Raw genomic sequence first — 72089 nt, 5'->3', positions numbered from 1 at the left:
ACCTTCAAATAGGTCCCCAAAGAAATATAGATCATGAATCTTTAATAAATTTAACCTCAAATATTATACAAAATCTTATTGGTCTAAGGAATGCAACAGATAATGAATTAAATTATTTAAAAGAAGATCTATAGAGTTTCTTTACAGAATATTTAGATCCAAAATTAAAATATAAAAATGTTTATATAGATAATAAAGCAATCAAAATAGAAAATAATATACATAAACAAATTCTTAAACTGGAAAGAAGAATTAACAAATTAAATATAATTATTAAAGTAAAGGTTTTGACAAAAGATAGTGAATTTTATAAATTTTATTGTAATATTTTAAATACTTATAAAGATTTTAATTGGATTCAAAATCTTAACCCCTCCGCAGCACGCTCCTCGGAACTGGTATCAGAGTCATGTTACGAACCTAAAATTATGATGAATTTAGTAGATGAAGAAAATATAATTGAAGAATTTTTGAAAAAAGTTGAAAAACATAAAAAACCTAGTTATCCATACTTACCTAAAAACACCACAAATGAAAATTTTGAGAATATACACAAAAGACTAGAAAATTTAGAACATAACCTACAAATAGGAAATGCTCTTTCAAATAAAAATCTTAAAGGAAAAGATATGATTATAATTAATCCACCTTAAGATTTTAGGATAACACAAAAAGAAAATAATAAAGGGAAGAAACGTGAAGAAAATCAATATATGATTACAAATGTAGAAGAACTAGAACAAAAATTTTTAGAATCTACTGGTGAAATGCATGATGAATATAAAAAACAGTTAGAAGAGTTGACTGGAAAAATGGAAAATATGAAGATGAACACTAATCCATCAACAAGTCAAGATATAAAAATAGAATTCCGTAGTGACGAAGAATATGATTATCCTTATCATACAACAATACCTCTTAAAGATGGTATTAATTAATATAGAAAAACACAGAAAAGATACACTGGAAATATAAGAAAATAATCCATAAAAGAAATAAATTCAATGAAATCTTATAATGAACCAATCCACACAACAGGAATATAGTTAGATCTAGACTGTGTAGATAAAAATAAAGCTATTGAAACGTGGATGAAAAGTACAGACTTAGCAATACAATTTAATAAATGAGAAATATATGCAGCTTTTGGATTTATAGAATATACATTCAGAGAAATTGTTTCTGAATGGTGGAGAAAGTTACCAGAAACTATAAAAGAAAGAATAAAGTATGGAGAAAATAGAACTGAAGTATTAGATAATAGGAATACTTTAAATGATCGAAATATACAAGAAATATTAAAAGGGTTTGAAAGAGCCTTAAGAACAGAGTTCTTGGGAGAAAGATATGCTTCTAATGAAAAAGAAAGAAAACAAGATGAATATAATGAAGGAATGATAGCAATAGAAAATTTAAAGATATGTGACATGTGTGAATTAGAAAGATATACATGTAAATTTGAAGAATTATACTATATATTAAATCAAGGAGATTATCAAGAAAATAAGCCTATATTAAAGTCTTATTTTACGAAGTTACCATTCTCATGGGGAATTAAGTTATTAAAAGAATATGAGAAATTATTACCTCTAGGAGAAGAGGAGGAGTAAAAATAGATCGTATTGGAAGTAGGATTGAATTTACAAAAAGAATGATAGGCATATGATGCAGAGAAGCTCTAGAAAGTAGGAAAGCATATAAAATAAGAAAGAATTCCTTGTGCTGTTACAAAGATATAGGCCAAGTTGAACAATTTGGATGCCATGAGAAGAAATATAAACCATATAAGAAATATAAAAGAAAATTCAAAAACTACAAAGAATTTAAGAAAAGAAAATTTAAACCACACAAAAAATATTTCAAGAAAAGAAATTGGGATAAAAAATCTAAACCAAGAAATATTAAAAAATGTAGATGTTTCATCTGTAATGAAGAAGGACACATTGCTCCTCAATGTCCTAAAAAGAAGGATAGATAGAATATAAAAATTCTTAGAATTTATAAAAAATTCCAAAAAGATGGTGATATAGAACCAATTGAATATTTTGAAGATTTAAGTAGTGAATGCAGTAGCATTTATGAATTAGATACATCCTCATCAGGGGAAGATTTTGAGGAGATAGTATATATGAATCAAGAGATACAACAAGCAGATCTAGAAATAGAAGTAGAAACAATTGAAGAAGTTGAAGACTCAATAGAAGGTATAAATCAAGAAATTACGTTTGATATTAAAAAATACAAAGGAATAACCAAAAAAATAATAGACCTACAAGAAAAAGATGTATTCCATCAAGAATTCTTAGGAATACTATCAAGAGTAAATAAAACAATTGTAAGTATGAATTATAAAGAAATATTTATCAATATAGAAGATACTATAGGAAAAGCAAGAATTCCTATAATTACAAAGGAATTGGTAAAATAAAAGTTATCCAAAATTCCAGAAAACATAAGAAACAAATAAAAATATATTGAAATAGGAGGAGTTTAGATAATAATAAAATGATTCTTTAGAGAAGGAATGAACATACCAATAGAAATATATTGTGTGGACAACAGAATCTTACAAGATCCTATAGATGCTCTATTAGGAACAGTTGTAGGAAACTTAGTCAATCAAAAGATAATATTTACAGTAAAACCAAATTATGCAATATCACTAATTGATGATAATATTGACCAAAGTTTCAATCTATATCATAGAATTGGAAACTTAAAAATGTTACGAAAAAGTAAGGCTATTAGTATAAGCATAAAATCAATTTTTGCTTTTAGTACTGGCCATTATAACAATCTAAGAAAAATAACTGATAGTATTATTCTACATAAAGATTTTGAGGAATTAGCACAATATATACCTCCTAAGAAATACCAAGAACATGAAGTCACTATACCAGAACAGGATAATGCTTGATTTTCACAAACAAGTTAAAGAAATTAATTCTGAAGGAAAACTGATAAGAAGAAATAGTGTTAACCTAGAAGGAGATAATCTTATTGCAAGATTCCCCTCTAGACAAGACTCTAAGATAAGCAAATTCAAGAAATTAAGTATTACTGAACCATCAAGTTCACAATATTATATCAAAATAAAATATGTAAATCAAGAAGGATATAAAAAAAATCTTCTTGTCCTCATAGACACTGGAGTAGATAAAAGTCATGTAAATGATAAATTTGTTAGTCATTTAATAGAATTTGAAATGCCATAACCATATATATTCAAGGATTATTTAGGAAATAATCTTGAAATAAGAAAATATGTAAAGTTCCCTCTTATACTTATGAGAGATGATCAAAAAGAATATACTAAAGAAATAATTCTATTTAAAGATGAATTATATGGAGTTGATCGTTCACCTATACTACTAGGAATGAATTTTCTTGAGAAATATAGTCCTTATAAAATATGCCAAGGATATTTAAAAATAACAGTTGATGATAATCCAATCATTATATCAAGAATAGATGAAAATATGAAATCATTGTTATCATGGAAAGAGTAATTAGTACTAATTCCATGAGTCCATATATTGAAATTATACTCAATATAAAAAGTTATTGCAGAATTAAATTTCATACTTACTTAGATACAGGAAGTACAATAAGCTTATACTTACCAAATGTACTACCATCTGAATACTGGAAATATAATTCAAAGAAGATCGTCACCGCTACAACAGCAGGTGGAAACAAGGTAATATACAGCAAATATGCTATGCAAGTACATTTTCTAATTTCCTTTAGAGAAGTATTTGTTGATACAATATATATGTCAAAAACAACTGGATGTGATATTTCATTAGGACAAAATTTCCTATTAAAATATGCACCATTTACACAATATATTGATAAATATATGTTCACAACTCCTTGTACACACAAAATATTTACACCAAAAATAGATAAGGCTGTAACCATAGCATATAAAGACATAAACCATCAGAGTTCCTCAACCCAGCATGACGGATGTTGGAGCACAGAAAAATTTAAACCAGTTACAGTCCTAAAAATGACAACAGAAAATAGGTTAGAAAAATTGAAAAAAGAAATTTTTGAAACATATTCTGAAAATCCATTAGAAAAATGGAATACAGACAAAATAAAGGCAAAAATAGAATTAATCAATCCAGACACTATAGTAAGAGTCAAACCCATGAAATATAGTGTAGATGACCAAAAGGAATTTAAAGACCAGATAAAAGAACTGCTAGAAGCCAAATTAATTAGGCATAGTAAAAGTCCACATAGCAGCCCAGCCTTTATGGTTAGAAAATATAGCGAGATAAAAAGAGGAAAAGCCAGGATGGTGATAAATTACAAAAAGTTAAATGAAGTTACCAAATTTGATGGATATTACTTACCAAATAAGGACACCCTTATTAAGCAAGTACAGAATAAAAAGATATTCTCAAAATTTGATTATAAGTCAGGTTTTTGGCAAATCATGCTTACAGAAAAAAGTAAACCATTAACTGGATTTAATACCCCCAATCCTTTAGGACAATACGAATGGAATGTAATGCCATTTGGGTTGAAAAATCCACCACAGATATTCCAAAGAAGAATGGATGAGGTAATTAAACAAATTACTCATTTTTGTATTGCATATGTAGATTATTCATTCAAATAACATTGAAGAACATATTGAATATCTTGAGAAATTTTGTTATATTATGAAGAAACATGGTATTACACTTTCTCAAAAGAAAGCTGAGGTAGCTAAAATAGAAATAGAATTTTTAGAATTATTTATAAAAGAAGGAGAATTACAATTGCAATCTCATATTGGAGAAAAAGTTCAAGAATTTCCTGAAGAGATCAAAGATAAAAAAAAAAACAATTACAAATCTTCCTTGGTATATTGAATTATGCTGAAGGATTTATTGAAAATTATGCCAAACTAAAAAATTATTTTCTTTCAAAGTTAAGAAAAATATAATATGGTCTTAGGAAAAACAAGATTGTGAAAATATAAGGAAAGTAAAAGAAGAATTAAAGGTGTTACCCAAACTTATAATTTCATAAGAAGATGATTTCTTTATCCTTAAAACTGATACTTCAAATAATTACTGGGAAGCAGTATTAAAGATTAAAAGGAATTATAAAAAATATAAATGTGAAAAGAATTGTTCTTATCCTAAAATACTTGCATGTTATACATTAGGAACATTCAAAGAAGTTGAAACGAGATATGAGACAAACAAAAAAGAACTCATTGCTGTAAAAAGGGGAGTTCAAAAATATGAAGATTATTTATTACCAAAAAAGTTCTTGATTAAAACTGATAATACTCAAATTAAAGCTTTTTTGAAAAATAATATTGATCCATCTATTGCCAATAGATATATTATCAGGATACAAATTTGGTTTTCATACTTCAAATTTGATATTGAATATATAAAAGGTAAAACTAACTTTCTTCCTGATTATCTCAGTATGGATGGAGTTAGAGCAACTAAGGACGAAAGTTCAAATACTTGAGATAAAAGTTTCCTATTTGGAAACACAATTCAAAATATCCTGCTTTCAAGGCAAAAATATAGTTCTTGAGGCAGAAATAACTTGTACCAAGACTAGTATCCCTTCACAGGGACTAGTAAATACTAGCGCTCTTCCCGAGGATAAATGGAAAGAGAAGAAGGTAATAAGAACCCCTTCACAGGGAATACTTAAGCCTATTACTGGTAAAGAAGATATTCAAATTATCAAAAGCGAAGATAGCTCTTCACAGAGCCAAACTAAATCTAAACTTTCTATTAAAAGAATAGATCCAAAAGATATTGTCAAAATATGCCATGAGGCAAAATTTCCCATGTATTTATCCCAGCAAAGATCTCAAAAAATAGCCCAGCTTCCAGCCAGAGTCAGGAAAGCTGTAAAAAGATATACTGAAATAGTCAAGACAACAGACATATACATCAGATTCCATTCAGCAACTATGGAATGGGATCCCGTTCTTGAACGTATGCATCCATCATTCTATGCTATTAAAATGGGACTTACAAACCAACATTTTTTACTAACCAATCAAAAGGTTGTTAAAAATGGATACCAAGATATTATAAATATGATGCCCTACAGAAGAGCAAAAGGGTACAAAGAAATATTTGAACATGTAACTCAGATTATTACTGAGAGAGAAAAAATATGGATTTATCCATTTGAAGATCATATAATCTACTCAAATGCAAGGATGGCTACAAAGGAAGAAGATATATGTTATCTTGGCCAACTATTATCCGCAATTATCTCAAACCAAGTATATGGATCAGAAAATATGGCGAAAGAACTGTGCAAACTACTCTGGAACTACAGTGACCACCATTGTGAATATTGTGTAGTGGAAGATATGAGTCAAGCATCTCTCAACAGTGAAGAATTCCCTGCAGAATTCTTTGATTCGAAGATGGAAAAGTGATAGTGACAAAAGTGATCATTTATCACTACTTTAATAAAGAAATTTATTAAAGAAAAACGGTGGCTACTAAAAGACAGAAGATAGTGCAAGAAAGTCTTCATAATTGTGACTACTCACCTACTAATTGTCAAAAGTGAAAGACAAATTCAAAGATAAGGCAGATAATTTCTAAATGAGAGGTCCACCTAGCAAGAACATAATGGAGAAATTGGTGGAGATAAGATTTTGGAGCTACCCAACAAAAGGAAGAGGAGACACTTGTCAAGATAAGATTCTCAAAAACCTCTATAAAAGGAGGAAGAAGAAAGAGAAAAAGGCATCTCGAAAACACTCTGAATAATCACATCTCAAATATATATCTTTTGTAATCTGTATACACTACTTGTATTCAGAAATATTAGATAGTCAGAAGATAGCAAAGCTTGTAATAAAGTAATCACTTATGGAGTTCTAAACTTCATAAGGTGAGTACCAAAGGTATGTAAATATAGATTGTAAGTATATACTATTTCAGTTTATGAATATTAAAGTAAAGTTTGTAATGTTTAACAAAACTTTCATAAAAGGATTTCGTTAAGTTTCTCATGATTCCTCGGCAGTACAGATAGAGATTTTAAAAGATTTTCAAAATGTTAATTTTGAATGGATGTTAGCCATGCCAAAGTACCCATCTTTGATGAATGGTTTAGGAGAAAAAAGACAGTCTTCTAACAAAATCGTAGCACCTTGTGTGTGAGTTATCTTTTAAAATTTCATTCCAAGTAAGAATTTGATTCTAAGAAGAGTCTGAATAAAGGTGAAAACAGAGACTCTGAATACTGTGAGATTGCGTCTGTGGAAACACAGCTAGTTCTCTAGAATGAGAAATGCAACCTTAATTGAAAAGCCTTTTGCGGAAGCAGTTGTCGACCCAAATGAAAGAACTTTTACTTGATTCAAAAGATTGATTAAGTACATGCAAAGCATCTATTAGAGCATACTGGAGGGAAAGCCTGTTTACTTCTATTTGATTACTGTAAGTTATTTACTCGCTTTTACATACTTATGCCTTGATTAATTTTGATGAACAATTCACAATCATCCACTTACACATCTAATGATAATCCCAGATTATATTTAGATGAGAAATATATTTTGTTTTTACTTAAATTAGCTGAAAAGTCTGAAGACATATTTTCTGTTGGCCAAGAAAAACTTGAAGAAATATATCGAAATATAGATTATCATTGTGAGTGTAATATAAGATTTGATTCTGTAAGAACTAGTAGAGAAATAAAAAAGGTAGAAGATATTATAACTAAACATAAAGATATACAAGAAGAAGTTTCAGAAGGAATAATTCTAGGATATATAACTAAGAAAGATCAATCTAGAATTTTTGAAGAATTATCAAGATACAGAGAATATTTAGAGGTATTTGAAAAATTAAAAAATATAAACATAAGTCCTGATTAATGAATCCCGAAAGGAGAATGATACATCTTGCAAATAATAAAAGTAAGGATAAAATAGTATTTTCAATACTAAAGGCTATTATGGAAAATAGAACAAAAAATCCGGTCATTTAGAAGAATAGCCCCTATAATTGTCAAATTGTGATTTCCAGCAATAAACTTGTGAGAAATTGTGAGTTCCTTTCAAAGACTTAAATTATCCACTCGATTACCTCCTTTGATATTAGTTATGAGTTCTAGTTGTATCGTAAATTTACCTGAAAGTTTCAAGTAAGACTGTTCGAGAGAGAGAGCATCATACAGACGTGTTGATTGCAATAAAAAAGGTAAGTGTCAAACATATTTATTCGTATTTGTTCAATTTAGTAAACGGTCAATATGTGGAACTCTGCATTTTTGTTGTTAAATATTCTAAGGCAGGGCATTTATATCCATGTTACAGTTTAATAGTGACATGAAATTTTTATGTCAACATTTTCAATTGAGTAATTATTAGTGTAACTATTAAGAACTTGAATAATTATTATTGAAATAAATTTTGTTTAATTGTTATAAATATAGTAGTATTTATAATGACTTTTATTCCTCTGTAATCATAGTCATTATGATTGTTATGTCCCCTATAACCCTAATTCTTCCTTATAAATATGGAATCTTGATTCTTAATAAAACAAAAAAGTCTATTGACTTTTATTCTCTCTCTCTCTTTTTTTCTCTTTTATAACAGGTTATCAACACAATTCTCTGAAAATTAAAGTAAATTAGCTAGAAGGTAATCATTTTTATAAATATAATCATCTGTCACATGTACCAAAATTAATTCAATGGCATGTGAATTTTTTCGATGTACATATATATATCATAACAAGACTGCTTCTTCTTCTCTTCTTTTTGCTTGTATGCATATTAATTATAATTCGCGTTTCTATGCGTAATCTGTACACATTAATTCGTGATTTATTAAGTATATTTCATGCTTTACCATTAATTCATGCATTTTGATTCAAACACAATCAATTCTGCTACATGTCTTTTGATTCTACCAGATATCAGTTTTGCCCTTAATTCTACCTTGAAATTTTGCATATGTGGAATTCAAATGCACGTTTAGTATCTTTTGCATGTTGGTAAAAGATTTAGTCAACAGAATATTTATTTAATTTTGTTAATTTCTATATATGAAGATTATTTTTTCTAATGCATGTTTGTAATTAATTTTTTTATATAAATTCATATTTTATCTGTTTAATAATTAATTTTTATATCTTATCTTGTTTGTATGGTAATTAATATTTTTAATCTAATTAAATATTTTTAGATGTTTCATTATAACTTTAAATTGATAATTAATTATGTTGTTGCACATGAAGTAGAACCAAATGCTCCTAAATAGCACGAATTATAATTTTCAATGCTCCAGAGAAATATTGACAAGTTGCTTCTAAAGAAGCATAACTCTAAATATTATATTTTCATAGAAAATACATCACTGAAAAATTAATATTTTCTAAATAGCTCATAAAGTAGCATACTATTATTTATGTTTTAGTTATATTTTACTTGCCCCTAAAATTATATTTTTATACAATTTATTATTTTAAATAATAATATTTTACTATTCCTAAAGAGCATGACATTATGATTTCAACATTCCAAAAGAATATTGATTTATTGCTCTTGAAAAAGCGATAATAAAATACAATATACTCTCGAAGTAATACATGCTTCAAATGATATATCATTTTGAATTTGTGTTTATCTTTGAAGAAAAATATATAACTCATGTCATGTTGACATTGATTAGTTGCTCTACTTGATTGAATATTATATGATTATCTAATATTTAATTATATTTTTTGAAATTAAATATTAAATTATATTTTATATTGAAATAGAAGTTCAATTTGATTTTATTGTTTGCTATGATCAATTGGATTATCACTAGAACAATAATGATGTGAAACTAAAAAATTCAAATGGATATTCAACAAAAAACTAGAGGATTCTTCAATTTAATAAATTCTTATATATTATTTGTTCTCTTTATCAACAATTGATTATTAAATATCACTAGCTAAAATATGGACTAAATTCCCTATATTTTTTGAAAATTAATTACCATTATAAATAGGGCTCAATTATCCTCCATGTTGATCATCTAAATATTATTTGCATCTAATAGATTTGACACAAATACTATATAATTGTATAGTGTTCACAAAGTTCACACAACTACTAAACAATCGTATAGTGTTTGCAAATTGAAGATTGCGAAATTACAGCTAAAATTATGAGTACAATTTTTCAGATTATACAATCAAGACAGCGTGTCTTATTAATGCTAAATGATCATGATCTCAACTTTTTAATTAGTGTCCGTTGAGATGTCGATAGATGGTTTAATAATATTGTTTGTTAAACAAATCCAATTAATATAATTGATAAGGGTAATTGACACAAAACATCCCTATCTTTCAAGTTTATTGTGGAAATGTCTATATCTTTCATTTTTTGACATTTTTGCCCTCTTCTTTTCACTTTTCTTTGCGCTGGACGTCCTTTTCACCAATTTTTAACGTAAAATAACCAATATACCCTCATATTTAAATAAAATAAAAATAAAGGATAAATAAAGAATAAATTACAACTATAGGTTCAAACCATTTAAAAAGTGCAAATTAGTTAAAATAAATTATTAAAATATTAAAAATAACAAATTAAAAAATTCTTTCTCGAATTGTATGGTCACAATTTTTTTCTAGGGTTGTGGTTTATTGGGTGTCCGGGGTTGGCTTTTGCCGCAAAGGGTTTGGGTTTGAAGCTTGGGTTGTAGGTAAAGTATGTAATTGGTAGTTCGTATGTGGTGAGTTAACTGTATGGATGATTGTATGGTGGCATAATTAGTGACAGATTAATTATGGATAGTAGGAGTAGTAGTTGGTTTCACCTGTGGTGGAGTTGGTTGTTTCTCAAATACGATAGTGGGGAGAATTTGTAGCGGTTGTGTGTAGGTAATGGATGAAGAAATATTACCCAAGTTTAATTTTGATACCAAGTTTGATGTAGCATTAATTGAAATGATCCAGCAACAGATAAAAAAAAAAGTAGCAAAATGGCAGCAGCAGAAGAGAAGAAGAGTATTAAAGAAGAAAAGCCAGAGAATGAGAAGGAAAGAGGGAGACATGAGCAATATGTTGGACATGGGTTAGGAGTCATCAGAAAGGGAGTTGCCGACAGTTTTGGTTGGTACAACTGACAAATTTTGGAGTCGGCCAATTCACCTGGAGTTAGGGTCAACTGTTGGGTGGGTTGTGTAGACGACGGTAAGGGCTTCAAGTTCGTATTATGGTTCAGTGGCCATGGTGGTGGTGAAAATCATAACTAGGTGGAGGAGGGGAGGAAAAGAAGAGAAGAGAGAGTTTTTTTTTTTTTTTATATTTTAATAAAGCCTAATAGCAAAAAATATCCCTACGTTTGACGCTTCTTGCGAAAAACGTCCATACATTTTAGTTTTTTTTTTTTTTTTTTTCGTTTTTTTCCCTTGTAGCATTAATTGAAATGATCCAGCAACAGATAAAAAAAAAAGTAGCAAAATGGCAGCAGCAGAAGAGAAGAAGAGTATTAAAGAAGAAAAGCCAGAGAATGAGAAGGAAAGAGGGAGACATGAGCAATATGTTGGACATGGGTTAGGAGTCATCAGAAAGGGAGTTGCGGACAGTTTTGGTTGGTACAACTGACAAATTTTGGAGTCGGCCAATTCACCTGGAGTTAGGGTCAACTGTTGGGTGGGTTGTGTAGACGACGGTAAGGGCTTCAAGTTCGTATTATGGTTCAGTGGCCATGGTGGTGGTGAAAATCATAACTAGGTGGAGGAGGGGAGGAAAAGAAGAGAAGAGAGAGTTTTTTTTTTTTTTTAAATAATTTATTTGGATTAATTTGCACTTTTTTTAAAGGTTGGGCCTATAATTACAATGTATTCTTTATTTCTCTTTTTTTTATTTAAATAGGAGGGATATTGGTCATTTTACGCTAAAAATTGGTGAAAAATGACGTCCAGCACAAAGAAAATATGAAAGGTATGGGCGAAAATTCCAAAAAATGAAAGATATTGACGTTTTTCACAATAAATTTAAAAGATATGGACCTTTTATGCAAATTACCCTAATTGATAACAAAGTACTTTCCATTTTTGTTCAGAAAATGCTATTACGAATCATACCAATATCACACTTGTCTCTATTATAATTGGCTAATGATAAGATACTAACTTTTTTTACCTAATTATTTTGATAGTACAGTATATGTAAAATTGATCCATCACAATGCACCGAGATGGAAAGTAAATAATGCTAAAAATAAATGCGTCGTTTGAACCCTTATCCCAAATGGTTGATATTTTATAACGTTAAAAAATGATTATCAATTTGATTCTACACTTCTCTCAGCATTAAGTGAAGGGATTAACAAACTATAAACGATGTACAAATGCTTTATTATATAAAATTATAAATCATTGCACAAGCTAATTCGAAAGATAATTTATTTAGATGCATTTACTGACCAAAGAGTGCAACAATATCTCATGCATCAATTTTAAATGTTCCAACAAGACTTGATGTCCTAGGAGGACAATTTATTAGCGTTATATTTGATATATCTATGGCACGTGTGAAGCGTGATGATATTCCATTCTAATACAAAAATCTCCAAATGAAAATGGAGCAATTAGCAAATATAGTCTCATTAAAGAGTCTTATGCTCTTGATAAGTATTTAGACATAAATTATAAAATCCCAAAAGAAGTTCAGGAATCGGATATGTTGAAAATTGAGATATCTCAATAAGTTACGTAATTATACAAAAGAAATGAATTCAAAATAGAAAAAGTTGTTCACAACACTTTTGCAAATGATGTATTGCGTCACATAGAAAGGAATCGAAATAAATACATCAAAATATATCGATTGAAGTAATGATTGGCCAAATAAAAGGGGCACAATCCTGAATTGAGTTTACTAGGAAAACTTGAAATTTTTGAACCTATAATCTGAAAATCTAAATGCATGTACTTATGCGAAAAAGAAATGAGAAAGATGAAGTCGTAGCATGTATTGCACGACTCTCGACATAGTTAATTTTTCAAATATCGTGGTTGATGAAACCACAAGTACATATCATGTTATCTTGACAATGCATGAAATTTGAAATACGTGATAATCAACTCAATTGACATGACTATTAATGTTATTCCTAAATGATTTAATATGCTTGGATCATAATTCAAGTAATATTATTTTTTACTCTTTTTCCTTCACCAAGGTTTTGTCTTATTGTGTTTTCCTAACAAATTTTTTAATAAAACAATACTCGTTGCATATTCAAAAGAATAATGTACTATTTTCCTTCATTGGGATTTTTTCTACGGGTTTCTCTTAATAAGGTTTTAATGAGACATATTATTTGTCTAATGAATGTCCATAACATACAAGACATTTACCCTCGAAATAATATTTTTATATATATGAGACTCCCGAGTTTCGAAGAGATTAACAAGAGCGATTTTTTGAATCATTATGTTACTGTAGGTATCAAATTTTATCCTACAAAATTTTTTTAAAGATACTTATGGACAAGATATCAATATTAAACACGCTGACATACAAAAGATGGATCACTTAATACAAGAATTCAAACTAGGAGAGTAGCTATATTTTTTTCCCTTCAATCAAAAGTTGTCCTATTAGGTTTTCTTGACAAGGTTTTAATGAGATAGCATTTTATTACTTCAAATAATTTGTATGCTTTTATCATTTGCCGGCATTTTTGTCCAAATCGAATTTTTATCAAATAATATTTCAATAAGATAGTTATCATGTAAGTATAATAGTATTTATGAATGACTTTTATCCTCCTGCAACTACAGTAATTATGATTGTTGTATTCCTTATAGCTCTAATTATTCCCTATAAATAATACCTCACTCTTAATAAAACACACAAGTTTATTGATGTTTATTCTCTCCTGTCTTTTTCTCTCTTTTATAACATTAATGTCATTTCAATTTTGAACAGACTTTAGTAACAGTGGCTAAATTAACCCTTTAAATTAAAGATAAATTTAGAGATTTGGATCTTGACTAAGATTGGTTAACTGATTAACTAATTGAAAAGTAAAATAGAAGTCTCCAGCATTCAATGATGCGGGAAACTTTGGGCTTGGCTTGGAATACGTAATGAATGGATGGTTTGATTGAATGTAGAGCTTACTCCACGGGATAAGACTTCTACTAGAGGATATGAGACTTTTGTTCGATACAAAAGATTCATCAACAAGGGGGATAAGTATAGGTAGGTGGGGGGGATGGAGAGGAGAGGATCAGAACTTTGCCCCTCTAAGTGCCCCATGGGGGGAGATGAGAACTCAAGGCTGTTGGCAGTAGCATCAATGGATGGAAAGACCCAAGTTTATTACGCAGCTTAAAGTTTGTACAACAACATAGAAATAAATACAATTGATTATTTACAACTATTCAATCCAACTTTCTAAATCATTTAAGCATCTGACGGTATCTTAGCATGCCTCTCCGAATCATATACAGTCGAGCAAATAAAACAAGCAAGTGAATTAACAAATAGACGTTTATATACATTCTATGAATTGTGTTCGACATTAATTTACGTGCCTTTTCAGAAATAGGGCAAGACAACAATGTGAACTCGTGGAACTGAGCTCCTCTGCCAGAAAAAAGTGACACAGGCCTTGACCGACGCTCACATTAGGGGTTGGAGCCACTTTTTCCTCCCAATTGTTTAATCATGTGGGGCCCAACATTGTGAGAGGAGGTCAAAGCCTCTTATCACTGATTTTTTTGGCAGGGGCTTTTTCCGAACTCGTAAGTAGAGTAAGGAACAAGCCTCAAGCACAAAGCACGGTGCCCTCATCTTGCTTGCTTCCTTAAAAAAAAATAATAATAATAATAAAATTATCCTCTATTGGCAAAGTACTTGTACCAGTGGCAAAAATTACAATTCTGAGGATGAAAGTTATGTCGAGCATTCATAATCTAGGTCACATAAAGTGAGAGAGAAAAAGAAGCTAAAATCTTGTTAGTTTCCATGTCACGTACTAAGTATACCTTCATCGGCATAATTTATTCTTCCAAGTATGAAGTTATCTAAAATGTACGCTCATATAATCTTAAAAAATATAGCCTTGAGATTATTCTGCAATGAACATCCCATGAAAAATGTTGTTTTACAGTTCAGACAAGATCTCCTGGACCAGGAGAACGCAGAACTATGCTTTTACCAATTTCTGCTGCTTTATTTCTTGAATTACGCCATCAGCAAGTGAATCAGCGTCTACATTCTTGCCGAAAAACTTGACAAACTGCATATTTGGGTCCATCAGATACCTGCGACATTTACAAACCATATTTACAAGATTTTAAAACATGTTGGAGAGTAGTGATTAAACAGTTCAAATTATGTATAAATAGAAATGAGTTGTGAACAAGTGGATAGTACTTGTGGGTCTTACGAAATATGTACTAAAAAGTGAGTTGACCGATTATAAAACAAGGCCCAACAATCTCATCAAACTTGTTAGAATATCCACTTTTCACGAAGATTAAACCTCACAATAGGTCCAAAACTTCCGCACGAAATGCCCAAAACATTCTTTATATCAGGGGAAAAAGAGAGAAATGAATAGCTTTCTATATCAGAACTACAGTTTCCTCCATAGAACAACCCCATTTCCATCTCTGTTCGGCTGAGAACCAACTTCAGCCTATCCAGTTAAGTACTGTGACATTGCAAATCCTTTCTAAAAATGCCATAGCTGTTGTGGGGCCTTAAGAGTACACAATAAAGCACTGAAAATTTTTCTCCAATTCCCACTGCACGTGAAAATTTCATCCGAGCCATTAATAGTTGATTATTTCAATCAATATCAAGCTACACCCAGAAACCCGCTCATAGGAATGCAATTGACAAACCACCGCCACTTGTTTAGCCAGCTTCGCCTAATGTCTTGGTATAAACTAAGTCCGCTGAGGTACCATTCCAGATGTAAATTTTCCCCTCAATATCACTGCTCTAACCACAAGATATAGAAGTACACATATGAAAGAAACAGGAGGAACTCCAATGCCCTGGAGCCTTGTCCAGCAATTTCCTCACCCACGTGAAAATTTACTGATGAAGCGCAACCTAACCATGATCAATACTATGACATTTTATTGACAAGGGCACCTAAAAATCTAATATGTTCAACGAAAAATCACCTCAAACTCTCCTTGTTCCTTGAGATTGAAAAGTTAAGAAAGAAGAGAATTAAACTGTGATTTTTCCAATAACAACTGGACAAAATTAATCTAAATGAATGCTTGAAAATGCTAGGCATGCAGCGGACCAGTTAGGAAGATGACGGAGTTATAAATTGAGATTGATATGTATCAGTCTTGGCATAATTTGAGTGGTGGAGGATAATACATACATGACTATTGAGTGATCAACAAGGTAATCTGAGCCTTCTTCTTCTGTCTTCATATAGTATACTCGATAAGCACGTGCAGCTTTCTTAATTTCATCCGGGCTACCAGTTAATCCAATCAACTTTGGATGAAATTCTGCATGGTGAAGTGGAATCATTTTTAAACCATAAACTTTTAGCTGGGACGACCATGTAAAGAACAAGTCAGAATCACAAATGAAAATTTACCTTTGACATACTCAGAAACTTGTTCAACAGTATCCCTTTCTGGATCAACTGAAATGAACACGGGCAGTACTTCCAATCCAGATTTTTCTTCTACAAATGCAGAAAAATGAGAAACCAAGTATTTTGGCAAAATTTAACCAAATATAAATCAATGCAAGAACAAATTTAAGGTGTACAAGTTTTAAACCTATCCTAGATTAAATAATAACAGACAAACCCCACCAATGTCAGTCAACAAACAATATTTCAACTGCTTCCATCATCACAACATAAAATGATCACAAAGATGGCATCACAATGACAACCACAAAGTAAAATCGAGAAACTTACTTATTTTATCAATTGCAGCAGCAAGCTTTTGTAGCTCATCCGGGCATATATCGGGGCAGTGAGTGAAGCCAAAATAAATCAAGTTCCAGTTCCCTAGAAAGTCCTTATCAGTGACAGCTTTCCCATTATGGTCAATGAGGTTAAATGGACCCCCAATAGCTGGTTTCCCAACAGAGGGTCCCTGTCTCACAGCATTTGAAGCACTATTTATTCCTGCAAAACATAATTGAAGAAAGACAAGTAAAATTCATTGTGGAATTCCATTAACAGTAAATGGAAATACAGTAAAAGGAATCCAAATGCAAAAATTATAACGATTCACATTATTAAATACTTGGATAATTTGTTTCAGAGAGAATATCTTTCCATTAGTTTATATTCAATATTACGTCACCTAGTCATTGACCCTTTAGTTATCTCCCACCTCTCCTTTATATTATTCTTCTGTACTGTTCGACAGGGTAGCACCAATTGAAAGGTCGGGAGCATTCATGTCCAATGATGATGACGACCATGCAAAACAGTGAAAAATTAACATGTTTAATGAAAGTGTAGGTGTACAATAAAGCACGGTATTTGGTGCTCTAATACCCACTGAAAGTGAGAGGTCCTTGATGGAGTGTGACAGACAACAACTGAATAGAGAACTTAAACATTAACATGTATTACTTTCGGGTGATGCTTTAATGATTATTGGATCAAATTATTTATCTTGTTTTATCCTTCAAAGGGTTAAAAGGAAATCTTGTGGACAAAAGAGATGAAATTCTATTCAAAAAAAGAGCCAGACAACTGCCCAGAGACACTACATCAGTCTTAAAATCTTGGTGGCATTCACATTCCAAGAGGCCTTATCCAACAGTAATCATAATTACAGACCTCTGTTGCTGTAATATAATTTTGAAGCACGTTTACCCTATCAAACATGATGTTGAAATATTGGCATGCAGACTGCTACTGAGGGTATAAGGTCGTGTTTTAGAAAAATGGTGTTTTAAGTCTACTTTTACCCTTTACAAGAACATTTTAATTTATTTATATATTGCTCATCAAAAGAACATGAGGATCCTTGTAATATTGCAGGTCGTATAACAATCTTACATAATTCCTTTTAACTTCATATGAATTTGCTGACCTAAAAAATTTCAGAGGCACTCGTATGCCAAATAAAGACACACATTTCTAACAGCTATGTTGTATCCCGTTCTTCAGGAGGAAGATAAAGCTACATTCAGCAATAAACAGGCTTGCAACTAGAACATATTAACAATTGTTTCGTCAATCATCCACTAAAGTAAAGGAACTGGCCATTCTACCATCCATTTCTGGTATGCCCCTTGGTTCGTCCATAATTACTGACAGTGAAAGCAATAAAAAAAAATTCGGTGCCAATTTAGATTCTATATTCTAGGCAATTCCTCATCACGGGTCTCCAACATCTGCCTGGTGATCGTTGCCAATAACCCCACATCACTAAGACTGTCTGACACTGACAGTCTCCAAAGATTAGCTAATAGCCTCTGGCGACAGGCTGGTGATCATCAACAGCTACCTGATGGTCATCAATGACCGAGATCCCGGGTAACTCCACAGTAGTCGTCATCTAATTGCCAGCAAGCCAGTGCAGTCGAAATGGTGATTGTGGAGTTTATCTCTCATAGAAGTTGTAAGTTAAACCCCTAATTGGCTTAGTTTTTTCATTGAAACAAAAAACATTTTCAATTGGACAATTTCTTCTGGCACACCAAACATTGGAAAATCCAAAATAAATATATAAATAAAAAGAGACCAACAAAACAAAGTTCAAAGAAACAAACAAAACCTTAGTGGATTACTGGAACACTTAAAGGTATAACAAGACAGCCCCAGAAAATTTATACTAGATGGTATCAAACAATTCCCTTACCATGGATACCAAAAAGGTCCTCTGTCCTTGTCCAAGAAACAATAACAAAAAGGTTTAGCTCAGACAATAAAATACAAACGAGAAACCATATTCCCGAACATATGTAAATAAAATCCAACACCACCTCAGAAATGTTCTCCTCTCATAATCAAGAGCACACAAACCTTACAGCATCGCTTCTCCATCAGATTTATTACTTCTACAATACCCCCACCTCAAAAAGAACTTCTCTCCGCCATCAACAAATCAAAGTGCAGAATTGAATCTTATTGGTGTAAATCTAGGCAAAGGATTTAATTACTTCCGATCAAAATTAAAAAAGCATGTCGTGATTGCAAAGGACTGGTTACTACTAGATGTTTCAATACATGTAGCAATGATTTGAATGAAGTGACAGAAATATATTCATGTATAAGACCTCAAACATATTGAAGCTAACCCTTAGCTAGTTGTTGATGATTATTGAATGAATAACTGAATCCAAAACAATTAAAATACCTACAGCTATCATTCCTAAAAAAAATTATCACCTTCTTAACTGAATTTTGTTATGCCAAAAAACATTGCAAGAAAAGAGTATGAAACTGATCCTAGAACAACATCATACAAGTACAGCCACAATTGTTTTTTAAAAACAAAAAGACAACACCACTTGTCTTTTTGGTCCCCATACCCTCTTATCCAAACTCCAATGGAAACAATAAGCATTTCAGGTAATCAACTTCATAAATTGAAAGAAATAAGCAAAATCACCAAATCAGATTTCAAAATCAAGAAATAACCAGAAGCATCCATGAATGTTCAAACCATGAGTATACACACCACAACTCACCATAGTAATCTAACCTTCAATGTGCCGTTTCTTTTCCCTGTCATAGTAGTAAACCAATCCCGCTCCTGTGCAAAGAAGCAAAAAGAAGCTCATCCACGAAACAGGCTGTTAACATTGGAAGTTCAATCAACCATCAATTCAGCAATATAACGAAAACTAAAACTCGTTAAATCCAAGAAAAAAAATTAACTAATAAATATAACAGTTCCACTGACCTCTTCAGCTAACAAAACTATTTTTGATGATAGGAAAACTACGAAAATCCATTATAAACGATCATAACAAAAGTGGGCGAAAAGAATTACCCCACCGCGAACTGGCTTCCCTAGCGATCCACCAGAACCCTTTCCATCATTATTGTTACCAGAATTACCCTCCGACGATCTACTCGCCGATGTTCCAGTTACATGCGCATTTGAATTTGATTGATTAATACTGCTACCAGTAGCAGTCGTGCACAAAAATCTAAAATTAATTGCTGCAAAAGCGGGGGGGAAATCCGCTGTGAAAGGTCGAGAATTTCCGGAAAGACTATGAAATGAGGGTTTATTGAGACGGCATTGAGCAGTAAGGGAGCCATAGATACTGCGAAGACGTAAGCTTCGAGAAATTGACGAAGCCATTGCTACTGGCATTGAAATTCCACGTTTGAGGTTTTGGAATTACTCGTTCCGAAGGTAAAGGGAGGTGTATGGATTTTAAAACTCCATTTAAATTGAGTATGTCGATTTAAATATAATTCATTAAAATTTATGTGTCTCCAATTTAAATTTTTAGAAATATTTATAAATTTATGTGTTCTCAATGTACATTTTAATAGGTAGTTTTGAAATTTAGATCTCCTCAATAACTAGTTGATTTATAAAGATTTCATTAAATAAATAGATTTTGAAGGATTTCAAGGCAAAAATATAAATACAAAAAATCTGTAACAATTTTATCCCAACACTACAAATTTCACAACTTTTCTCTCCTTTCTATAGATTTGCTGCCCACTCTCTCTCTCCCCCCATCTTGAACAAGATTTTATTCTTCTTTCTATCTCGCATTTCTCTACTGTGAAAAGATCATGTATGGGAACTTATCAATTGATGATAATTTATGAAAGATTACTATTTTTTGTTGAATATTGAGTGTGATTTTTTATTGAACTAATTTTTTCTTATTGACGCTATATATTGTTTACTATTTTATAGATGTGCTGGAAATTATTATGGTAATTTACAGTTCCTAGTATGCATACTGGGACAACTACGTCTTTCAAGTTCTGTACCCTATTCCTTTTTATTGGGAAAAGATGTGTGTTTTCTATATATACCTGCAAATTCTAGCCATGACATATGAGGATGGTATCCCATAATTTTTTCTTTTGTGCCTGCATGGTCAATGAGAATTCTGGAGCATGGAATTAATTGCCTTCTTGTGTTTGTATCTCACAAGGTTGTGGTCTTTTGAACTAATTCATATTGATTGCGACTTTGATTATTTAACGCTACAGATTTTTTTCCTCTCTCACTCTTGCATTTTGTTGAATTTGTTGAATATTTGTGTGTGATTTTTTATTGAAGCTCTGTTACAATATTCAATGTTTAACAAACAATTGAATAAGGATTCGATCATTTTTTGTGATTTATTAACGTGCATATGTGTAAGAATGAGTTGTTAAAGAAAAAGCAAAATTTTGTGGCTTATGTTAAGTATATTTATAAATTTTACACAGAATCTATAAAATCCATGAAATTTTTTTAAAATCTACAAAGTAGAAATACATTCAAATCTTATGAGATCTGTTAAATTCTATCAAATTTCACACAATCCATGAGAATTTATAAATATTAAGAAATCTATTAAACTCTGAAATGGGGACACCCCCGTAAAACTTTATGAGGAGGAAGAGCGTATTCGTAGCGCTATTGTTTAGACTTTAATATGGGTTGGGACGTCTACGACTCGAGTGGATATTCAAGGTTCGGGTCAGTTCGAATAAAATTAAGCCTTGTTTGGTCCCCATTACGTGGAAAAATTAATGGGTGGAATAATATTTTTTTGAAAAATGAGTGGTTCAAAAAGAATGAAAAGTTTTCGATTTACGTGTAATATTATTTTATGGAAGATTGTGTAGTTGAAAATAGGAGAGAGAAAAATGAAATGGAATGGAATGAAAATTAATGAGGTTCAAAGAGGGCTTAAGTCAAAACTTTTTTTTGTCCGAGTCGAATCGAGCAAAAGCTCGATCAAAAAATTGAGGTTTGGCAAAGTAGAGCAAAACACAATTGCTTCTTTTTGGGGCCTATTCGGTAGTGATTTTGAGAATTGATTTTTTAACGGTTAGGAAAAAAGTGGGGGCCACCTGTAAAAGAAAAAAGTCAAAAATTACGGTTGAAATAATGAAATAACGATCAAAAAATCAATTTTTTGGGGTGAGAAATTACTCTCAAACGGGGCCTTGATTTTATGAGCTAGCCCTATGAGTCACACGAGTCGATTCAAGCTCAGTTCAGTGCCTCAAAATGCGAGGCTCGCCCAAGCCGCAGACGATTTGAGCCGACTAGTCCAATTGACATCCCTAAATATGTAGACACTTCACAAAAATCATCTTGGAGACTTGAACTATTATTATTTTATCGACAGATTCAAAAGTTAATTTTAAGCACTTTCCAAATAGAAAGTTCTTTTAAAAATTTATTTACAAACAAAATTTAATAGAACTTCTTTCAAAAACTCGTCTATAATAAGTAAAAGTCATGTCAAATTGGTCCAAAAATCTGACCTATTGATAACAAATAATGCAATCAATGATAATGAATTTTGCTATACGTACGCTAACGTTGACACGCCATTCACAAGAGGGAGGGGCGTGAATCCTCCCTCTTGTGAAATGTGAGAGGCACGTACAGTATACAAATAGCAAAATTCAAGTGATAATAGAGCACCAATTTATACAACATTACATAATAGAGTCAATTAAAGATGAAATTACGACCAAACCCAAAACCCCTTTCTGTCTATATTTAGGGTCTAAGCATCATTTTAATACCACCCAATTGAACATTGTCTCACCTACGAAGCATTTGTGCCATGTGCAGCAAAATCACCATAAAGTTCTTCATTTGGGGTCTCAAAAACATTTGTGCCAATAAGTTCACAAATTTATTTCGTTTATATTGTTAACTAAAATAAAAAAATTTCATGAACCATACATCGATTATAATTTCAAGAGTCAAATAAATTACAATGTATTCGACGTGTATAAGGTGCGTAGATTTTCCATTTCTGTTTAATTTATAAATTTTGTAACAGAACATTTCACTAAAAATGCTATAAAGGTGAAATAATAATGGTAGACAAGAAAACACCGTAACAATACAAGAAATTCAATCCTCATGCCCACAAGCATTATCACCTTCGATATAAAAGTAAAATATAAGTGTAAAGTTGGCTTGTATGACTGTCTACAGCATGAGATAATCCCCCAATGGTCATCGAACTTCAAAACGTCTTTAAATAGTCAATGAATTTTGCCGAAATCCTCCAAGAGGTCACCGAACTTCAAAAAGTCCCTAAGTGATCACTCAACTTTGCAAATTGGGGCCCCATACATCACCAGCTTAATGACCTCTTAGAGACTTTTTGCAAAGTTCAATGAAGGGACATTTTGAAGTTCGGTGATCGCTTGGGGGGCTTTGACAAAGTTCAGTGACTATTGAGGGACGTTTTGAAATTCAGTGACCTCTTGAGGGGATTTTGACAAAGTTCAATGACCATTGGGGGGATTATCTCTCTATAGCATCACTGGTTCTTGAAAAACATGGAAGAAAGCAGCTTCCATTATACAATACTAAAACCTTCACTACAAAAACCAATTTGACTTAGGCAACACCGAGTTTTGACGCATCGTTCACTTGCTCAACAATTTCTTTCCTCTTTGAGTTACCCCGTTTGGCCCCCATTAAGTTCCATTACATTATATTTCATTTTTTTCTTTTCTATTTTCAACCACATAATTTTCTAGAAAATAATATTATATGTAAATCGAAAGTTTTTCCTTCTATTTCAACCACCAATTTTTTTTAAAAAAAAACGTTATTCCAGCCATCTTCATTTTCGAAAAATGGGGCCCAAACGGGGCATATAAGAGACTGCGCAAATGATGAAAATAGATTCGATCATATGAAAGTCAAAAGTGACTGGTTAACTGTTACAATCACATTGAACAGAACTCACTTTTAAAACTACTTTGTATTGAGAGAGTTCTAAAAGGGTTATAAATAAGCGAAGCTTAACTTAGTCACACACACAACTAGAGTCATTACAGTCTACAACCTATTTCATACTGAACTCCACAATGGCCAAAATCTCCAGTTCAGTGACTCCATCGAATAAATCTTCTAACAAAAGTAGACCTCCCCAAGTTGCCCGTCTCCAACGAAGGTCATCACCAAAATGGAACAGAGAATAATATTATAAACAATATGGGCTATCAACTGAAAAATTAGAAAACATGACCTTCAACCTTTATGAAAGTATTAAAAAGATCCCTAAAAATCAAGTGGAGAATTCAACCATCTGACCCTAAAATCCACGGAAGGCCCATTTGACAAATGATTTTGAAAAATCAAAAATTGCTTTTTAAGTGTAAGAAGTTGTTTTTGAACATGTTTTAATAATTTTTTGAAAATACTTTGCCCAATTATAAGAGCTTATAAAGAAGCTGGCCTAAAATAACTTTTTCAAAAAATTCTTCAATAAGAATCAAAGGGTGCCAAACAGGCCAAGAGTCACTCAGGAAAGCCTAAATAACTGTATAAGTTTGGCAAATGAGCAGAAGAGATAATTTTCTATTAATCAAAGTTGAAAACAAGAAGGAAACTTATTTTAACAATAAGTAATTATCCAAACATAACAAAGGTCCTCTAATTTCCTATGGTCTTTCCAAATAGTGGAGAATAAACATAATTTCAATGATCTCAGCATAAGAAAAGGATAACTTTAGCAGTAAAAGAATATATTTTTTTCTCGTTGAATGTACAAAAAATAGAATAACATCAAGTGCGAAATGTAGAAATTCATTTCAACATTCAATGTAAATCACTCGGAAAAAAATGGATGAGCTTCAGACCAATAAAATTTTGATAGAAAATTTGTGGTCATCTCCACAATCATTACAAGCCTACAGCGTCATCATCGGCAAACGCCCAATCATTGTAAACATTCGATTTACACAATCAAAAGGAAAATTACATTTCACTATTTTCTTATAAAACTACAAACTGGTAAATGAAGAGCGAGAAGGCATAAATCAAGTATCCTGATGTCGATTTCATTGACAATTATGTCATTAGCCACACAAGATAAGTAGCTGTAAGTGCGTGTCTGATTGACATTATTTTTTATGAAAAATATCATTTTTCCATCCAAATTCATACTTTTTGAGTGTTTGATTAACAATTTTTTCATGAAAAATATTTTCTAACTTTTGGTCACATGACTATATTTTCCTCAAAAACAAAGGAAATATTTTCTTTATGGAGAGGTGATTTTTTTTTTCTTCAAGTAATTCACTATCTCTTTCTCTCTCATCTATCCCATTTTTGTTTCATCTATCCGCCAAAAAAAGAATGGACAAGTACTATAATTTTTAGGTTGAAAATTAAATGAATCAAACACGTTTAATTAATGATTTTCATAAAAATAAGTTCTAGGCAATTACCTAGAATTTATTTTCTTTCCATACAAATTTCATGTTCGCAATCAAATGTACTCTAAATAAAATTTCTACCTCCGAATAAAAATGTAAAATATGAAGAGAAGTCGTTGACTTAATAAAAGAAACCATTTATTTATCACTTTATGTAATCTCGCTTTAGGGCTTCTAAGTAGATAAATAATAATAATAATAAAATTGGGGTTCCAATTATTTAGGTAATTATATTCATATAGAAGTTTTATTAGTTGAACCACGTTTTAATTAGGACCTGTTCGATAATCATTATGAGAATTAATTTTTTAACAATTAGACAGAAAAGTGATTAACACCTATGAGTAAAGAAGTAAAAGGTAACAGTTAGAATAATGAAATGACGATAAAAAAAAATAAAATTTTAGGGTGAAAAATTGCTACCAAACGGGACTAAAGATTCAAGGTCCTAAATTTTTATTTTGTAACATTTTTGTCCTTTAATATTTTTGATGTATTCTTATTCTCACCTTTCCATTTATTAAAACATTAGGCCCTGTTCTCTTTACCGTTTTCGGGTCGTTTTCTGTTTTCGATTTTTCAAAACGGTGAAAACGTGTTCTCTTTCCCGTTTTCGAAAACGAATTTTCGAAAACGTTTTCGAAAACGAAAAAAATTTGTGAAGAAAACACAAAACGACTTTTTTGTCGTTTTGGGCGTTTTCAGTGTAAAACTTGAAAAAATTGAAAATGCGGGAAACACTTTTTTTTTTTTTTTTTTTTTTTGAGGAGGTGGTGTGGTGATTCTCAAAGTTTCAAAAAAAAATTAAAAATTAAAATTTTTTTTTTTGAGGAGATAGTGTGGTGATTCTCAAAATTTAAAAAAAAAAATTAATTTTTTTTTTTTGGTGTTTTGAGGTGGTGTTGTAGTGATTCTCAAAATTTTAAAAAAAAAAATTATTTTTTTTTTGTTTTGAGAAACTAACAAAAAGAACGCATTTTCAAGAATTTTAAAACAAAAACTCAAAATACAAAACTCAAAATGAATTCAAAACTCAAAACACAAAACTGAAACACAAAGAGAACACCCCCTTAGTCTCTGACAATAGTTTTTATCCAAAAACTCCATTGAAGATGTATAACAGCTTATTACCCATCACATTTTTAAAAAATAAAAAATTTAAAAGCATGATAAAATATTTTTAGTCACGTCAAAGTACATAATCATAATATTTTGATATGAACCATCATCAATAACAAAATGTGACAATTAAAAAAATTGAAATAAGAATTCGACAAAAAAAGGCTAATGGCACACGTATTACAACAAAAGAAAAAACATATTGAAGATTTAGCCCCATTAAATTTCATTTAATTTTTTTATCTCCTTTTTTTAACCACACAATCATTCATAAAATAATATTATATATAAATAAAAAAAATTATTTTTTTCAACTAATTATTTTTAAAAAATACTATTTCACCCATTTTTATTTCAAAAAATGGGGGCAAACGGGGCTTAATTACAATTGTAGCCTAATTATTAAAAATTGTGGCGTGAAATAGCAAAAATGTAATTCTAACGACCTTAGCCCATTATCCGCGTCATCCAGAAAATAGCACATTCTACACAGTTGATACATTCCTCATCAAGGGATAGGATTCACCAAAATCAACTCGACGCGGATCAGGATTTTAAACCATTGATACACACATAAATCCAACGGCTGCACATCATCAGCACATCTAACCTCTCTCTATATATACAAACACACCCCCAACCAATTCAACCACTGATTCAAGTTCCATCTCGGTTATCAACGCAACACAGAAAAAGAAAAAATGTCAGGGCGGGGAAAGGGCGGCAAGGGTTTGGGCAAGGGCGGAGCGAAGCGCCACCGTAAGGTTCTCAGAGATAATATTCAAGGCATTACCAAGCCAGCGATTCGGCGTTTGGCTCGTAGAGGTGGAGTTAAGCGTATCAGTGGGCTCATCTATGAAGAAACCCGTGGCGTTCTCAAGATCTTCCTTGAGAATGTCATTCGTGATGCCGTCACCTACACTGAGCATGCTCGCCGCAAGACTGTTACGGCAATGGATGTTGTTTATGCTCTCAAGAGGCAGGGCAGGACCCTCTATGGCTTTGGTGGTTAGAAAATTAGGCTTCTGATGAAATAATTTGTAATTAGGTTTTTGTTTCGGAGTTGACATTATTGCATCATCTCAGTTAAATGAAATTTGGTTTTCATAATTTTTTATCTTATCCGATTTCAATTCGTTTTTATTATGGATTCCTGATTGTTAATTTGTCAAATTGGTATTTGGTTTTACTTCTAAATTCTTGGTTAGTGCAGTAACACTGTTTAGGATGTTAAAGGGCATGTTTGATTCATATTAAAATTTGATTTTAATTAGTTTTTGATAGTTTAATTTTATTGGATTACAGTTCATTATTCATTACTGGTAATTGTCAATATGTAGCATAGCTGTAATGGGGTTGGAATTCTAGTTTAGGTGGTATTGTTTGGTTTGAATTAAAATTTGATTTTAATCTAAATAAAAGTTAAATATTTTTAGTATTAATTATGTTTTTTATGGGTTTTATAATTTTTTAACCATGCATTTTGAATTTTTTTTGTTACAATTTACTAAAAAAAATTAATTTTAATTTCTACCAAACACTTTTTAAATTAAAGATGGAATTAATTGATATCTATTTAATATCATTTTAGTGCTATTTAAATTGCAAATGCAATTTTAGTTGGTTAAATAGTATTATTTTTTAATGCATCAAATAATAAGTTGATATATGATATTATGTTACATAAGATGATTATTGATAGTTTCTCATGATTAGTGTTATCATTAGGGTAATGTTGTACAACATGGGGTTATACCCTTTTCACAAGGTTCACGCATGTGGAGGGTGTAGACTCATATCATGAACATGTAACATCATTTTTATTTTTATCGAAGTAGCAATTTCGAAGAGTGGTTGTGGCACGTATGGAGGACTTGAATTCATATTTTCCATTCAACTGAGTTACCAATTTATTCATCAATCCATTTTCCTAACACTACACTATTGGAAAGGGCCATGTTCACATTTTTGGTGTAAATTGGACGGCTAGACCACTTTGTTGATGGGATAGAAACTTATTATTCGTGTGCCAGCAACAATTAACCAATGTTTTATTGGATCCACCAATTTGAAAAACAACTGATTTTTTTTTGAAAGGACAATTGCTAGCGTTGAATTATCGGTGAGTGTGGAGGATTAATTAGAACAGAAGATACTTGAAACAAATAAAAAAAAAATGGAAGTAAAACACATTATTTCAATATGCTAAGCACTAGTAACAACATAACACTAAGACCCTATTTGAGCTTCATTAATTTGAAATAAATGTATTATGTAATAATGATTGATGGAGAATGTGAGGTTAAAAGAGAAGGAAATTTTTTTGATTTACGTGTAATATTATTTTAATGAATAATATATAGTTAAAAATGATTACTGTAAAAAAAAAAAAGTGTGAAGTAAAAGATGACAAACGGGTGCTGAGCAACATTCGCATTATTATTACAATTTCAGAGGATTCTTTATAAAGCTCTTGTGATTTAACAATTCTAACCTCCATCTTTTTTTAGAATAATAAATTTGCTTCATCCATCTATTATATTATTTGATTTTGCACAAATCATTTTCACATGTGGTAATTACAAGTCTATTATGTTATTTGGTTCCAACATGCAAACCAAGCCTATGGTTTAATATGTTTATCAAAAAAGATGAAAACATATTATTTAGGGCATTTTTTACGGGTACTTTTAAAATTGGTTTGGTCAAATCATCCAATTTTCACTTTGACTTGAACAATTGAATATTTTCACAAATGTCTCTTGATTGTTAAAAGGATAAAGATGTCCTTAAATACGTTATACATCTATAAAATATTGTTTTGTTTAAAAGATATTCTACCCTTTTAGTTAACAAATGAAAACCAAACACTTCCCACTTCAAAATTCAAAATCAAATAACCTTTCTTATATATTTATTTCAACACAGATACAATTTCTCTCATCTCCCATCTACTTCAACCTCGAAATCTCAGTAATTTATTGAATGTTGAACATGAAAGTATTTTTTTTATATCAATCACATCGAATCGGTAAGTGTATTTATGTATGTTTAATTTTGTTGTCGTTAGTTTAGTATGCGTTTTCATTGATAAATCTTATATTCGACATGATTAAAATATATCTATAATTTTTTTAAGCAAGGATAAGAAAAAAACCATTTGTATGTTGAGACTGATTGACAGTAACAATCGAACACTGACCGCAACAATCGACGATTTCAACTGTTAATGGTCAGTTCGCCGGCTGTTTACAATCGGTAACTAACAGCCAGATGTAAAACTTTTTTTTTTTAAATAAATTTTGTTTAGTGGGTTGAACCAAATTTCTGACTATTTTTCTTAGAATTAAAATTTCTGTAGATATGGGTGTAATCCTGATTTTTTACTTTGATAATTTCGAACTGGATGAAAACGATCGATACGTATGAAAATGGACGAGTGATATACATTGAAACATTCCCTTTTTCGTAATAGAGAGTACATCGTATGGGAGAATGTACCACAATTTACACAACAATCTGAAGGTTATTTTTGATATTGAAATGAATTATTTATTAGAATTGAACAAAATGTACACAACTTCGACTACTCTTTGCATGACATTAGTGAAGTTGATGTCGCCGAAGACGAACTCAAAGATTTGAATGGAGCGTATAATAATGCCAATGATTTTTGGGGCATAGTGCAATTAGCTCGTGAGAATGATGTGGTCATTCTCGAGACAGTTGCTCATTATTGTGATTTTATTGTTATGCACAGAATTCCATCTGTAATTCACAACAACGAGAATAAAAATGAATTTACGAATGATGATTTAATTGGTTTATCCCGTCAGAGAATGAGAGGGATGGGAGCTCAAGGGCTGGATCAAGTGGACCGTCTTCTAATTCTTCGCGTATGGTTCCTGATGACGAGAATTTGCATGTCGAGCAACTATTTGAAACAAATAAAGATTTGTAAAAAATTGTGCACTGAATGACTTTAAAATACACCTTTGAGTTCAAGGTATTGAAATCAAACAAATCATTGCTGACGATTGTCTACTTCAACGATAGTTGCAGTTGGCGCTTGCAAGCGACTAAGATGAACACGAATGAGTCATTTGTGGTTCGCAAGTATACACGGGAATAAACTTGTGAAGTGGGAATTTGTCGAAATAATTACAAGCAAGCTCGAGCATTGTTTATTGGGTGATAGACATTCAGACATCATTAACAATGATCGTCGAGAGTATGGAGTGATCATGAGCTACCAGATAGTCTAGAAGGCTAAATAATGTACGTTGAAGGATTTAATGGACTTAACAGAGGAACATTATGTTAAATTGGCCAGGTATTATCATAACATGGGGAAAACTAATTCTGACTCGACACTTTTTTATTGAGACAAAGGGCAAGAATTGCTTTAAGTTTTTCTTCACGTCTCTTGAACATGCATTCGGGATTTCAAAATGGGATGCGATCCGTAATTCTAATTGATGGTACAACTCTGTAAGCTAGATACTAAGATAAGTTGATTATAGCTATAAGTCAAGATGTCAACATTTAAATTTACCCTCTTATAGTCGATTTCAGTTAGAGAGTTTTTCATGTTAACATGCAGTCGCGATGACTACATATCAAGACTTTGCAACAACAATATTATGCTCCCCTTATTGTACGATCGATTTTTGGAGAGTAGCTTATGTTGAGATTATATTTCCTCTATCGAATGAAGTCGAGTGAAAAGTTCTCATCCATATTCTTCTACTTAGTACTTTGTTGCCACCAAAAGTTAAACCGCGTGGCCTGGACTTCTACGTATGTCTAAAATATTATCTACCGAAGAGTTTTCTCGATCGCGTAGGTACGGTAGGTATAGAGCAATAGTACATACTCCCCAATTTATACAAATCAGATTCCCTTAAATGACAATTAGACTGGTGTGTAATGATATCACTGTTAAATGAACTGTATTTGGATATATTTTACAATATTCAAATTAAAAAAATTTAATTTACAATGTTTACATAAATTTTATAATTTTATAATTATTGTATAATTACAAAAAAATTCAAAGTACAATTTTTACATAAAAATTACAATATTTACAATTATTTCATAATTTAAAAAATCAATATACAATTCGGCTCAATCGACTGTTTAACAGTCGTGAAACTGACTATTGCGAAACAGTGTCGACGAGCTCAACTTAAAAATTTTTGCCACTCATTTATAAACCCTAAATATACCTAAATAATGTCTTATAGACATAATATATAACAATTTAATACACAAATTCACGAAACACACAAACAAAGAAATCAATAGTTTAAACCCAAAAGACTAACATTGTTAAAGATAATGAGCGAGTTTTGTGGCGGTCGATGTTGGATAGTCTATGAGAGCGTTCAGCTTGATTGAATCTTGATGGTAAACACTACGTGATGGGGGTATTTTTGAAAAATGGTTATATAAAAATCTATTTTAACTTATATCCTTTTTTTTTTTTTTAAATGGTCAAAGGCCACTGTGAAAATATTGTCGGGTCAAATGGCAATTTCATTGTATATTCTGTAGATTTTTAGTTAATAGATTTTAAGAAAAATGAATTTTTTTAAAAGAATATATAGCTAAAATGTAAGAAAAATTATTGATTCATGTTTAAAATTATTTTACTGAAATAATAAAGAAATTGTGATTGAAAAAGAAATTGGAAAATATAAAAATTTTAAATCATTGTTTGGAAGAGTACAACATATAAATAGGAAGGTGCATAACGCTTTCCTTATTTACGAATTTCCCTTGATAAATTTTTACCCTTGCTCCGTCTCTATAATGCTTCCGTTCAATTCAGTTTTCATTTCAATCGTTCAGTTCAATCATTGAATCATAAAAAACGTTACAACTCGTGATCGAACTCGTGATCCGATTTTTCTGAGCTTCAAATCTTCCGAAATGGAAGTTCAATCAGATTCAACAAGCAATTTCAAGCTATGGAGCGAATTGGAATTACATGAGTTCCCCAACAAATTCGTGATCAAATCCATTGAATCGCCAGATCAAGGATTCTCCATTAGCCGCTTCGACGGGAACATCAATAACCTCGACGGTCAATTTTTTGCTCTCTTTTTACCCCGTGAAAATTACAAAATTTGTTTCGAGTTTCATTTAATTGCACAAAAACTGAAACGAACAAAAAATGTAAATGCTTATAGAATTGAGGCATCATTTGCTTAAATTGTATATTTACCTTAAGAGAATCCTTGTTAGTTTTCTACATACACTTTGGCAACAGTTCTTCATGTTGATTACAAGAAGATAAAGTATGTGTTGATAATAATGAGTAAGCGACAAAAATATCTATATGTGAAAAAGGTTGCACGATTTCTGGTGGTTGAACGATTCTGATTAAAAAGTGTCATACTGACGTCTTCAATGATAAGTAGTTAAAATGTTGATGCATAGCCAAATTTGAAAAGCTGCAGCAGACGGGAGTGGTGATTCACGACACAGGAGGAACAGTAATTGCAGCAAGCTTGAAGAGATATACCTGGGTCTTTTTCTCCTTAATAGGGTTGATTGTATAGCTCTCTTTATTTCATTGGCAGTGTTGATTTCTAAATAATGATCCTGGCCGACTGGTCTGAGTTTTCAATTAAGAGGACAGAGGATAATTCCTTGTTATCTTCCACGAGAAATTAAACAAAAAGCCGCTGAATTGGCCTGTTTCTTGCATGTACCAATTGAAGTGTTTTGAGAAGCTCATGAGCTTGGTCTGTCTTCAACGTCAAGAAATCAGCATTGTTATTCTTCCGACCTCTACGAATTTCACCACTCCAAAAATTCCCTCTACCTCTACCGTACTCTAGCTTGGTAGTTTCCACCGCCCTCCTAAACTCACTATTTTGCTACTCAATAGGGAGCAAGAAGAGAAATGGTTATTTGAAAGGAAGCCATTTCAAATTCAACATAACATTCTTCATCCCAAGCATGTTTATCTATATATTTCTTTTCAGACTTTGGGGATGAATATGTCTTTTTAGTTAGTGGTATGTGACAGTCATTGATTGATTGATTTTCTAACTGATCTGTTATCAGTTCACATTTAATTTCCTACTTACATGTCATTTATTAATTCGTTACGAAGTCATTTTTTATACTTCTATTTACATGTGCTTTGATAACGGTTTTTGTCAATGTGTAATGGTTTAACGACAACAATTTGTCATTTTTGTTTGGGGGTTCTTCCACTTAGGAATGCTCGCTTCTGCTTCCTAAGTTTTGCATGTGATTTACTTCTTAAAATGGTTCGCATAACAGGGATACGAGTTCGCCAATATTCCTTTACGAGTTCTTTGTTATCCAACAGACTGTTTTCAACTAGTCATTTTGATCTTAATAATATAAGCTATATTAATTTTTTATTTTTTTAAATGCTACTGCATAAATTGAAAATAGACTAAAAATCTCAAATCCTTGTACTCTAATGTTCATATAGTTAATTATTAGAGTTATCTTCCTTGTTGTCTCTAATAATTACCCCCAAAATTCTATTTGGTTCACGATCTTTGAATTTCAACTTGTTGGTAAGCTGATATCTAATGTGTTATTATTTATTTTTGCAGATGATGATGGTTCTGGAAGTTCTTCTAAAGTCTCAACCATATACGGGGTGGCTGGAACAATTAGGTTGCTAGCAGGTAAAGGAAATGAGTTGCATAATCATATAGCCATTGCATCTGCATACTTTGATACTTCCACGGTGATTTCAATCGATGGCCTCATAAGAAAGGAGCAACTAGGCTACTAGGATTTTGCATTAGCGGTGTGCTTTTATAAAGCCAACTCTAGTTATCTTCTTAATTGCTTTACAGACCACTTATGCTAGAACGAATTGGTGGTTACTCTATGAATTTGTTCATTTAATCATTACGTGGGCAAATCAGAAAAGGGTTTGAAAGAGAGAAGAAAAGAAGAATATATATGAGAATTGAAGGGCTTAACTCCAATCAACACTTCGCAATGTCGATCAAATAGTGAGGACGTCGAATTGAAAACTGCCTTTTTACAAGCTGTCTATTTCAGGTTAAATACTGAAATTGGTTTTCATGTTATTACTTTTTAGTAGTCTGGTGTTCGACAACTGTGAAGAGGACTAAAATGCAGTGGGAAGCATTTAGTTTCTCTGGGTAATTTGCAAGTTACTGGACAATTGACTTAGATTTTCCTTCTCTTGAAGATGTCATTCGTACCTCAAGTATGGACATGATAAAACAAAATAAATTGAGAAATGAAGTGGAAAGAATTGGTGATGACTTCTGAGAAGTGAAATCCTTAGGAAGGTTATCAATCAGATTGAATCAAGATAAAATTTATTGTATTCATTGACAGGATTGCCGATGCAGACAAGTGTTTGGAAAGTGCATTTTTGCACCCTAACTTTGCTTGGTTTCAACTCTTTCCCCTTTTTTGGGAATAAATACATCACTGACATGTACTGTGAGCGCTTATATAAACTAATTTACTGATAAATTAGTTATTACACTTCCTACCTTATCAAATATCAAGACGATAAAATTGGCTTCTATTTTTTCCCTAGGTACACACTTGCTAGTTATAACTTCCAGGAAAGATGTGGGAACTTATCTTGGTTTTCCAGTTTTCCGGGTCACATCTATGAAGTTTCTATCCTGCAACGAGGCTTCAAGGTTCTTAACTAGTCAAGAAGTAAGAGCACATCTTATGTATTGTTAATTTTGGAAGTTTCCAGGGCTTCGAATTCCATTTGTTGGGTGTAAACTAGCTAAACTGCAACACTTACAATTATGAGCTGTGTACAGAAAAAGGATGAAGCTTACTTTAAGACTCTGTTGAAAATAGTGGAATCAACTCCAGGTCTATATTATTCTTATGGGAGTGATATCACGCTCAAGTATGTTCGACTCTACATTTGTTTCTTCTGGTTTTCCTTTATTTTACTTTCCACGACGAGATTTTCTGTTTCAATATTTTCATGAAAACTGATGATGTTTACCAGCTTGCAGAGAAGGTTTAAGCTGGCAGAAGGGTGGATGAGTAGACCAGTATGGAAGCAGGTATATAACTTCAATTCTGGGGTTTTGCAATGTGAACAGCTGCAGCAAATAAACATTGCTTGCAAATTTGCTTATTACAATCTTCATTTATGTGACTTTTGTATTATTTTCACTGGGATTAGCGTCTTGCTAGTGAAACCTATGAGAGACAGGAAGATTAATCTAATTCTGAACTAATCTTGACCATACTTCTTCAGTATTGAAGTCTAATTTTAATATTTTCCTATTTCTATTGATACTCTGATGAGAATCACCATTGATTGTATTAATTCATGGTTAATTTCAGGCTGACCCACGATTTGTTTGGAATAGAAATTTACTGGAGGGGCTTATCGAGAACAAGGTTAGAGCTTAGAACTAACCACCCACTCATTTCCCAGTGATACTGGAGAAGAGAACAGATGATGTGTTAAATTTATTGTCTTTCGGATCATATGTTGGCATATACATACATTTGAAAGTATTTCTCTCCAAGAGAAATTTCAGGCAAACTTTACAAAGCCTGGAGGAAAAACCTTTCTGTTTTTACATGAATACTGTTTGGCGAGAGTTTATTTTGACCACTTAATCCTTTCTAATATGCAAATACGTGTTCTTGCAGCTTGATAAATTTATAATCCCTCTGTTACAAGGAAATATCCTTTTAACCCCAACTTTCCCTCTCTCCCTCTCTCTTTATGTCTATTTGTTGTTACTAAATGGTGATGGAAGACCAAAAGTAAATGAAAAATCTAGCCACAGGGATCATGTTTACACTTAACTAAGACTAAAGCTTCCAGACTGGAGAAATCAATCTGAAAAATTCCCCTGCTGTAATAACATTAATTTCCCGGAGATGTACACGGCGCCTAGGTACAAAATCCTGAGGCTTTATTTTTTTCTTTTTATGATATATATGGTTTTGTGCAACCTTTTTTCTGAATACTTACTTTGGTGTTGAATTCAGGGACAAGAATGTGGAGAAGAGGAGCCAATCTAGAAGGAGACACTGCTAATTTTATAGAAACTGAACAGCTGCTTGAATTAGGAGGTTATATCTCCTCATTTCTGCAGGTGTGCTTCACTTCTCAAGAACCTACAGTTTGAGCACATTTAATTCATGGTTCTTTTTTCCCCAACGTTTTAATACGTTATTCTGATGCTTCGCCATCATAGAGAATATGCTGGTAGTACCTCCTTTTTCTAGCTATGGATGTGGTAAATTATACAGGCAGCTAAGGTATATCCTTAATATTGATATGGGAACTTCATTTCCCTGGAAACGGATAATTTTTATTATGTCCAGAATAAAAGATGATTCTGAAAATCATGTGTGGGTTGTTAAATATATGTATGTTTCTGATTAATCGCATAGTCATTTGAATGAGTGGTTTTCATTTCTTAAGTGCCCATTTGATGATGCACATGAATCTTTAAATGAATGTTAAGGAACATATGTTCTCTCTCTCCTGGAATCCTTGGAACCTATGAACCAAATACTTATTTATGTTTGAGAAATAGTTATTGCTGAAAAATAATGTGGAGAAGTTTTTATTGGTTTTAGTTTTTCACTTTTTCTCTTTTATAAAATTCTGCTAATAGCTCTCACCCATTTTCTTGAATGGACTATGCATTTCTTGATGCATATAGTTTTATTCAGAGTAACTACTTGTCAACCTTAATTGTGGATCCCAGACAGTACACCAAATGCTCAATATATCCTATTGGCTGTTTTAATTCCGCCTTTCATTAGACAATCAAGAAGGACTAATCCATCAAAGTTTTGCAGTATATACCCAAAGTCATTCATCACATATCTATAGTGAGAAGGCTAGTTTATGTGAACCTATTTGTATCTCAGGTTCGGGGTTCAATTCCACTGCTGTGGGAGCAAATTGTTGATCTGAGCTATAAACCACGCCTTAATATCATTAATCATGAGCAGACAGTACGTACATGCCTTGAGATCTTATTCCTTTCTTAATGCTTTAAGTTGATTTTCTATTTCATCATTTCCTATCTCATTGATTATAGAACAATAAATGTGATTTCATTCTTGGAGCTGCGAATTTGAATGTTATTACGTAGTGTTTTCCTTTTTATATGTATTTTCAGTCAAAAGTTGTGGAGCGGCATTTTAATGATCTATTGCAAAGATATGGAGAGTGTGTTGCAGTTGACCTGACAGATAAGGTCAGTTTTTCTTTATTAGTCCTTCCAAGCATTACTGGGGATCCCACTACGTGGTATACTTGATTTATTTTATTGTTAATTGCTTTCTGTGGAAGATTTTCCAGATACGGATGGAAAAATTTAGGACCAGGATTTCTTCTGTCTTCTTTTAATCAATTCTAAGATAGCTGGAATTAGTTTTGTTATGGATCATCTACTAGCTGGATATCAACGTAATTGAGTTTCTTAAACATCAATTTATGCTGTAAATGAATGCTTCATTCCAGATTAGATACTCTGAGAATGTCATTAAGGTTGTCTAATTTTTATTTATGTATTTTTAAATATATGGACTACATTATGTTTGGTTTGGAGGCTAGTTTCCTTATATTGATCTAAAGATCTTTTCTTTAGTATATTAACGTTTTTGCTGGGTTGCGAAGCCAGTTCATCGTTGTTTCAAAATTCACTTCTCCATATTTTCCTTTGGTCCTTTTTTTGTTATCTCTTGTAGCATGGCGATGAGGGTTTATTGAGTATGGCTTATGCATGCGAAATGCAAAAGCTGCCAAATGTGAGGTGATTATCATCTTCATTTCTACTACTCTTGTACTGCTTATTTTGTTTTCTTTTAGGAGCCTAAAATTGATGTTGAGGGAGAAAATTGTAAAGTCTACAGAAGACCATTATTATCAGTTGATTTTGGCAGATGATATTAGGAAGGAAATGCAAATAGTAAATTTCTTGTCGTTTCAATTTCTTATGGACCAGCATTATGCAGAAATATAAACTCAATCCGGTGGTTTGTTCCGAACTAGTATGATCAGAATAAGTGCTTGTCTGAGAGTGCTTTTTTAAAAAAAGAGATTTTTTTGGAGAATGTGTGATTAAAAAGTAGGAAAATTAAAAAGTAGGAAAATATATGGGAAAACGTGAAAATTGATTTTTTTTGGAGAATTTTGTATTTGAAAATGGGTTTAGGGAAAAATTGATTCTTGAATACTCACTTTTACCCAAGCACTAATAGAAAGATTATTAAGGAATGTGAATTTCATTGTTTTGTATTGATAATGAGCAAGTATTTGACAATATTGTGATCAGTTTGCTTTTTTTACCATTTTCAGCACATTTGAATTGGGGAATTTAAACAATAACTTAATATGTTTTTATACCACTGCTCCAGATACGTCCCATTTGACTTCCACCATGCTTGCGGCAACACAAACTTTGATAATTTACAACTTCTATATGATCAAATTTCGGAAGACTTTGAGAAACAAGGGTAATGGACAGATTTTTCCGTTCTTCTGTACTTTCCTTTTTTTCCCCCTCTTTGCCTGAAATAGGTGCGAAAATGTAGCTATACGGGATCTTCATAATACAGGTTTAATATTTACTATTCCAGCTGAGCAGATATTTCCTTGTCGATCCTGAAGGGAAGATTGTAGCCGAACAAGGAGGCATAATTAGAAGTAACTGCATTGACTGTCTTGATCGAACAAATGTGACACAGGTTTCAAGCAACGTATTAAATTGATTTCCAATTGCAACTTGCTAAGAATCCCTGTTTCCTAGGATACTTGATTATCAAAATTCAATAGTTAAACTTATTTAGGCGTCTTTTACTCTGAATTCTTCATTGTAAGAAGATGACGTTTATTGTGCAGAGCTTCTTGGCAAAGAAATCTTTAGACATTCAGCTGCAAAGAATTGGTGACTTTTCTCCAATTGAGACCATTTCTACATTTGGTGAAGATTTTGAAATTTTTAAGACTTGTAAGAACCAATGTAAATTATTTTTCTATATTTGATTGCTGAGCTCATGTAAGCGCGGAACAATTTTTATTTTGCCTCCACTTAACCTTGTCTTTTTCATGACAGTATGGGCGGAGCAAGGTGATGAGATAAGCCTTGAGTACTCGGGAACTCTTGCCTTGAAAGGGGACATTGTGAGGTAAGATTAACAAAAACCAAATTTCACCAGGCCAATGTCATATCTGATTAAAAAATATATATATATATATATATATTGTCACTCTTTGTATTTGATTTAATACATTGCACTGTTGCAGGTACGGTAGACAGACAATGGGAGGACTCATTAAAGATGGGATGAGTGCCCTTTCAAGATATTATCTGAATAATTTTCAAGATGGTGTCAGACAGGCAAGCTGTCTAATACTTTATTTGACCACCAAATTCTACTTATGGTAGTTAAAAGGCTAAGGCTTTAAAAACCATTAATCATTCTCACATTACTTTTTGCTTAATTCCCAGGATGCAATTGATCTTATTAGCGGTCACTATACTGTGAACGGAAATGGTCCATCTCCCTTCCAGCATAATGGATTTGATTCCATCTCTGTAAGCAATGAACAATTTATTATCTTTTGATTTAGGGTTTCATATAATGGCTTCTCTTCATCTTGCTGTTTGTTAATCACACTTTCTCCCTATGATGTTTTCCATAGAAAACAATATTCATTTGGAATGTCCTGAACACTAACCAGGATGATAAAACAAGCAGATTATATTATGAACAATTAATTACCTTTTGATTTAGGGTTTCATTATATAACGGCTTCTCTCCATATTTCTTTTTGATTGCCATACATATTTTGCCTATGACATCTTCTATAGAAAACAATATTTATTTAAGTAGTCCTGAACACTAACCACTTATTTGCAAAAGCAACCAAATTATTACAACTTCCCGGTGTTAAAAATGCTTAGTCTGTCTAGAATGGATGTAGGAGAAGACCTTTAGAATCATTTCTTCAGTTCAATACATATGGATGGAGGAGAACAGATTGGCATCTATTGATATTATAATACTCCATGGCTTCCCATGCAGTTTTAAGTGGCCAACCTTAGAACTCAGATACATACATACACTCAAACATAGGTACATGCATGTATGCATGGTGGAGAAAATTTCAATATCAATCACAGATCTTTTAGAGCATGTTTCATAATGTGAATTAGACAGTATGGAAGAAAAGAGAGATTGAAATCTTGATCATAATACTGTCGAGTTTTGCCTAGTACCCTACCAAAGATGGTACTTGTGAATCTTACTGCTGTTGTGCATATTAAACATTATAAAATGAAGAGGTATGAGCATGATAAGATGAACAGCTTATACGGAGAGAAGCCATTATTTAGATATAATTCCTCTTTCATTGCCTAGCCCACAAGGTCCTTTCAACCATTTTTCTTCTTTCGGTTTTATTTTTTGAGATTTGGATTATAAATTATAACTTTCCCAAGTCTCAACCGTACAATTGCAGTATCTTCCAGTTGCATCTGCTTTAGTAATTGGAGGATTGACAGTTACATCAATTACATTAAATCAAGGTATGCCTTTTCTGCATTATTTATCTAAGTTGTAAATGAAATTGGCACCATGAAGTTGTTATTGCCTCTAATTTCTGTCCCATTTCTTGATATTTTCATAGCGGGACGTAATGCACAAAGTTTTCTGTCATCCGTGGTCTGTGCTGGTCTAACTGCTGGATTAATGGCCGTAATAAAATCCAATGGAAGGCAGTTCTGTTCGAGGCCTCGCTTGTGTGGTCTTTTCTAGGAGTGATGCCTCCTGAACTTTGTGCTCCGATAAAAGGATAAATCAAGACTGCTATTCTATACATGGCAAGTCAAGTAGTTTTTGATTATGTAAGTTGTGTTTTATCAATGGGATTGGATATTACTGTATATTATGGGCAGTTTGTTCTTGGTACTGCAATCACGTCTCAATTTAAAGTGGATGATTTTATCTTGTTTACAATTTCATATGCATATTTGTGGACATTCTCTCTTCAAATTTGTGAATTGTAATGTTCTTCCTAGTATGGTTAGGAACTGGTTGGGGCAAGAACTCCAGCAGCGTGTTTGGGATAGCTTTTGTTTTGCTTCTAGTAGGAAAGCTTTTGGAGAAAGTCACTTTCATTCACCATCTTATAAAAGGTTTTCTAGTCAAACAGTGCATAAAAAATATTATCAAAATATGTTCAAAAGCTTCTTAATTTCAAAGTAACTTTTGATTTTTAAAAATCATGCCAAATGAGTCCTTAGAATGCGTTTTCTAACGATAATGATACATGCCCTTGTTTGTTCGGCTCCTATTGACGATCTCTAGGGGCGTAAGTGGTTTAAAAGTTGAGGTGTAAGGCTGGGTTGAAAAACTCGGCCTCTGGTTAGTTTGATTTTAGAAAGTGGTCCGAGTTTCTCGGCTAGTGGCTTTTGGCCTTTGGCAGCTCATTTTGTACTTCTACGTACGAGCAATAATTTATCAAATTATGAAATTTGTTGATCAATTAATTAAGTCGCACATATATATATATATATATATATATATATATAAGAGACTTAAAATTATCTGATTCTTGCCTCACGACGGTCCTTTAACAATGTGTCCAAATTAGCATAACAAAATAAATGCCCTCACATTGTTTATGTATTTTGATTTTTTTACAGAAAATGCGAATTTAACATCGAACCACGAGGACGAGGTGACTCTCACACGTCAAAATAATATAGAAACAAAATATTTTAATCACGAGCTTTAAATTAACAAAATTCAAGAGACAAAAAACTATCGATCTTCACAAAATGACAATTTAGTATAATCATTGCGAATAAACCATATTTAGAGCCTTATCCAACTCAGATCGAGATAACCAGTTCTATTGGAAATCGGTCTGATTCTAAGCTAAAATTCAGGAAAAAAAAAACAGTTGATTGACCAAACAATCAACCGGTTCATTCTAAATTCTGTTATTAATTGTATCATTAATTTGGTTTACCTTTTTCCAGGTGAGTGGGTTTTTTTTAGCTTAGAATAAGACCGATTTCCAATAGACTGGGTTTTAAGTGGCCTTGTACAAGCCCATGGTAGATTTGACCCGGCCCATACGTTTTGACTATGCTCACAAGAGATGTAGGTCTACGTATCTTCTCAGTTACCGACGACGATTCTCTACAACAGAGTATACGGTTTCTCGCTATAATTAATCGTCTGCCTCAGGTTCTACTCTCTCACACAAGAACGCATAATTTATTTGAACATTGTTTTTGGTGTATATGATTACTGTTATTTTTGCATGATTTTATCTTTTCCCTTTGGTAAATGATTAGGAGGAAACAAATATGAATGCGTTTAATTTCTATATTATTATCGTGTTTCTTAAGAAATATTGCTGTAGGTAGAAGCTAGGGTTTAGTCTGTTGCTTCGTAGAGAATAAATTACTGAAATTTTATTTCATTTTTTATTTTTTTTAGTTTTTGTTCCGTTCACATAAAACAGAATATAATGTCATTCCGTGGAGCCAAGGTTATGAGATTTTTCGCTATTGGAATAAAGTGAGTATAGTTATATGCCGAAAGTTTGTTGTGGTTGTATTCTTATGAATACAAGGTTATGAATTAGTGTTTTGCTTGTTAGATGTAATTGAAGTTGATTAAGTTATGAGTTCTCTGAGCCTGGGTTTGAATTTTTGGAATAGAAATTGGAATTAGGGTAATTTCTTTCAAATTCAAAATATTTTTGAATGTATTCCAATCCCCATAGTCCCAATTCTGGTTCATCTAATAAAAACAAGCTGTTTAAGTGATGCTAGTACAGATTTGGTTGACAACTAAAATGAAAACAAGAAATTGATGAGCCTCTATTGATTTGTGGCTTGTGAAAGTAATTTGCTCCCTTTAAGGGGATGAAATGGAGCTGAATTAGATTGAATGCCATCTTTTCATTGGTACAATCTCTAATTTTACCTGATAGGCATGAAAGCTTAGTGTTATTAACAGATAAACTACATACCATTCAAACTTTGAATATTTAATTCAATGGGAGAAAACCACTATTATTTTCAGGTACCCTTCCGAGAAGCTCATCTGTGCTTTTTATTCGAACTTTCTCCTCCTATTTTTCTGAGATGTTTCTTTTTGCTGTTGACTTGTTACTTAGCAGCCTTATAAGTTTTTAGACAAACAATGCAATTAATTGCATGGGATTATTGTCAAGTTTCTTGGTTGCATGTGTTTACAAATTTAGATTGTAGGAATCCAAACTAGATGAGATAGCATTTTAGGCTGCAAACTTGGTGCATCAGGTGAACTTTTGTTGACCACGATGCCAAGTTTTATTATGCTTTCTGCTGCAAACGAATTCGTTTATGGAAAATGAAACATTGACTAAAAATCTGTATCTATCATGCAGTGAATATTTCAAGAAAGTGTCGGAGGGGGTATGGCTAAGCATCATCCTGACTTGATTATGTGTCGGAAGCAACCAGGGATAGCCATAGGAAGGCTTTGTGAGAAATGTGATGGCAAGTGCGTGATATGTGATTCCTATGTGCGTCCTTGCACTCTTGTTCGGGTATGTGACGAGTGCAATTATGGATCTTTCCAAGGCCGTTGTGTTATCTGTGGCGGGGTGGGAATTTCTGATGCCTACTATTGCAAAGAATGTACTCAGCAGGAAAAAGACAGGGATGGATGCCCAAAAATTGTCAATTTGGGGAGTGCCAAAACCGATCTGTTTTATGAACGGAAGAAATACGGCTTCAAGAAGAGATGATGCGTTTCTATATGGTTTGTGTTGATGGTCGGGGTAGGAGTTGTGGGTAGTCATGGTAAACAACAATGCATCTTTGTTGTGCTATTCTGCAGTATAGATAACATTCTCGTTTATGTAAAACACCGAATTTTTTCAGATTCATGTGATTGAAAATAGCTCCTGCTTGTTGAATTTATATTGTGTATTTGAGTGAGGTACTCTTCCTTGTCTTTATCTATCACCACAAGTCTTTCTTTTATGCTTATTCGACTAGAAGTCTACTTTTCTGGGATAGCTTTTGTATAATTTTTTTTAACGCTTATTAAGGAACTTGATCGACTTCCTTTAAAAGCTTTTATAATCAAGTCACAACAAATGTCGAGACAAGCTGAAAAGCTTATTTTTAGTATTAGAAATCACTTTTCACTTTTCAAAAGTTATGCCAAATGGGTTCCAGTCAAGCTGTTTTTTAATATCAAAACCTTGAACTTTCAAATGTCATGTCAAATAAGTCTAAAAGTCCCACTAATGAAATAGGTCCTCTTAGGTTCTCTTATTGTGATTTTAAGTAAAATATTCTCATGCATATGTCAATCTATTTGAACAAAATTAATGTACAAATAGGTTAAAGCAAGTAGGTTAATTCTTCATCTCAACCTTACGGCTGTGATTATACTAGCCACTTGTCACATTCATTTAAAGTCAATTAATGCTATTTATTGTTGAAGTTAAAATGCCAATATAGCTATTACTAATGTGTCATTAAATGAGAGATACAATCAAATAAGGCACTGAGTTCTTTTATTGAACTTATCACATAGCACAACCTATACTAGTGCGGTACCACCAAGAATGCTAGATAGCATCATTCTTTAAAATAAGTACATGTTTGATTTTGGTATAATAGATTTCAGAAGAGAAATTCCGCTAACAAAATCACGAATCTTGATTAACAGATAAATCTTGACTTTACTTGTGCACATACGGAGTTTATATCCACCTTTATCACAAAAGGAGAAATTGGGAGCACATTACTGCAATTTCTCGTCAAAGACAAATTGAAGTAATCTTTAAATAGTGTTATATTTCAATTTGTTTCGAACTGTACACTACTCATGTTTCTTCACCAAATAATTATAAGAATCCCATTTCTTTTTATTACAAAATGTCAGGATAACTTTAACAGGCTACTCGGCCAGCCAACATACACACAATTCTGAAAATTATTTTTCTAGAAAAAAGTGTACAATTTTACAGGCGGCTCCTATTGCTCGAAGCAGCAGGCTTAAAACTGGCAATTCCAGTAACTTCCCTACCAGTTACCAAGGTGTTGATGTCATAGGTCCCTTCATACGTGTAGATGGGCTCCAAGTCACAGAATGCCTAAAACCAAAGAGAGAAAATTTTAAGAGATCGTGTTTTGAGTACAAAGTTTTTAACTCTACAGTACCTCAATTTGTAAGTCCTAGAACTAGGAGCATGTTTGGCTAAGATTAAAAGACTTCCTGATAAGTAAATAAGCAAGTAGAAAAAACTTACTTATTTTGACAGTAAAACAAGAGTTACTTTCAAAATAAACAACTGTTTTTACTCGAGAAAAATAACTTACCTAAATATTCTAAAAAAAAAAAAGTTACTTAAAAGCAACTTTTCCTTGTTGTAAGCTTAGCCAAAGATGCTCAAGGTCCAGTTACTCTGGGAGTATGGTCCCAGGTAGGAAAATTTTGGAAGAAATGCATACTAACCTTTGCCACCAGAAAGTCAGCTACGATACCATTGCCACCAAGTAATTCCCTTCCCAGAGAGACAGTCTCCCTTGCCTTCAAGGTAATCCATGACTGTATTGAACAGAGATTTAATTCAGCCAACAAAAGATGAAAATCCAATTAACCCTCAGTTTCTGACTTAAGTCAAACGAACAACCATTTTCTTACCTTGCCCATGCTGGCATGACCAGGAGTCATTTTACCACTCTCATACAGCTTGCACAGGCGCCAACCAATGAGAAACATTGCTTGAACATTACCCAGCATTTGAACTAGTTTTTGTTGGTTGATCTGGAAAGCTGCCAATGGAGCGCCAAATTGCTTCCTCTCCTTCAAATACCTTACAGTTTCACCAGATGATGTCATTTAAAGCCACAAGAAGGGAAAATAAATCACATTGAATAAAAAGATCTAAAGAGAACCTAAAGACACGTCTCTTAAGGTAACTGCCCCCCTCTATTTGCAAATTTGCAATTTGAAAAAGGAAACTCTATGCTAAAGCATTCTTAGAGTTACTAAATCATGCCTTGATTTAAAAGCTAGTTACATTTTCAATAAAACTCCTTTTATTTTCATTATTTCTTGTAAATCAGTGATACAAACCACAATCATCTCAATCCGATATGCAGGAGGGTCAACAGCCTTCAAAATCTAAAATCTCAATGCACTGAGTCCTAGGCTTTCTAAAAATGAAATCCAATTTGATGGTACAATGAGGCTTCCCTGTCTTCCTGTGCTCGTTTCTAAGGAGAGAAAAAAATTCCTATAAATCTTCCAAAGTGGGGTCACCTCCAAAAAGATGCTGGAAAAAGGAGACAGCCTCTTGATGCAACACATTTTGTATAATAATCTAGAGGCTATAACCTTCATTTTAACAGTAAACAGATGAATTCTTTGTATAAAAATTTACAAATCATCCTTACTGAAAAGGTGTCCAAAAAGTTAAAAAAAAAATTATTGCCTATAAACTTGTCAAAGAAACATAAATTTGAATTGTGGCTAAGATGTTTCAAATAATGTCGTTCTACAACAATAAACTAAGCCTTATACTCGATAAAATTGGGATCAACTACATAAATCATTTTTTGCAACTCCATTTCATTCCTTGCTACATCTACTGCAAGATCAAGCGCAACCAAGTCCCCAGCATCCATAACAGGCCATGTTGATTTTTTCTACCCCTCGCTCTTCTAACATTTTCTAATGAGGTCGCATCACTCTTACGAATAGGATCCTCTTTAAGTCTACAAAAGACATGTCCCAACCACCCAAGTCATTTTTCAGTTAATTTATCTTCAATAAGTGTCACCTGTAGTTGTTTGTTTAATCATGTTTCAAGATTGTAACTTGTAAATTACTCAAATCATTTTATCTTCATTTTCTTAACAGTTATACTTTAACTCTAGATTTTTCTGAAATTGCCTTAATCTAATTTACTGTTAGATTATTGAATTGCTCTCTTTTCAGGAAAAGCTTATTGCTTGAGTTTCATGGAGGAGAATCTTTATTTGAAAGATCCCTTGATAAGAAAGAAAAAGAGGGCAAAATATATTCTGTCAAGGATTATTTAATTAATGGGAGCATTGCGGTTGCTCGGAAGCAATCTAGAATGAAGTTGACAGGACAAATATAACCACAGAAATTGTTGTAATTAATATATAATCACATCTCTTCAACATCAGCAACGAATGCATGACCTACAATTTGATTAATGCAGAAAGGGGCATGAGGAGAAAACATCATTTTGATGATTATATAAAAATAGAAGGGATAAGTAGTACCTGTGACACATATCATAAACACCCATTGAAATGCCAATAGGCTGCCAGGCAACCATGACACGTGAAACAGCAAGTACCTATCTCCAGGTAAAGGTAAATATTTGTCATATTCAATTATGAGGTAAGTTGACGATAGCAAACAGAGAGGGCATTACAAAATGAAGACCCAGTAAAACGAAACTGAGCAAAGTGCAGGGAGCAGCCCAGAGAAGAGATGCCACTTTGCTTATGGGTGAAACTCAGAATGAATTATAGCTTTACATGGATAGGAAAACTTTGGGCTACAGGAAGGAGTCATTGCAGAGATTCAAGAAAGATGGTGTGAAATTGGTACAGAGTTTAATAATTTATACATTGCACTAGCCGTCTTGCAGATAGACCCATCAAGCTAGTAAAAAGAGTAAGAATTGCGTAGATTATTTTTTTTCTTTTCTTTCTCATCAAACATTCATATAAGTTGTGAAAATGGAGGCAAAGGGGTTGCGGCTTCATTTTTGAAACCTCCTTCTCATTTTCCCCCTGCGCTCCTTTTCAAACTGTTATTTTGAGAGACAGATGAGAGATGGGGTACGTGAATAGACTCAAATAATAAGCACAGCAAGACTGCAATAATAAGTTCAGATAACATTCAAATGTTTCTTAAGAGATAAAATATGAAACACCAAATCTCATCTATCTGGCATGCACAACCAAACAATCGACAGAAAGAAGCACCCTGATTCTATACCTTGTTAGTGTCCTGAAAAGAATTGACACCAGGCAGCCTGTCATCATCAGGGACAAAAACTCTCTTTAAGAGAATATCCCCATTTTGAACAATTCTCAGGCCAATCTTGTTTTCTATTTTTGTAGCTTGTAAACCAGGAGCATCCTTCTTTACTATGAATCTGTAGTAGAGTCACATCAGTTATTAGAGATGTTAGATATGATAGAAAGCATATTAAAGAGCATGCTGCATTCAATTTTTAATGATATAAAAAACATAGGTGAAAAAATATCAATTGAACACGTAAAATGTTTGAAACAACTTTTCAGCACAAACCTAATAATCACTTATGAGTATGACAATGCTCACAAAATGGGAACATACACGATATAGTTCAAAAGAAAACCCAACCATTAGAAAATTTAAAATAGAGGAAGACCCCAAATGGGGGTAATTGTCAGAAAGGAAACTCTCTTGACATTGTGTGTCTACTGTGCTTAGAGTGATACTGGCACTCAAATGATATGTTCTTGACTTACCCATTTATCTGATTTGAGGAGGTGTTTCTAGCAAAAATAACCAATACATCTGCAAAAGTGCTGTTTCCTATCCAGCGCTTTTGGCCTTCAAGTATCCAACCTCCGTCAACCTGATGGTCAACGTAAAGAAGAAGAATTGATTGAAAAAGAAGAGAAAAGGGAGTTACAGGCACACGTGCACGCTAACGGATAATAATGTTGAATAGTAAAATTTATAATCTGGACCTTCCTTGCAGTTGTTCTCAAAGCACTTGCGTCACTTCCATAATCAGGTTCTGTCAGACCCTACAGTGTATAAACACTAGAGTAAGTCAAACATGGCAAATATATGAGATATTATTCAAGACTGAGGTATCATAAATGTTCCTACCCAACAAGCTATTGTTTTAAGTTCTGCAAGAGATGGTAAATATTTCTGCTTTTGTGCTTCTGATCCACATAGTGCTGTCCTTGACAAACCAACAGATCAAAATAAGATAATCATGACCGATTAATGTTCAGTTACCTGAAAAATGGTAACCAACTAGCTTGAAGTAAATAAAAATAAAAAATAAAATAAAAAATAAAAATAAAGACAAAAAAATAAAAATAAATAAATAAATGGCAGCAAGTGATACAACAAGACTGACACGTACCAATTGTGAGCATTGCCAAAGAAGAATGCACCAAAATGAAAGTAGAACAGCTGGCATCAACTCTTGCAATTTCTGCTGTAGCAATGGCATTGGCAGTAATGGAGAGGTTGGGGCACCCATAGCCCTAAAATGTACAAATAGTTAGATGTCACACATTCATGTGCAGAATGCCAGGAAACAGAAACAGGTTAACTTCATTATAAGTACCTTGATGCTGCCACCAGCAATACGCAATGCACCAAGCTTTGGAATGATTTCAAATGGAAATTTTGCCTTCTCCCAATACTGAAAAGATTAATTTGCAATCACATCCTCTTCAAACAGCCAAACATGAGGCAATAAACATTTAATTATAGAAAATAATATCTAGATTTTTAATTGACTTCTATTCTTACATCATAGGAAATATAGATAATGAAGGACTCTTTAACAAAATATTCACATACTGTATATGAATAAAACAAAAATGATCACAATGATACTATGATATTCAGTTGAAGATTTGAAAAATTCAAATGTAAAACAAGAAAGTACCTTTGCCATTATTGGAGCTACTTCTTTTTCCATGCACTCTCTTACTTTCTTTCTGATAGCTTGCTCCTCAAGAGTCAATAGATCATTAAACTGATAATAGTCTGATTCTGTAAGTTTGGGAGTGCAATATCAGAGTCGAAACTCACTCGTTAAGAAACATCTATCAGATTCTATCATCTTACAAGTTAAAATTCTAAATGTGGTGACTCTCTAGCAAGGATATATGTCTCCACAAGTACGCACATACAAACAGGTGTATGTGAGTAAACATACACAATACATGTATGTCATAAGCTTATATGAATTTCATGCAGTTTCACATTGTTATCAAGTGAGGAAATATTAATCTTACCGCAAGGAGGAAAGACTGAAGCTGGAGTTGCTTGGGGAAATGCAATTGAAACGTCTAATGCTGGCAGATCAAAATAGGAGCTCTTTGACTCTTTAAGCATATACTCTGTATCACATTCAAAGCAATTTCTCAAACTAATAATTAGCAAATAAAGCTTAAATTTCCTCCAAATAGAATAAATAATCATAGTAGAACTTCAACCAGTCAGGAATAAAGTAACTTAATAAAACTCAAACATCATCCAAATCACCCTAAATAATGATAACTTGCTCTAATCGACATTATCTCGCCTCTAAATAAATTCATAAGCTTGTCCTAAATTTCACAGTTTCCAACAAAGCTTCAACCTTTGGCAACTTGCTTAAGAAAGAGCAAATTTAATGATAAAGGTGAAAGGGGCTTTAAATCAATGATTAAGAGATCTTTTAGCATGTATTTTCCTATATGAATATGATACACTTATATAACTAACTATACAAGCAATATCTCCAGGATGCTCATTAATTCTACTTGGCTCTGGAATTTGATTTCCAGAGAATTTTGAAGAGCAATACATAGTCAGATATAGAATAAACCTCATTTCTTTACCCTTTCAAAATTGAGCTCATTCATCTAATATTTAAATGATACTTTGAGACTGCGAAATTAATTAAACGATCTCAAAAAGTCAAAAGTTTGCCGATCCTTACTCTAGCAATCATTGTTACTAACACAACACACTACGCGCAAAACATTAACATAAACCAAAATGGAAAACATTAAAAGCAAAAAGCCATATAGTCCAAATTAGGAATTAAAAAAAAAAAAAAAAAAACCTTGAGCCTCTGATGCTGGAACTTTCATGGTGATGAGTTGCCGAACTGCGGATGAAGCTAGGATTTTGGGGAATAGATCTTGAATTCAGGAGGTAGAAGGGATATATAGGTTGACGTGATTGAGTTATCGATTGAGATTTATGAATGACGTGTGGGCACACAATTCTAGGTTTTTTTGTTTTATTTTTTTAAATATATGGGAAATAAAAAATTAGACAGTCTCCACCTCCAAACATTGCCAAAATTGATTTAGCAAACATGACTTTCCCGATCTTTAATCATGAGTCCTTTTCGAATCACCTCTTGCAAAAGAATAATACTATTTATAATTGTGAGTAGCTAATTTGTATTTGAATAATGTTATGTAGTCCCATTGAAATTGCAACTCCAATTTAAATAGTATTAGATGATTGGTAAAACGAAATGTAAAATTAAATAAGTAATTTAATTTTACCTATGATTAATGCCACCTATAATGAAATTGCAATTTATAGGGATGTCAAACGAGTCAAGCGACACGTCAGCTCGATCGCTTGGCTCGTCAAAATCCGACTCGTGGGGCTCAAGCTCGTCAAATGACGAGCCCAAGAACGTAAAAAAATATAATTTTTTTTAAAATGTCTAAAATGTACAAATTTACCAAAAAATTAAAAAAAAATCACGAACTCGCGAGCGACTCATGGGCTCGGCTAGGCCTGTGAACTCGTGGGCCGAGCCAAGCTTGCCCACGAGCAACAAGCCGAGCTCGGCTCGTCTTTCACGAGCCACGAGTCCGAGCCGAGCTCGTGGGTTAAAGGGTCGAGCCGAGCGCCATCCTTAGCAATTCCAGTGGAACTGAATAGCATTATTCTTTATTCATACCACATTTTTTTCTTAGTTCATTAAACCTTAATTACATTAAAGATTATCAACACTCATTCATTATCATAATTATATCCGTAGTTTTTCTCCATCACATTCTAATTTGCAAAATTTGTTTATCAGAAAAATATTGACCCTAATAATGATTTTCATCCAAAATATTTTTAATGTGTTTTAAAATAAGGGGAAAATATTAATTGTACTTTTGCATTATTATTTTTTTGCTTATTTAATTTAAAAATACAATAGGTAAGTGAGTCTTTTTACTATACTAGTGAAGGCACGTGCGTAGCACGTGTTGGTGGGTGGTATAGTGTAAGTAATAGTGTTAGAATTTGGTTATGTAGTATTTGAACTAAAAGAGTGAAACTTATTTTGAATGATGATTACATTGGTTTATATAAAATATTTGTTCACGGGTACTTACATTGGGGGTAGTAATATGCAGTAATTATAAACCATACTTGGTTAAAGAGGTATTAAAATGTTAATATGTACAATGAACAAAATGTAGTGCGACAAGTAGAGATGTTGGGAGTGAGGTGCGTTGATCTGTGGGCATAAATATACATGGGCTCAGCTCATAACCTTGTAGCTATTCGAACATAAAGCTAATAGTAAAAACCAGATCTCAGAAAGTATTATTATTATTTATTTTTATTTTTTTGAGATATTTAGTAGAAGATGATATAGGAGAACGACATACCCTAATAGATATAAAACTATAGGTACATCCTGATTCTTGAGTAGCTGCAGTTTTGTGAATAAATTTATAAATAAAGGTGCAAGAGGCTTTATAAACTTCAGATGATTATCTGACCAGAAACATGAAGTTTACCGTGTCCATAAATTTTTTTATGGATTAGCGATGTAATGTACATCTGCATTAGATTTTTCTTCCTTTCTCGTATTCTGTAGTCTTCTTTCTCTCTCTCTCAAAATGGGGCTCTTTTGCTTTTAGTTTATGGGATAGGGACCTCAATGAGGCAGCCAGATGATCATTACGATGTGCTGAAACTAATTTAAGTAGTCTCATGTGCCGAAATTCACAAGGGAGCGAATACAGAATGAAAGTTCATATATACAAATGATTTAAGAAGCTTGTATAAGATTCTCATCAACTATGGTAATAATATGCCATGTTAACCAATGCAACATATGGACAAATCAGATGGAAAGGCAATATGCCAAATTTCCAGCTATGGTAGTAGAACATCATGTTTCAGAATCTATGTAATAAAGGCTTAAATACCAACAGCTCATTTATATTGGCAACTTACTTAATAGATGATTGTAATGCATATTTAATTGATAACCACAATAGGATGCAGATCTGGTTAGACAAGCTAGGAAAATCGGGCTGTTAAATTTTATAATTTCAAAGCTTTAAATAAAAACGTGCCCAACATTCAAACTTTGGAAAGGAATCTAAAATACAATAAAAAAATAAAATTCTACTGAACAAATTATTATGCAAGTAAACTGAACACAAGACAGAAGTGCATATATCAAATGATGGCAAGTGCTTTACTCATATCATGTCCCCGATCTTTCTTCCTCTTCGATGTCCCAGTCCAATTTCAGCAACTACTATATAACATAATAAAGCAAAATCAGTTGTTTCCCTAGAAAGCACTAAAATTAAGCAAAAGGATTAACAAAAGTGCGATGTATTTCAAGCATTATGCTTCAAAACAAAAAATTACCTGATAACCCTTACTATGCTTTGTACTTCTGAACTCCCAGACAAATTTTTGTCATCCATGAATAGGCTGCCATGGACAAATATTAGAACACAAAAATACCTTATCTTGGTGCAAAGGACAAAATGATTACTTGTATATTTTTCAATGTTCTCTTTTCTGCCTCAAGACGATGATATAGAATGAAGACAAATTGTATGACTTAAAAACGCAAATAAGCCTTATTGTCGACAAATTGGGGTCGAGAAAAATATTTGTTTTTCACTACTCAGCTCGACCTACAACTGTGTAAAGAAAAATCAAATGAAACAAAATTGAAAATCCTTTAACAAAGATATTATACAATCATTCTACTGACATAAAAAGGTTGTAGTTGGCAAATGAAGTTATGATGATCTCTAAAAATTACTACATATGATGCTCTCGATAACTGGATGAGAAAATTAGTAATTGATGTTGATGTTCCCATTCTCTTAAGCTTCTCTATTTCAATTCGTTAAAAAAATTTCAGAGTACATTTTAAGAATCCCAATTTGTCAACAACGAACATCATATATAGCAATATGAACGTCTCCACATTTGTCCCACCAGATACAAAGGCCAGCAAAGCCATTCATCTGGTGGCATGCATGCCTGGATTCTGGTTCAGAACCTGATTTTGGGAATTTGATAAGGCAGCAACAAAATTACTTTTCAATTGTGCCATCATCCCTGTCCTTGAAGAATTAACTGCAGCTGAACGACTTGAAACATGATTTGAAGCTGCATTGGATTCTAGATTATACCCAATACCTAGACCAAAATCCATGTCTCGCACACCTTGGTTACTAACTCCCCTCCCTTTAGCTCTTTCAGGCCTTCTGCACCTGTAAATAATATTGAACATTCAATGAGGAAGCAACATATGTTTAAAAAACTCTCCAACAGAAATAAAATATAAAACATAATATAAAGATTAAAGACTAATGTAATTTTATTTCCTCTGAGGTCACTCCTCATCATAATGGAAAACCCCCCTCAATAAATATTATGGAGGAGAAAAACACAAAATTATTCAGATGAATGATGCATTAAGAATCTCAATTATATCATCAAGCCCTCGTTCTTTGCTTCATTTTCCTTGGAATCAAAAATTTATTAAGCATGCAATCAATCATTAATTCAAAAAAAAAAAAAAACTGAAATTAGAAGTACAATCATGGACATACACAAATATATACGAATGATTATTAACAATAAGGAGTATAAAGATAAGGAAATGAAGGATACCTAGATCTGGTTTGAAGTCAGGCAACTGAGCATTGGCAATTTTGGGCTGAAAGTAGCCAAATCGTGGAACGAAGGAAAATCAACAAAAAGGGTTCGCCAGAGTCGAGAAATTAAATTAAACCTAAATCAATAGCCAACTCAAATTAATTATTGATAAAACTATAAAAATTCAAACTTGCTCTTCAAGGAAAATTATCCTCGGACGAGAGCTGAAGAGATGTAAGGAATATTGGAAAATCAACAAAAAGGGTTCGCCAGAGTCGAGAAATTAAATTAAACTTAAATCAATAGCCAACTCAAATTAATTATTGATAAAACTATAAAAATTCAAACTTGCTCTTCAAGGAAAATTATCCTCGGACGAGAGCTGAAGAGATGTAAGGAATATTGGACTCAGCCAGCGTGGGGGTACAGCCAACGCCGAAAATTGGAGTCTGCCTTCCGCAGTCGACGAAACTATAACTGCAAGTAGAAAAGAATTGGAATCAACATTTTCTTTACGGAATTCACGTGAATGTTCTCGAAGTGGAACCACAGCACAATTCCAAATGGCTCGGCTAACTCGGCTCGGCTTAGATGGCCAAATGGCTTGTGAACAGTAACACAAAAAGTGCCTCTTTTATATGTAGTTAGATTTTGAAGAAATTTTTGGAGGAAAAATCATAGTCAATAATATTTTATGTTAATTTGATGGCAAGAAATTTTTCAACCATAAGGGTCCATTTGATTGCGAAAATGAAATTTGAGTGGAAAAAAACGAATTTCAGGAAATTAAATTGTCTAGAGATTGTTTTTTTTTTTTGGAAATTGTAAATTATTGTGTTTGATTAGTATAATTTTTCACGTGGAATTCGTCAAAATAAAAGTGTTTTTTTATGTTCGTTTGACTTTGTTTTACATGAAAATTGTCAATTAAAGGGATAGATTTTACTGTATTGGGGATGAAATTTGTTTCTATTATCAAAAAAAATTCAAGAAAATCATCTATTTTTTGGTTTTCGTTTGGTTTTGTTTTAAATGAAAATTGTCAATTAAAAAGAAATATTTTTTTACAATTAGGGATAAATTTGTTTCCATTGCTATTAAAAAAAAAATTGTTATAGTAACCGAGATATTGGTTGGAATTGGTTTTCCATGAAAACCAAGAAAAATCCTATGTTGCAAGGCAACCAAGAAATTCATTTCCATGAAAAAAAAGACATCAAACATCCTTAAATTTGGAAAATGGAATTATTTTCCATAGAAAATCTCTCCTACCAAACACACCCTAAATGTAATAAGATGTGAACGTTATGAATCTTTAATACAAATAAAATATAGTTTAATTATTAAAATTTGTGGTATGAATATATTTAACCTTACATAAATCAATTATGTCATTATCTAAAATTTTAGAGCAGGTCCGATTAAGCTTCTTCGTGTCAATTTGACTTTTTAAACAAGCAAAATGGCAAATAATCTCCAAATCTATGCCCATGGGACTTATTTAGTCCCTCTTTAATAATCATTTTTATAATAATCAAAAAAAAATTTCAAACTTATTCTTAATCACATATTATTCAAAAAAATCACTATTCTAAAATTATTTTTATCAAAAAAAAACAAAAAAAGAAAATTTATAATGATTGTCAAATAGGGGCTTAGTTCCTAAAATTGAAAAAATAAATATTATTAATCTTTCAATGTGCATGTGTAACTTTTTCTTTTTAACATTTAAAAGTTTGTTTGAAACAATAGTTATGTCAAAATACGTAATAAAACAAATTATTTATTACTTTATCAAATTTACTTTGAACTTATAGGGCTCAAGGAGTTGAACATTGGACACCAAAATAATAAAAATAAGAGATATGCTTAGTGTACAACATTTGGTACTATACACTTTTACAGCTCCCTTACAATGAGGGGCTCACAAATTTAATATTTACGTGGGCCCCCTCAACATGTGCGGGAGCTGTATGTATAGCATGGTGTACAAATAGCTTTTCCTTAAAAACAAATAACACTGGAATCAACAACCCTTCATTGTCATTTTGTGTAACAAGCTTTATATAATTCAGGAATTATTTACTTTTTTCAAAAAATATAATGAAAATTATTATATTTTGAATTTTACTTCATTTTGGAATATCAAATAATTAATTTAGAAATATTATTTTTAATTAAGACAAAATGAATATTTAATATACACAATTTTTTGGTCAATAATTTCTACATAACAGAATGGGAATCATAAAATTTTTATATACTATACAAGAGAGACGACCTAATGAATAACGATGTTCATCTTATGTTAATCGACGATAAAGTATCATATTAATTCATTGGATGAAGTTTGGACACTTCTTAACATTTGAATTAAATTTATTATTCATTAATGCTCGTTAAATCATTTATCACCAATAAATGAGTTTACAAAATTAATAAGTTAAAAAAAAAATAGTTGCAAGGAATAACATAAAAAACTTTGATTTATCTCAATGAGAAAAAAATCAATTTTTAAAAATAAAATAAAATTAAACAATGACCCACCGATCCAATCAATGACCAACAGTTCAACCAGTAAACCGATGATTCAGTATATCAGATGATTGATGCGCAGGTCAAGTATAATAACTATACTCAGTAGTAATATTCATTCATTTAATATTTATTTCAATTAATTTAATTTGAATTAAATATGAATATCTTTCAAGCACGCTTCTAAAACTTTTTGCAAGAAAAAAAGGCCTTTGAGTACAGAAAATTTCTTATTGAATTCATACCTTGAATAACAAGCTACTACATATGATTATTGCTTATAGCTTCTGACTATGAATAATATTATTCTGCAAGAGACGCTGTCATATAAATTCCCCATAAAAATCTCAAAATTATTATATATCCACGTCGAAGTAGAGAGAAAAATCTAACAACGACTTTGATAAAGAGAATATTTAATTAATATAAAATACCCTATATCTACTTTTCTTTTTTTATTATGTGATTCATCACAGACTAGGCCAATGATCTAGGTTCAAATTGTGTCGTCACTCATTAATTAACACTTGTGCACTTGCAAGGTTCTAATTGAAAAAGATGAATTCAGAATATACATGATGGGGGTGAAACTTGATCTTTTTAGATTAAGTCCTTGTTTGAGCCACATTATTGGAATAAAATGCATAGAAAATGTGTGGTTAAAAAATAAGGAAAAGTTTTGAATTTGCGTGTAATGTTATTTTATTGAAAAATGTGTGGTTGAAATGATATCAAATCACTGTTGAAAAATACATTTTTTTTCAAATAATGTGGCTCAAACAGGCCTAAGTAGTTCAACTCCATTTAGAAAAACGAATGGAAACATTATCGTACAAATCCCTCACAAAAATCTCAAAACTCGAGTAGTATCACATTAAACTAGTGAGATGCACGATATTTGCTTTAGCATTGACCAAACATGAGAAAATATCTATTTTTTAGTATCGTTGGGACTTGAGATATTATTAAAAATGGTTGATCTCAATATTCCAAACCCTTTCAAAAAAAAAAAAAAAAAGGAAAAAGTTAAGTTCATATTTGTGAGACAATGTGTTCCTTTCGCATTAGATTCTACATATTGTCATGACCAAAGGGAATAGGAAGGTAACATGTTAATTTTGTTTGTTTATTTTTTTGGTCACTGAATCTTTTGTAAAATTTCAATTGGGATCATCCAACTTTATTTTATTCCAATCAGATAGCATATTTTCGATTTAATTTTTAGTATCTGGTCTCAATCCTCTGTTAAGGCTCACTTCCATGTAAATAAGTCATATAATCGCCCCCCAGGGCACATCCGAGTTAAATAGGAAGGTAACATGTTAATTTTGTTTGTTTATTTTTTTGGTCACTGAATCTTTTGTAAAATTTCAATTGGGATCATCCAACTTTATTTTATTCCAATCAGATAGCATATTTTCGATTTAATTTTTAGTATCTGGTCTCAATCCTCTGTTAAGGCTCACTTCCATGTAAATAAGTCATATAATCGCCCCCCAGGGCACATCCGAGTTAGTGGAACAATCACTTCGCTGGGACGCTGGAAGCAAGGGTGGAGAGTTCGATTCCTGGAGTTAACACTGGGAGCCATATGGAGAGGAAGCCATTGGTGTGAACAAACGCCCAGTGAGGAAAGCTCTCTTTGCGAAAAGAGTCCAAATGAGTTGTGGGAACTTGGGAGCCAACAAGGGCATATCCTGCGATTTACCTCCCTGAGCTGCTGAGGGGTCGGAGGTTCAGGGACAAGGATCTAGTCGGACGCAAGCCCGGACACCTTGTAAAAAAAAAAAAAAGTCATATAATCATACTGTGACCGTGAAATTTTGAAATTAAGCACTATTTGATATAACTTGAAGAGCTCATAAAATATTTAAGTTAAAATTCACAACTTTTATCTTTTGCCTTTTTTCTTAATAACATATTTAATTAACTATTATCAAAATTTACAAAAAAAAATATGATTTTTACCTTAAAATAAAAAGTTATGGATAAAATTAATTCTTGATTTTACCTTAAATTAGATTCTAGATTTTAAAATGGACTTCTCAAACACAGCACAGGCCACTTAACATGCCAGGGCAAAGCGTAGAAATCAAGAAATGCATAATTAATTATTTCTTAGAACGGCACTTCGAAATCAGCTCAACAAACACCAAAACAAGAATCTAAAAGGTTCAAATTTTCAATCAAATTTCTCTAAATAATCATCGGCATGTTCGCAAAACTTCTGTTTCACAGGGCCGATCATAATTCTCAGGTAATAATCGAATCATCAGTACTAAATTGACATTCGTTGACATAAATTTTTTCCTGATTGATGAATTGGATAATTGAATTATAAGCCTATGGAATTTGAATTCTTAATCGAAATTAGAAATTAAATTGATTTTCTTAGCTTATTCAATGGTATTAATTGCGTTTCGTCTTGGTTTTATTTTGAGTTTTTATGAGTTTTTGTTTTTTGATTCACAGTATCATGGAAAGAGTTTGCTGTCGTCGGATGAAGTGGATTTTCGGATTAATGTGCATTATGGTATCCCATCTACGGCTTCAATTCTTGCTTTTGATCCGATTCAGCGCCTGTTAGCTATTGGAACATTGTAAGTTTAGGCATTGTTTATATTTGCGGTGTGAGCTTAAGTTTATAATGTAATTCTTTGTATTGTTCATAGTGTACTTTCCCCCAATGTCATGCAGGGATGGTAGGATAAAGGTGATCGGTGGTGATAATATTGAAGGACTTCTGATTTCCTCAAAGCAATTACCTTACAAATACTTGGAGGTCGGTTTTCTATATCTATACAGATTCTTAACTTTTTATAATAATTCAGAAAATTTGCTTTCGCAGATTTCAACTGTATACGTGCCATACAAAATTTCCTGTCTTGCGAGTGTGAATGACCAGGCATTAAAAATGAGTTTCCCATGCTTATTGCTTCCTGAATTGAACTTTGTGGTACATCAAGATGATTTAGAATGTATTTAACGAGAATAATAAAGTTACTTGTTCATGGGAGTAAAAATACTTCCTTGTAATGGAGATCATTTCAGAATAAAATAAAAAAATCCAGTTGATCAAGAAGGTCAGTGGAATAGCGAGATTAATAAATTAACTCTTTGTCACAAGGGTCCTAGATGGTTGATTGTATTCCAGGATAGAACCAAGCATTGAGTTAGGGTCAATGGTGGACTCATCTAATCATATGGCATGACGATGGCAATGCAATGCTAAAATTTAGAAATGTAGACACTGGCACTGAAGTCTGCCATTTATCTGTCATTTTTACTAAAAAAATTATCGCAAAACATTCTTTTGTACTACTGATCTGTTCCGTATGGTTCCTTGGCAGTTTTTGCAGAATCAAGGTTTCTTAATTAGCGTCACAAATGACAATTATATTCAGGTATTATTAGTCTATGCTTTATATAAAATCTGTTCTACATCAGTTCCTTCAGTTGCATTGTTGATCGATGACGAGATACTGGAACTCCTGTAACCAACTCAGTCTCTTTTTACTTCTACAGGAACCAATAATAATTCGATTCGTTTGGTTTAGGTGCTATTGTTACCTTCTCACTTGTGATTCTGTCTTGTATTTTTCCTATATCTATCTTGACATTTCTTTCATGTGATATATATACCCTTCTGTTACTATATTATAGAATTTTCCATATGAACTTTAAGGTATATTTCAATAACTAGAATCTCAGAAGTATAACTAACTTCACTTGCTAAACAATTCTCATTGGTAAGCTCCCAAGTGTCTTATTTTAAAGGTTTCCCTCTTGAAACTTTTCCTATCTATGGGATTGTTGATCTAAATACTAGATATAGTGCCAAGAAGTTCTCAACCTTCAAATTTACTCTTCCCAAACACTTCTACTTCAGGCAATTCTCAACCTTCTACTGATGCTAGTTCTCTACTTGTGGCATTGCATTTAACTTCTTGTAATTATGTATATAGAATTACTCATACTATTCACCCTCTCTTTTTGAGGTACTCCCTTCCAATTTCTGATTTAGCGTCCTCAAACTGGAAAACACAAATAACAAAGTGATATTACCACATAACTTTTTGGCCAAAGAATTTATTAGCCTCATGCTGATCCCTAATTCAATCCTACAGATGGAGGCACCGGATCTATGCCTGGTTTTACAGTGCTGATCCTGTATCATGTTAATATCATCTGGTTTAAGCATCACGCTTCTGTGAAACCCACCAAAAACTACATCTAGCGTTATTAATAACTTTCTCCAATGAGAAACATTTTAGTATCTCTGAGAAGGCTTAACAACCCAGGTGCTTCAAATAGTTAGACAGTATACTATCTAAAACTTTCTTTCTTTTTGCAGGTTTGGAATCTGGAAAGGAGGTGTATAGCTAGTAGTTTACTATGGGAAACAAACATAACTGCTTTCTCCATAATCAGTGGCTCCTCACTTATGTATGATACTGATATGGACACGTGATGTTTGAGTTGTATAACATACTATCTGCTGAGGGGGTTGGGATCTGTTTCGTGTCACATAACACTTCTCTTCTCTCTGTTTTAGGTATATTGGTGATGAATATGGTTTAATGTCTGTTCTGAAGTACGACACAGAGAATGGAGAACTACAACAATTGCCTTATCATATATCTTCAAATTCATTTGCTGGTGATTACTATATATGCTCAGAGAATAGTTTGCTTAATATCACACATAAATTAATTTTCCACCATTTGATTTTGCATTTTTTGTTTTCTTTGAAAGTCAAGTTTTATAAAAAGGTTATCCCTATTGCCAATCCTTTGGTTGTAAAATTTAGATAGAAGTTTTTTTGTTTCATGTCTGTTTAAGCTTGAAAGTCACATGTATGCACTGGACTTTTTTGGTAATTTTGGCTTTCATTGCCATAAGAACATATATTTAACAATCTTTTCTCGTTTATTTCACAGAAGCAGCTGGATTTTCATTATCTAATCAGCAACCCGTAGTTGGAGTTCTTCCCCAACCTTGTTCTTCAGGAAATAGGCAAGATATAACTAGCCTCTACTTTTCTTTTTCTTTTTTTTTTCCCCCAATTAAGGCTTCTAGACTAATTGTCTTTAGCTTCAAGGAGCTTCTTACGATGGATGAGTTGTAGATACAGAGAAATTATAACCCATAAGTTCTGTGGGTTTCTCGTGTCTGATGTATTTGTTGTAATGATTTTTTGCCTATGAATTGAAATAGGTTCCATCGGTTAATTTAGGAAGAATAAGGGTGATGGATGAATTAAGTCTTTGGGACAAGTATAAATGTCATATTTTGTAACATGGAGCTGTTTACGGAGAGTTAACAATTAATGTTTTTTAAATTGGAGAAGTGTACTTTTTATTGCAGGCTATTGATTGCTTATCAGAGTGGTCATATTATACTTTGGGATGTTGTTGAAGCTCAAGTTGTTTCTGTTCAAGGTGATAAGGTTCTCCAATTACAGAATGAAATTGATTCTCAAAATAACGTAGACACCAGCGTGCTAGATGAAATATCTCCCCATCATTTAGAGGAGAAAGAGATCAGCGCTCTTTGTTGGGCATCTTCTGATGGGTCCATCCTTGCTGTTGGATACATAGATGGTGATATTTTATTTTGGAATATATCAGTAGGTGCCTCCAGCAGAGACCAACCAGCTGGATTGTCTCAAAATGTTGTTAAGTTACAGTTGTCTTCCGCTGAGAAGAAAATTCCTGTCATTGTCCTACACTGGTTGGCTAATAATAAATCCCGTAATCATTGTGATGGTCAACTTCTTATTTATGGTGGTGATGAGATAGGATCTGAAGAAGTTGTCACGGTAGGTTATCAAACATGATGTTTCATGGATATTACGTTCAGAGTCATTTCTCTGTCAGTAATTACTTGTTAAATGTTTGCTATTGGAGAAATAGTGATATATTTAAATTGTCAGATTCTTTTTGTCGGAAATTAAATTTATGCTATGGCCCCGTTTGGCCCCCATTTTTTGGAAATGAAAATGGGTGGAATAGTTGTTTTTTTTTTTTTAAATAAGTGGTTGAAAAAGAAGGAATTTTTTTTGATTTACATGTAATATCATTTTATGGAAGATTGTGTGGTTGAAAATAGGAAAGAGAAAAATGAAATGTAATAGAATGAAATTTAATGGGGGCCAAACGGGGCTATAAAAAGCATTGAAATCTTGTACTCTACTCAAGCTTCTATACAAAAAAAAAATTCCTGGAAAACTGAAATAAAAAGGAAATAATGTTCTCTGTAGATTTGTTTGGAATGAAATAAAACTTAAGATTGTGAACAGGGCATTTACTAATTCAAGGAACGTGGGTAGTTACAAATTTCCTTCATGCTCTTAGACTTTCTGCAGGCAAATTGTTTGGGAATGTTATTCCCATATTTTCTGCTAATCAAATGGTCATGTAATCTAACTTCGCTGTATCTTTTTGCAATCCACATGTGCTTAGGCTTGTACACTAGTCTCAGAAATTTATCCGAGACAAGCTTCAATATCTCAACATATTTGTAATACAAGCTTTTGTCGTGGAAGTTTGCCTTTTTAATTTGATAGTCATTTGGGTACCAGTGGTTTGATATGTTACAATATCCTTTTGAACGTTGCAGGTTCTGAGTCTTGAATGGTCAGCTGGGATGGAAGCTGTGAAATGCACTGATCGTTTGGACCTCACTCTTACTAGTTCCTTTGCAGACATGATTTTAATACCATCTGCTGGGACAACAAGGAGTGATGAAAATGCTATTCTTTTTATATTGTCAAACCCTGGATGCCTGCAAATTTATAATTGTGCCGACTTGTCTTCCTCCATGTCACATCCTAAAAAGGGGCTGCATCCTGAAAAGGAACTACTGGACTCTGCTGTAAATTTTCCTACTGTAATACCAACTGTTGATCCTCTGATGACTGTGGCAGAGCTTTTTCATATATATGGAAACACAGAGGCACTGTCCAAGGTAATGCATATCTCTGCATAAACATGCAACTCCTACGTCTTCTCTGATATCTTTTGGAAACTTTCAATCTTGCTCATTATCTTCTAATGTTACGTTATCTTTCATAAGATAGCTGCACTGAAGCAGTCTAGTTCAAAGCTAATGTTGCCAAGGGGTATAAAGTGGCCCATGACTGGGGGTGTATACAATCATCTATCCTTTGGCAAAGATAACTGGATCCTTAGAATCTATGTAGGAGGCTATCAGGATGGATCAGTTCGAATATGGGATGCCACCTATCCAGTGTTTTCGCTCCTCTGTGTTTTGACAACTGAGGTTAGAACAAAGCCAAATTCAATGAAATTTTCTAAGTTATGTAAAACAGAATGCTAATATTTCTGTTCCTCATGTAAACTCATTTCTTATTATTGGCAGCTTAGCAGTTTAAATTTGGGCGATTCTAGTGCTTCAGTGACAAAAATGGCTTTCTGCTCCTCCACTTTGAGATTAGCAGTTGGCAATGAATGTGGTCTGGTCAGAAATTTTTCTTGCATATTAAGAGGCTCAATGTACCCTTGCTCAATATTTAATTTTTCCTAGGTTTGTTCTCATGCAGGTCCACCTGTACAATCTTTTTAGCAGTGATGAAACAAGCTTCCATTTTGTTACAGAAAATAAGTGTGAAGGTGATTTAAAACTGCTTATCGATTTTTCTAATGAAGCCTCTTCGCTGGGAGAAAATTTAATGGGCAATAAGGTCCTCCTCTCAATTCCGGACAGTCAATTGGACCCTGTCTTAAATTTGTGATTATCATGGGACTCTATATAAAAAAGTCGGAGGCAAGAAGTTCATACAGAACAGCATATTCAATCCAGGGTCTACAGTTTTAACTTTAATCTATTTAAGAATTTCATTGAAGTACCCAACTACTGCACTTTCGATCCAAAAAATGTTATTTTTGAAATTCCTGGAGTTTTATAAATATTTAGCTGAAGAATTTACTGTGTGCACTACATGCTAGGCTGACCTTATTTTTGGATAAGCTCAAAAGGGGAAGGAAAATATTAAATGTGGTAAAAAGCGACTAATATGTCAAATCCTTGTGTGGCTATGGTCATGGTCAGTTCAATGTGTTTTATTGACTTTATGTTGATTGTATGTTTCACAGTTCATAACTTAGTTCAAGTTCAAGGACCAAAGTATGAAGCTGTTTTTAGCCTTCTTAATTCGAGAGTTCAAGCACTTGAATTCGCAAATGGTGGCACCAAACTCGTTGTTGGATATAAATGTTCTCGAGTGAGTAATATTTTTTTTAGGTTTCTTTTGGTTAAATTATTAGCGAACACTTTGATTTGTTTATCTATTTTTTTCCAGTCAATGGCCTAGTGATGGGGGCAGTGATCCCTCTTCCTAGATCCTGCTTCCCCCTGAATGTCTCCATAAACATTTTAATCCCTGATTATTTTGATAAAAAGCAGGGTCGTGGCAGTTGGTTATGAAGCCTTTGGCTCGATTTCATATTTTGTTATTTATTAAGAGGTTTGTAAGAATTGAACACCCTTGTTTCAGATTGCGGTGCTTGATGTGAATTCATTATCTGCTGCATTTATAACAGACTCCATATCCAGTACTAGCTCACCATTGATATCAGTACTCTGGAAAGTTTTTGCTTTTGGTCCTGCTAAAAGCTTAAATCAGCCTGGATTAAAAATTCCAGATAATGTTGCTGGGGAATTTCTTTTTGTGTTAACCAAGGATGCGAGGATTTATGTTGTTGATGGTAATAATGGTAAAAGAATTTGCTCAAGGCCAGTACACCCAAAGAAGCAGTCATCTGCAATTACTATGTATGTTATAGGCAAGTATTGCTTGTCTATGGCTAAGGATTATCTCTATTTCTTCTTATACTTATTTGCTATTGGATTTTTCTCGTTTTCACTTCAGATATCACTGTACCTGATCCACGGTCAATGAATGGAGAACATTCGCCCAAAGATGACAGTAACAAGCTTTCTGGGGAGCACACAACGCAGGGGAGCACTAGATGCTATACTGAAGACCACTCTGCTGATATAAATCTCTCTGTAGAAAGTTTAAAGGAGTCATTTGTCTTGCTGTGTTGTCAGGATTCTCTACGTATATACACTATGACGTCTGTAGTTGAAGTGAGTACCTTAGTTTTACTTCCTATATTGTTGGATTCTATTTTTCACGAACTAAAATAATCTTTATATATCAGGGAAAAAACAAATCTATTTTCAAAGTCAAACTTGCAAAGCCCTGTTACTGGACCACCGCTTTCAGAAAAGATGGGAAACTTTGTGGACTGGTGGTATTCTACGAGACGGGAGAGATAGAGATCCGGTAAACTACTTTTTAAAATTTTTGCCTCGTTAACTAAAGCTTTGATTTAATTCCTAACAATATTGTCAATGAAAACGGCCTGATAAATATTATCATTATTTTTGTATTCATGGAAACTAATTATAGAATTCAGTATATTCTTCTTCTCAACGACAAACGAATATGTAAAGAATAAAAACATAAATGACAGGAAGCTGTGGTAATAGCTAACTTTGTGCAGATCTTTGCCTGACCTAGAATCGGTGAAAGAATATTCATTGATGTCTGATTTAAGGTGGAACTTCAAGGCAAACATGGAAAGGATGATCAGTTCTACTAATAATGGGCATATTGCACTGGTAATGTCATATACATCTTTTCAATTCCACGATGTAATTTGTTCAAAAGCTTAACTTAATGAGAAAATTGAAGATATCTATTATGAGGCAAATACATAGGGCTTTTCCGTTTTGCCATATCTTGCTTAGTATTTCATATGATAATATCTTTTAATCATGAGTAATATGTGCAGGCAAATGGGTGTGAAGTGGCATTGGTTTCTCTATTGGCGGGTGAAAATGATCTCAGGTATCCTTACTGCATTCATTAGTCAATGCCATTTCACTAATGCTTAATTGAGCCTCAGAAAAGGTTGGAAAGGGAATTAGAATATGATGAATGGACTGGATAAATTTTCCCAGGATTTCAGATTCCTTGCCCAGTCTTCATGATGAAGTGCTTGCAGCAGCAGTGAAGGCTGCAATGAGTGTTTCCTCAGATTCAAAGAAAAAACAGGTTTGGAGATTTGATACTATTAGTTTCTCACTTTTCATGCTTTATGATTGTGATATTCTGTATTTCCTACTAAGTGCTTGTCTGTGGAACTACAGGGAGGTAGTCCTCACCTTTTGGGTGGTATTGTTAAAGGACTTAAGGGTCGAAAGTCCAATCATGCAACATCTCTTTCTTCCACTTTCAAATCTGATTTTAGTCATTTGGAGGGCATTTTCATGAAGAACCCATTCCCAGAGCCATCTAATATTGAAGATGAACATGAGACTGCTGAGCTTGATATAGGTTTCACTCACCTCTCTTTGGCTTTTTCTTTATTTTTCATTTTTTGTCTTTAGAAGTACTACCCTTTGTTGCTTAACTTCTGCATGGCTTTGCTTTTCTGTGTATGCTAAGTGGCTCAAACTGACTGTAGACTTATGCAGATGACATTGAAATTGATGAACCTATTCCTCCGGCTCCTACTTCATCACATGAAGTACATGCTAAAGATAAAGGTAAAAACAATATGTTGCCTTTATATATAGCTGGATTTGGTCGAGCGTTAAAGTATTGATGGTTTTCCTGCAGGCAAGAAAAGTGAAAGAGAAAAATTACTGGACGGGGATGCGGATGCAATGCCCAGAGCCAGAACAAAGGAAGAAATCATAGCGAAGTACAGAAAAGCTGGGGTAATTCATGTGTTGCTTCTTTCTAGGAGGATGTTTGGTGAAGATTAAAATTAGATTTTTTTAGTAGATTGTTATAGAAGTTTTTGAAATGTGTGGTTGAAAAGTTGTGACCCGTGAAAGATGTGATTAATATTGATTGTTTGACTTTGACTTAAATTAAAAACAGATTTTAATCCGTACCAAACGGGTTGTAGATATACTCTTGTGCCTAGTTGGAGCTGTTCTAATGATTGTCCTACTTGATCTGTTGTCTTGATCCAGGATGCCTCGTCAGTGGCAGGAGAAGCAAGAAACAAGCTTTTAGAACGTGGAGAAAAGCTTGAGGTGAATTCATATGTTATACATGATTTCGAATATTTCCCCAGTACATCATCCCTCATTTTTCTCATGTTATCTTGGAATTTCCAATCGTTCTTAATGCTTGAAACTCCGAAGAAATGGCATATATGGAATACTAGATATGAATGTATCTTGTTTGGACTACTATATCTATTGATTCCTATTTGGAGTGTGGATTGGGTTTGTGTGTGGAAAGGCATGGAGCACCTCATCAATTGGACAATATGACAAATGCCTAAAAATTTCCAGCTTTGTTGCAGTCTGTTTTATAGCAACCTAATGAGAATACATATAATTAGCCTCGATTCTCATCTTTAGCTTTCAATGGCTCTCCATAATTGCTTTTTATGCTAAAGGTTTTATCATCTATTATGGGTTGCTTAGCTTCTCTTTCATTCACGTATAATTTGCTAGAAATGATACTTGTATTATAATCTGTAGTTACTAAAGTATAATCGATCTTCGTGTGGGTTTGAATTTGAATGTTTCTTGGAATCATAACCATGCCAATGACCTTTAACGAACACCTACATTTTTCTTGGTTCAGAGAATTAGCAGACGAACTGCGGAACTCCAAAGTGGGGCTGAAGACTTTGCATCATTAGCTAACGAGCTTGCAAAAGCAATGGAAAATCGAAAATGGTATCATATATAATACCAGTTTTGTCCTCTTCAATTCTTCGCGTAATGGAACTTATCCCTTCCGATGGACGACTGAAGCTTGATAGTCGAAAATCAGATGGTTAGACATCACTTTGTCGTATATCTGATCTACTATAGATGAGGCTCTTCTGCAGAGATATCAACTCTTTTTTTACCATTGATATTCCAGAGCAAGGGAGGTTAAGTTATTCCTGCGTGTTTAGAATGTTTTTGGCCTGCGTGTTGCCTAGAATCATTTTGAAATAACTTATTTATGGTGGTGTTGAGATTTTATTACATTAAACGCAAAATGTATGCATATATGTATATATATATTTATGAACAGTGTACATAAAAATGAAGTTGTGGAGTTGATTGAAATGAATGGTTGAAAATGAAATTTGATCAATGTGTGATAGGACCATGGGCATACACGATTGTCCACTCAAATCACAAAAGTTTGAATTCCAAACCACCTTCACAATGATCAAATGTTCATATTTCCCAATTTCTCCTTTCATACGTCACTCTTTCGCTCCTATGACGTGTTTGATTTGAACTTTCGAATGGTTAACTGAGGCGACTTTATCTTCTCTATTTATGAAATTTTAAGTCAATGAAATTGTTTAACTTATATATATATATTAGATTCATTTTTATAAGACATATTAGATTCATTTTTATTTTAAAACATAAGACATATACTTTATCGAATAAGAAGAATTCATGATGCTAATGTTAAACATACATAAATATCCAAAATAAAATCTAGATTTTTCTACCGTGTCAAATATTATTACAAGTTGAACATGCCCAAGTCTTAAAAATTGTTCCATTAAATAAAAGTTGTATTAAGATCAAGATACGTGACAAATTACCTATGCATGATCGTGATTTAACTAATCCAAAAACACTAATTTTTATACATGCATACTTGTTTAATTTATCAACTTACCCCATAAGTAGAGCAAAAATAAGTAGAAAATGAAGCATCCACTTATTACCAACCTAAAAGTTCAAGTTCCTTGTAAAACTTGTGCACACGAGTGCCCAACAGGGCTTTGTGTACAATAAAGTCACTTTGACTTGGTCGTACAATAATAGTGATGGCAGTGGGGCGGATTTGGGACGGGACTTCCCCCCCTCGTCCCGCCCCGCCTCAAACGGGACGGGGCGGGGCGAAGTCACGCCCTATTTGTCGCCCCGCTTAATTTTTTAATTTTTAATTTTTTTACATTTTTAAAATTTCAAATTATGTTATTATTAGAGAATAAAATATAAATTCAAAATTTTAAAATTCAAAGTAAACACTTGAAATAAACAATGTTAACAATTAAACAATTTCAAATAAAATTACGTTTTGACTAAATTTTATTTCTTTTGTAATTAATTAAAATTTTACATTTGTATTTTATTATCTAATAATAATATAATTTGAAATTCTAAAAATGTAAATCACGGGGCGGGGTGACGGGGCACCCCATCCCGCCCTGCCCCTCCCCACCAACCCATCGGGGCGGATTTTTTTGCCCCACTCGGGACGGGACGGGTTTTTTTGCCATCACTAGACAATAATATTAAATACCATGTGTCGTTATTCTTTTCAATTATTGAAAGAACCTAACGAAATTTCCGTGTATTGGACAAGCTTGGAATAGCATTTTTACTATGTTTGGTAATATAAATTAAGATTGTACTCAAGAAAAAAAAATTAAAATTTTATTAATTATTTGACGTTCCTTAACAATAGCTTATAAGTTCTCTCTTTTATTTAGCCAAAGAAAACTTTTTAATTTCAACTAAACATTCATAATTATCCCCTATTTATAATTTACACATTATCCAATGTTACTCTTCTTTAAAGTTAGTAATAAACTTACTTGAATAGAGACAATTTTACTTATTCTTTTTTAATTACTCGTCACTCTATTTGAGAGTTTATATAGTTAAATTGTCGATGACTTGTACATAAACAAATGTTATTTGCTTAACAAGGTTTGTGCAAAACATGGGGTGAATAACTTTTGTAGCAAAAATTGAAATTCAATATTCCAAATTATAATTTTTCACATTGTTCATAGTACAAGTGTAAATTGGATTGACATTCTTAGACTGATATAACTATATCCATATTTGAGTAAAAGTGTCGTAGAAAATATACACATTGTGTTAATGTGACCTAACTCAATTGATATGATAGTTGACATTTCTCTCCAATAGATGGAGTTAGCTGAAGTCCGAGGTGAACTCACTAATTGGTGACATTATTGTCCCAATTCCAAAATGTTTGATATGTTAATTTTTCTTTTCAATGGCCACCATTGCATTACCATAAGTTCAAATTTTCACCATGTGATAGATGCAACATGATCAAGTAAGTTGATGGCCAAAAATATATGACTAGAACTTGTAATTAAATGCTTGATTCAGGGGCGAAGACAATAAGATATATTAGGGTGGGCTGAAGATTGATTTTTTTCATAGATGTTCTTTGTCACTCGAGATTTAGTTTAAAATGTTAAATTCTTGACGCTAATGACAAAGTGGATCAAAATATATTTTTGGACACTCAAAACAAAGTTCTAGCAAATATATTT

The 72089-nt window shown here is 32.6% G+C and overlaps 6 protein-coding genes across 9 annotated transcripts; 4 read left to right on the top strand and 2 right to left on the bottom strand.

Annotated features, from left to right (window-relative positions):
- Nucleotides 1-14849: 14849 nt before the first annotated feature.
- On the bottom strand, nt 14850-20361 carry LOC111408017 (protein SCO1 homolog 1, mitochondrial-like). Its single transcript, XM_023037759.1, has 6 exons — nt 19976-20361; nt 19685-19775; nt 16933-17145; nt 16603-16692; nt 16378-16510; nt 14850-15292 (listed from the first exon to the last, which is right to left on the bottom strand). The coding sequence occupies exons 1-6, from the start codon at nt 20303-20305 to the stop codon at nt 15175-15177; spliced, it is 975 nt and encodes a 324-aa protein (XP_022893527.1). The 5' UTR covers nt 20306-20361; the 3' UTR covers nt 14850-15174.
- Nucleotides 20362-27123: 6762 nt separating this feature from the next.
- Nucleotides 27124-27609, top strand: LOC111408016 (histone H4). The gene has a single exon (XM_023037758.1). The coding sequence runs from the start codon at nt 27189-27191 to the stop codon at nt 27498-27500; it is 312 nt and encodes a 103-aa protein (XP_022893526.1). The 5' UTR covers nt 27124-27188; the 3' UTR covers nt 27501-27609.
- Nucleotides 27610-32258: 4649 nt separating this feature from the next.
- Nucleotides 32259-41507, top strand: LOC111408015 (phosphoinositide phosphatase SAC8). Of its 2 annotated transcripts, none has more exons than XM_023037756.1 (20): nt 32259-32578; nt 34095-34169; nt 35069-35196; nt 35310-35401; nt 35507-35564; nt 35851-35907; nt 36166-36199; nt 36336-36416; nt 36511-36617; nt 37405-37491; nt 37659-37736; nt 38230-38294; nt 38899-38997; nt 39129-39228; nt 39383-39491; nt 39597-39669; nt 39788-39881; nt 39993-40079; nt 41006-41072; nt 41174-41507. In XM_023037756.1, the coding sequence occupies exons 1-20, from the start codon at nt 32425-32427 to the stop codon at nt 41299-41301; spliced, it is 1773 nt and encodes a 590-aa protein (XP_022893524.1). In that variant the 5' UTR covers nt 32259-32424; the 3' UTR covers nt 41302-41507. The 2 variants fall into 2 exon arrangements, with proteins under 2 accessions (XP_022893524.1, XP_022893525.1); XM_023037757.1 differs by lacking the exon at nt 32259-32578 and adding an exon at nt 32609-33023.
- Nucleotides 41508-42609: 1102 nt separating this feature from the next.
- On the top strand, nt 42610-44516 carry LOC111408014 (PHD finger-like domain-containing protein 5B). 3 transcript variants are annotated; one of them, XR_002705270.1, is made up of 2 exons: nt 42610-42741; nt 43934-44516. XR_002705270.1 is itself a non-coding variant. In XM_023037753.1 (2 exons), exon 2 carries the CDS (start codon nt 43964-43966, stop codon nt 44294-44296), a length of 333 nt encoding a protein of 110 aa, XP_022893521.1. In that variant the 5' UTR covers nt 42762-43077; nt 43934-43963; the 3' UTR covers nt 44297-44516. The 3 variants fall into 3 exon arrangements, 2 of the variants coding, with proteins under 2 accessions (XP_022893521.1, XP_022893523.1); XM_023037753.1 differs by lacking the exon at nt 42610-42741 and adding an exon at nt 42762-43077; XM_023037755.1 differs by lacking the exon at nt 42610-42741 and adding an exon at nt 43085-43826.
- Nucleotides 44517-45333: 817 nt separating this feature from the next.
- LOC111408013 (acyl-coenzyme A oxidase 4, peroxisomal) lies at nt 45334-51576 on the bottom strand. Its single transcript, XM_023037752.1, has 13 exons — nt 51404-51576; nt 50589-50693; nt 50237-50343; nt 49910-49987; nt 49703-49826; nt 49438-49511; nt 49293-49352; nt 49068-49177; nt 48550-48709; nt 47823-47899; nt 46210-46381; nt 46021-46113; nt 45334-45658 (listed from the first exon to the last, which is right to left on the bottom strand). The coding sequence occupies exons 1-13, from the start codon at nt 51429-51431 to the stop codon at nt 45527-45529; spliced, it is 1320 nt and encodes a 439-aa protein (XP_022893520.1). The 5' UTR covers nt 51432-51576; the 3' UTR covers nt 45334-45526.
- An 8245-nt stretch (nt 51577-59821) lies between these two features.
- On the top strand, nt 59822-69873 carry LOC111408012. Its single transcript, XM_023037751.1, has 24 exons — nt 59822-60013; nt 60229-60356; nt 60454-60538; nt 61107-61160; nt 62111-62202; nt 62312-62415; nt 62697-62772; nt 63124-63577; nt 64378-64725; nt 64834-65040; nt 65140-65238; nt 65321-65390; nt 65874-66001; nt 66275-66563; nt 66650-66870; nt 66945-67069; nt 67290-67407; nt 67581-67636; nt 67750-67843; nt 67939-68125; nt 68266-68337; nt 68411-68511; nt 68773-68835; nt 69398-69873. The coding sequence occupies exons 1-24, from the start codon at nt 59969-59971 to the stop codon at nt 69503-69505; spliced, it is 3324 nt and encodes a 1107-aa protein (XP_022893519.1). The 5' UTR covers nt 59822-59968; the 3' UTR covers nt 69506-69873.
- Nucleotides 69874-72089: the final 2216 nt, after the last annotated feature.

This window comes from Olea europaea, chromosome 13 (assembly GCF_002742605.1).
Source record: "Olea europaea var. sylvestris chromosome 13, O_europaea_v1, whole genome shotgun sequence".
NCBI classification, from domain to species: Eukaryota; Viridiplantae; Streptophyta; class Magnoliopsida; order Lamiales; family Oleaceae; genus Olea; species Olea europaea.
This window is presented reverse-complemented; position numbering and strand designations above follow the sequence as displayed.

Coding starts and splice junctions, on each gene's coding strand:
- LOC111408017 (XM_023037759.1), bottom strand. CDS start 20,305: ATGCCAGTAGCAATGGCTTCGTCAATTTCTCGAAGCTTACGTCTTCGC. Junction 19,776..19,975: donor GGAAGCCAGTTCGCGGTGGG/GTAATTCTTTTC, acceptor CAATGTTAACAG/CCTGTTTCGTGGATGAGCTT. Junction 15,293..16,377: donor GTTGATCACTCAATAGTCAT/GTATGTATTATC, acceptor TAAATGTCGCAG/GTATCTGATGGACCCAAATA.
- LOC111408016 (XM_023037758.1), top strand. CDS start 27,189: ATGTCAGGGCGGGGAAAGGGCGGCAAGGGTTTGGGCAAGGGCGGAGCG.
- LOC111408015 (XM_023037756.1), top strand. CDS start 32,425: ATGGAAGTTCAATCAGATTCAACAAGCAATTTCAAGCTATGGAGCGAA. Junction 36,618..37,404: donor ATATCTCCTCATTTCTGCAG/GTGTGCTTCACT, acceptor TTTGTATCTCAG/GTTCGGGGTTCAATTCCACT. Junction 38,998..39,128: donor GAAGACTTTGAGAAACAAGG/GTAATGGACAGA, acceptor CCAGCTGAGCAG/ATATTTCCTTGTCGATCCTG.
- LOC111408014 (XM_023037753.1), top strand. CDS start 43,964: ATGGCTAAGCATCATCCTGACTTGATTATGTGTCGGAAGCAACCAGGG.
- LOC111408013 (XM_023037752.1), bottom strand. CDS start 51,431: ATGAAAGTTCCAGCATCAGAGGCTCAAG. Junction 49,827..49,909: donor TTGCTGGTGGCAGCATCAAG/GTACTTATAATG, acceptor TGTACATTTTAG/GGCTATGGGTGCCCCAACCT. Junction 46,382..47,822: donor GTTTATGATATGTGTCACAG/GTACTACTTATC, acceptor TGAAACTGTAAG/GTATTTGAAGGAGAGGAAGC.
- LOC111408012 (XM_023037751.1), top strand. CDS start 59,969: ATGTTCGCAAAACTTCTGTTTCACAGGGCCGATCATAATTCTCAG. Junction 63,578..64,377: donor GATCTGAAGAAGTTGTCACG/GTAGGTTATCAA, acceptor TGAACGTTGCAG/GTTCTGAGTCTTGAATGGTC. Junction 65,041..65,139: donor TCTGTGTTTTGACAACTGAG/GTTAGAACAAAG, acceptor TATTATTGGCAG/CTTAGCAGTTTAAATTTGGG.